Consider the following 72,089-nt stretch of genomic DNA (forward strand, 5'->3'; position numbering starts at 1 on the left):
AAATAGGGGTTATGCAGGAGTATGTTTAATAATGAATAAGAAAATAGGAGTGTGGGTAAGCTACTACAAACAGCATAGTGAACGCATTATTGTAGCCAAGATAGACACGAAGTCCACGCCTACTACAGTAGTACAAGTTTATATGCCAACTAGCTCTGCAGATGATGAAGAAATTGATGAAATGTATGATGAATAAAAGAAATTATTCAGGTAGTGAAGGGAGATGAAAATTTTATGGTCATGGGTGACTGGAATTGGAGAGTAGGAAAAGGGAGAGAATGAAACGTAGGTGAATATGGATTGGGGCTAAGAAATGAAAGGGGAAGCTGCTTGGTAGAATTTTGCACAGAGCATAACTTAATCATAGCTAACACTTGGTTCAAGAATCACAAAAGAAGGTTGTATACACGGAAGAATCCTGGAGATACTAGAAGAGATCAGATAGATTATATAATGGTAAGACAGAGATTTAGGAACCAGGTTTTAAATTGTAAGACATTTCCAGTGGCAGATGTGGACTCTGACCACAATCTATTGGTTATGAACTGTGGATTAAAACTGAAGAAACTGCAAAAAGGTGGCAATTTAAGGAGATGGGACCTGGATAAACTGACTAAACCAGAGGTTGTACAGAGTTTCAGGGAGAGCATAAGGGAACAATTGACAGGAATGTGGGAAAGAAATACAGTAGAAGAAAAAACAGATACTGCCTACAGGAAAATTAAAGAGACCTTTGGAGAAAAGAGAACCACTTGTATGAATATCAAGAGCTCAGATGGAAACCCAGTTCTAAGCAAAGAAGAGAAAGCAGAGAGGTGGAAGGAGTATAAAGAGGGTCCATACAAGGGCGATGTACTTGAGGACAGTATTATGGAAATGGAAGAGAATGTAGATGAAGATGAAATGGGAGATACAATACTGCATGAAGAGTTTGACAGAGCACTGAAAGACCTGAGTCAAAACAAGGCCCCGGAAGTAGACAACATTCCATTAGAACTACTGATGGCCTTGGGAGAGCCAGTCCTGACAAGCCAGTCCTGCCAAAGTTCTACCATTTGGTGAGCAAGATGTATGGGACAGGCAAAATACCCTCAGACTTCAAGAAGAATGTAATAATTCCAACCCCAAAGAAAGCAGGTGTTGACAGATGTGAAAATTACTGAACTGTCAGTTTAATAAGTCACAGCTGCAAAATACTAACACGAATTCTTTACAGACGAAAAATATCCACACCAACACAGTATTTTATGTACTACTGGCATTCAAACACCTATACCATCTTTCAAAGGACTGATGAGTTGTGAAACTTTTGTTGGAGCTCGGATGACCGAATCTATTTCATGCCTCTTTAGAAAATGGCTGATCTTTCCCATTATTGAGTCACAGAATGGAAAAAACACAAGCTTATATTTCTTCTCGGGATCCTTCTGCTTCTATGTTTCCGGGAAGATGGCTTTTGAAATCTAGCGATTGTTGTAGCCGTTTTCCTTGAATACTTTCTGTAAGTGGCTCAGTTCCTTTGGCAACCTTCCAGTGTATGAGAGAGCTTTCTATCGATGCACCAAGGTCCTCAGAACAAAACATTTCTGTGACAGATCGTGATAGCTGTTAGCTTGCAGAACCCGATGTGTGTGGGTGGATTTCCAGTAAACACTGTGACTGAGACACACATTGCCTTACAGCAGATGAGGACATCAAGGAACAGCAAGGCACTATAGGTCTCCACCTCAATTGTGAACTTTATATTGTCATGGATATTGTTGATGTGATCCAAGAATTACCCCAGTTTTTTCACATCAATGAGACCAGATGATGAATGTGTCATTGATGTAATGATAAAAGCAATCAGACTTTGCAGGAGGCATGTCCAGCATGATGTTCTCCATAAACAAGTTGGGTATAACTAGAGCTAATGGACTTTCCAATGTGAGGCCGTCCATCTGATTTTGTATGATGGAGAATATAGAATGTTTTAATCAGACAAATGCTTTTCACTGGATGTGGCTCCTGCAAGAATATAGAATGTTTTAATCAGACAAATGCTTTTCACTGGATGTGGCTCCTGCAAAGCCTAGTTGCGTTTATCATTACATTGACAATACATTCATCATGTGGTCTCATGAATGTAAAAAGCTTGGGGAATTCTCGGACCACATCAACAATATCCATGACAACATCAAATTCACAATGGAGGTAGAGACTGGTAGTGCCTTGCACTTCCTTGATGTCCTCATCTGCCATAAAGCAATTTGTGTGTCAGCCACAGTGTTTACTGGAAACCCACCCACACATACTGCAGATACCTGCACATTAACAGCTATCACTATCTGTCACAAAAATATTCTGTTCTGCGGATCTTAGTGCATTGTGTGGAAGGTGTCTCAGATGCTGAAAACCTGCTGAAGGAAATGAGCCACATACAGAAAGTATTCAAGGAAAACAGATACACTAGTTACCAGATTTCACAAACCATCTTCCTGAAAACACAGGAGCAGAAGGACCCTGAATAAAACTCAATGAAGCTTATGTTTTTTTCCATTCTGTGGCTCATTAATCAGAAATATTAGCCACTTCTTAAAGGGGTATGAAACAGATTCAGTCTACAGGCCTCCAACAAAAATTTGACAACTCACGAGACCTGTAAAAGTGATGTAGGCCTCAGAATGCCAGGAGTATATAAAATACTGTGTGAGCATTGACAGTTTTCTGTCAGACAGAACACGAGAGATGCTTTCCCCCATCATGTCATAAGAAATCAGTGATAGTAGAGCATGCTCTAGAATATTCACATCATGTTGCATTCAAAGAGACATCATATATTACATGGACTAGTTGTTTCTGGGATAGCATAATTAAAGAAGTGATAGATAAAAGTTTGTGACAACACCCTCAGCAAAGGTGGTAGCCTACCGTTGAGCAAGGATTGTAACACAGCCATCAGAAAGCTGAAGCAGGTGCAGCAGGGGCGCAATGCAAACATTACCCTATATGGTGCTGGAGTGAGCACCAGTGACGTCATGTAAGGCAGTGCAGCAGTAAAGGATGTTAGCGGCTACCAAAAGACAGTCACTACTTGATAGTTGCCAAGGAGTACTTGACTGAAAGCTTGCTAGTTTTAAATCACTTGCTGCAGCTGGAAGTTCAAGAGAGTTTTAGTGGTACATATCACTGCAAAACCATGCATTAATATAAATTCTACATAATATTTTAAATGATTCCACATCATACTTAATCAACATGGAATGAGGTTCAGAAATTTTATATTTATGTATGGCCAACTTCACTGATTTGTGCATCACTAAAACTAACTGACTTACAGCTAAGATCTTCCCAATTTCATATTCAAAAAAGATAAAAGGAGCACTAACAACTAGCCCCATCTTAGCACTTTGCCGTCCTCACATCTCGTACAAATTTATACACTTGGTGCCGGCAGCACTAATTCAGATTACTGGGCTTGTCACTGGCCACTTGTCACCTTTCCATAGATGACAAGCTTCTAAAACATTGACTTTTGTGAGTTTTAATTTTCCAGAAATCCTCTATTTTGCCATGTCATTCCACAAACTCAAATTTTCTTTTCAAGTAACTTCTTTGCAAGTTCTACACTGTTATAATAATCAGCCATGCAAAAGTGGTGCCACTTTCCCTCAGAAGGTGTCAATAGTTCCATCACTGTTTTTGCTAAAGGCTGTCCAGCACAGGAATATATCTCGAATGAAGAAATGTATACTGTACTCAAATCACACAGCATCCGAATGAGTATGCTGTATTTCATAATTTTTGATGGATTATAAACTTTAAAATTTAACTGTCCACCCATTGGTGTCATTCCTTCATCAGTTGAGATGTTCTGACTTGGATTAAACATTTCTTCCAACTTTTTGGAATTGCACTTTGACTAGCCGGTCGGCATTATCCGGTTTACTGTTGCTGTTGGAAAAATGTAAAAATGATAATATTTGTCTGAATCGGTTGCAGGACATCGTTTTGCAAAATATCAGTGTGTCTATCAATGGATTTGTTGACCAATAATGATCAATCCTTGCTGTATTTATAATTCTCATAAGTATAGCAGCCCAAACCAATTTCTATGCTTGGGTCCCATAACGTTGACAAATTTGGCATTTTTTAAATCCAGTTTCCTTCTCTTGCAATTTTGACTATAGTACTTGTTGGTTTCGTTGCTCATATATTCAAATAGATCGTTCCCGATATCTAATTCTACAATATCCTCGATGCTCTGTGTATTTTTGGGAAATATGTTTGGACCCGAGGATCCCTAAAATTTATTATTGGTCCTTGGTAAATCAAAGTCTGACCCCTGTGCACTGTCTTCTTCATCTGATTCAGCCGAATCAGTTGGAAACCATAGCCTTCACTGAATTCTTCTTGGACGTATTTTTCTATCTTCCTACGATTCTGCTTCACTTTAATTTTTTTGATATCCTATGTCTTCTTCCTAATCAGCCAAGTCATTTAAAATGTCAGACAAGACGCCTGCACCTTCATTGTAAATAATCCTATTGTCTCTTTCATCTGCCATGATGAAAGGGTGCAAGTACTTATAAAAACAAAAAACTTATTGATGTGTGTAGCTTATTGTTACCTAAACAAAACACCAACAGAATGCAAAAGATACTGAAGTGCTGGCGCTGGCCACTGCATCATACTATGCTCATGACACCACCGTGGTGTCACCGACCACTGAGCGATACTATGCAGACGACACCACTGTGGCGTCGCCGGCCGTTGACCGCTATTTTGTGCACGACACCACTGTTGTATCACCAGACAACGTAGTGTTAATATTTCTGAATTATGAGAAGGAATTTGTTCTGTCCTGTGATGCAAATAACTAGCCAGGAGGGTGTACTATAAGCGAAGATGTGAATGGGAAAGAGCACCTTGCAGCCTACGCATCAAAACAGTTAAATGAAGCTGCAAAATTACTTGAGTGTGGAAAAGGAAATGTTGAGTTTGATGTGTGGTATCATGTACTTCAGGCGCTATATTTATGCCAGGAAATTCAAAGTCTTAAATGATCACACATTGTCAAAATGGCTATTAAGCTTGAAGGAGGCTCCAAGCAGGTGGACATGGTGGGAACTGAAATTAAACGAATTTGACTGGAGGAGATTTATAAGCCAGGCAGAAAGCACATAAAATGCAGACGGATTAAGCAGAAAGTTTGATGTCATATGGACACTTGGCTGTAACCATACAGAATGATAGAAGCTGCTAACTGCTGATGCTGACTTCAAGCTATTCAAAACATAGCCACAATCTGCCATGCACAATGGAATGCTAGGTAGGGCACTGAAGCTTGAGCCATGCATCATGATGTCTGCTGCATTATGGGAAGAAGTATTGAAAGAAGTTCACAACCACATTCTAACTGGGCACAGAGGTCAAAGAACAATAGATTGTAAGGTTGCTCAACAATATTGGTGAAGAGTGTGAAGACAGGATGTTGACAAGTATGTGAGAAATTGTGCTAGGTGCATAGTGTGCTTCATCAGCAAGTACCACTGGTAAAGGGACACCCTCCTCTAACATTACCTTTATTCAACAGAAGTTATCGATAGCAAAAAAACTTCCTACCTTTTAAACAGGTTAATATTATCTCATCGGTTTAACTAAAAGAATTTCATATGATTTTGTGAATGATGTATTATACTTCACTCTAAAATGTATAAAAAGACATTATTTTATTACAATTGATATGTATTAAATGTGTATTTACAGTTAAAATTACTTTTCTTTTGGAAATATTTGAAATCACGAAATAAAATCACGAAATATCTGGCTCACTTAAAATTCCTATTATTAATTGCACAATCTGATAATATTTATTAAATTTATTTCTGGTCTCATTTATAAAATAATTATATAGCTTTGTGAAAATTCTTCTTTTGTCAAGAAAGTTTGTAGACCCTGTTTTGTAAACTCTTTGGACTGTTGTTAGTACCACAGAATGAAGTAATAGTGGGCACAACTCTGATGGAATTGGACATGTTTTTAATTTTGGCAATAAAAATGAAATTTTTGGTTTTATGGAAGTGTAAATTGTAAAGACAGTGTGATATAGAGAAATGTGATACAATAAAAAAAGTACAAAAACAGAAATTACACAACAGACTCACTTAACAGTTATCATGTCATCCGAAAACCTACAAAGTCAAAAAATTGAAGCCTCAAGAATCAACCCCTAGATGTGACAAACTGGAGCCAATGATGAGAAAAGAAGGTAAGTAAAAAAGTTTATTTGTCAATCTTACTCCTCTCAAAGCTTATGAAACAAGTCAATTATTTAGAAGAGCGAAAATGAACTGTTGATGTGAGGGAGGGTAATTTTACAACTGGTGGCGTGATCAATTGACTGATAATGAAGTTTTGTCTGTTAGAGAAGGGACAGTGATTTGTGCCTTTTGCAGTTTATATTGAATTTCCCATCACTCAGAGAAAGAAGACCGAGAGCTGCACAGTCAAGTTATAACAACAGTGATGAGATACTTCCAATAATGATGGACTGGATCAATTGAAAGAGGACTTTACAACTACAATGAGGGACATCAAAAAGGAAAGCAAAGTACAAAGTATTTGTGAAATTAATTTGTTTGTGTACTTGTGTGATTGTTAACAAAATGAATAGAGATGAGGGCAGGTGTGACGTAGAAGTGAAAGCTGTGGGACCCAGTCAGGACATCTATGAGCCAAGTGAAAATGTAGTCAGCAAAGAAACAATAAAAACTGATATTTTGCAGTTAATTTTGGCAAAGCTAGAGGAAATGAAGACAAATAATAACAGTAAATTTAGTGCATTAATGAGCAGTCAACTGAAATAAGCACGGACAATGATAGAAAATTTACTTCACTACAAGGACAATTAAATGACCTAAAAGCTGAAAACAATAGTAAAATGGATAAGGTACAATACCAAACAGACCAACTTAGTAATCACGTTTCAGAGCTAAAAAATGGGTTGTCTGAGGGATTAAGAAGTGCGGACAAAAAAGTTGATGTCTTAGAAAATAAATCTATTGTTTTGGAAAATGAGTTAGTTGCCGAGTCTGCAAGACAGATGAAGAATGTTAATGACATCAGAGTTGAACAGAAGGTCATAGCAGAAAAAATGGAACAGAACTTTAGTAGTTTAAATCAAAGAATTTGAAATGTTGAAAACAGTATGCAAACAAATGTAAATGTTTTAGATCAAAAAATTTCAGCAGTTCAGGAAAACTGTATTTACAAAAATCTGCATTCAAACAATAGTGTTGCGTGGCGCAACATTCCAATCAAAATTTTTTCTGTAAGACAATTCACATCCAGTAGATCTTATGCACCACTGTAAAGAGAGTTGTGTGTCAGGCATGAGTGACAGTCAAAAAATTAAATTTGTTAAAAGATGTCTTGAAGGCAAAGCTCTGTCTTGGGTAAATCTAAATTTATGTTAGTGGGAAACATCTCAAAGTTTCAAAAAGGTTTTTTAAATAAATTATAGTCAGAAGCTAAACAGGGGAGAATTAAAAGTGAACTTTTGAATAGTCCTAATTATAGGAATTGGGCAGTACCCTGAAAGAGATTTGTAAGAATCAACTTCACAAATTTATGCACCTTGATAAACCATTTGATGAAATGGCAATGACCGATGCACTCGAAAGGAGATTACCAAAAAGGTTGCAGTGGGATTTAGTGCACAGACCTGATGATTGCCTTGAACAATTTTTACAATATGTTGACAGGCTGGATAGGGAAGTAGAAAGAAGCATGTACCACAATAATCGAAATGAGAGAGATTACAATGGTAATAACTACAGAGACAGAGATAATGGTAGCTTCTATCAGGGTCAAAATGCAAATAGAGACAGAAATTTTTAATATCAGCAGGATAGGAATAATGGGGATAACCAAGGGCAATTTAATAGAAAAAACAATTGTAGATGTAACTACTCGGGAAACAGCAATCCGCGTCAATGAAGGTCCATAGTTTTGGGGCATGGAAACACAAAAAGCATGGGACCTTCAATTTACACTTTTAATTTCTCACTTATGTTTTGATAAAAAGTTTTGAGATACTATATTTAATTATAGTATTGTCAGTACCAATTACAAACCAGAATGTGACACTAATGGGAGTTTTGATGCAGTATGTACTAAGGATTTCTTCTTTTGGTCAGAAAACAGTGTTATTGATGTATACCAGTAAGGTGATGACTCCACTGGATCTGAACTAGATAGTATTTTTTATATAGATGCGAATGAGAGCTGTGAAATGACTGAAGTTGGTTGTCTGAGACTGGTAGCTTATTGAGAATGAATGTATGATCATCAATCATAATCATCAATCATAATCATCAATCTTAATCATCAATCATACTCATCAATCATAATCATCAATCATCAATCATAATCATCATCAGGGATTATGATTATGATGCTTATCATGTAGTTGTGGAGTTTAAGAATAATGAAGTTTCAGAGTTATTTGTGAATAAAGGTAAGGTTATGTATGTGATGATGTAAGTGAGAGTCTTGGAATACCAGTCCAGTCAAAGCAGTTTTCCATTAATATCACACAGAGTAATGAGTTGTCTGTAAGCCAATAAAAAAAGGTCAAAACCTTTTTAAGTTTGTTTTGGACGAGACTGATGGTAACATAGATAAATGTGCATTCTGGAATAAGTTAGCTGTGGTTAGTCAAAATTTATATCCAAATTGGTGGAATGAAGTCAAAGAAGATCTGAGCAGGAAGTGTAATTTTGACAGTAATATATTTTTTGTGTTCCTTCTGTAATAAGTGAGGTCAGTTGCAGTATGGAATCCATTCCTTGTCTTCAATCTATACCTGACAAAATGAGTAACCAAAGTGATTCTATGATATCAGTAAAGTTGATTAAACCCTGTAAAAACAGTGTGAATGTAGCATTTGACAAAATTGAAAGTGATATTTTACATGAAGTGTCTATTATCAGAGATGATGATTCAGATTTTGGATATCCATACATTAACATTAAGATTGATCAGCGGGAAGGGAACTGTTTGTTTGAGACAGGTACCAATTTGTGGTATATCTGAACAGTTTAGAGACAAGATCCAGCATAATAATGATTTTGTGGAAATGTCCATTGCACGTGTAAAGATAGGAGGAACTAGTGGTAAGTAAAGCAAGTATGTAAAATGTTAAGTACTGTTAACTTTTAGTATAGAGGACAAGACCTATGACCATGGATGCTTAATGATCTAGAAGAAAATACACACTACGTTTGCAGATTCATAAGATGACATAATTGTGGTGTGTTTATCAAGAATGTAGTATGTAAGATAATGTCATTCCTAGAGTTTTGTCTTATCTATAGGCTGTTCAAATTTATGATGCACTATATAATGATGTTTTGTAATAAATTTGTGCATTAGAATATGATACATATATGCTATGAGACTACATGAGTAGATCCTTTTGCAATTTTGAAATGGGATAATATACATAATTTGTACTGTAAAAAATAGAAATAGTATGTTAGTATATCTGTGTGTATCACCTTGTTAGTTTATTCTTTCCATTGCAGTTAACTCCGTTTATCAAAGATTCATGTGTGAACCATTTTTAAATCTCATCTCACATAAGTAACTGCTTTTGGAAACTTAATAGGGAGAGCATACTCCGTGTGATGTAAAGAAGGTATTGAACAGCATGTTTAGTACATAGAACAATGTTTCGGGATTTGGTTGAATGCTAGACTGAAAGTTTGAGAACTCTAGGGAGGGAACTGAAAGCTGTGGGTAGATTCACTCCCACACTGCTGTATGGCTGTACCTGGCCGGACCAGCCAACTTACAAGAAATCGTAGGGGCTATGTAATGTACTCAAGCACCTGCAAACTACATCAGTATTGTGACTGAGATTTGTAAATTGTTAACCAAGACTACCAAAGACAGTGTTATTTCACATAAATGTATGCTTTTTTTAAGTAGGGGGATTAAATTCCCAATACATTATGTAACTTTGAATCAGTATGTATATATATATTTTATCAGTTGTAAATGAGTCTTCTAGGCCATCATGTATGTAGGTTAGTTTGTATGTCTTCCACACTATTTGCTAGCATAGTCAATATAACAAGATGTATACATGTCTACTTCCATACACTGATTTTTGCCCTCAAGCCACTTTATTATGTCATCATTTAAAGCTATTTATGACTCTCCCTCCTTTCATGAATCAACATATCCAATACTCTGGTTTATGTAGCTGATTGATTTTGTACTATATTCCTACTCATAATTGAGTATATTCCTCTGGTCTGTACCCATCGTCGTATTTTTAGAGTCGGCTCACTCATCGTACACTTAGGCTCTGAATTTTTTCTCGTCTCTTTTTAAGGCTTTGAAGGTGTGATTTTATGGATGTGTACTTACAATTTGTAATTATAGTCTCTGTACTTATTTCCATAGTATAGTGTTGTAATGTTATAGTTTTACTTTGTATTATTTGTCTTGTAACAGTATCCTCCACAGATCTGAAAAGCTGAATGCCATGCCCTGACATATGTATAGATTATGACTTGTATAGCAGATATTTTTCTGTTTTCTGTAATATGTTATGTACCAGATACTTCTATACATAGTATTCAACCTTTTGGCATCATTTTGTACACCGATTGTCAAACTTTATAGTCTGTCACAAAATATTGTAAACAAACAGTTTCAAAATTTTGTGAAGGGGATACTGTAAAGGGACACCATCCTCTAACATTACCTTTATTCAACAGAAGTTATAGATACCAAAAATACTTTCTACCTTTTGAACAGGTTAATATTGTCTCAGCTATTTAACTAAAAGAATTTCATATGCTTTTGTATATGATGTATTATATTTCAGACTAAAATGCACAAGGAGAAATTATTTTATTACTTTATCACAATCTATATGTATTGACTCTCTATGTACAGTTACAATTACTTTTCTTTTAGAAATATTTTAAATTACAAAATATCTGGCATACTTAAAATTCATATTGTTAATTGCACAATCTGACAATATTTATTTCTGGTGTCATCTATAAAATGATATAGCTTGGTGAAGATCCCTCTTTTGTCAAGAAAGTTTGTAAACTCTTTTTGTTTTGTAAAATCTCTTGAATATTTTTAGTACTGCAGAATGAAGTAGTAGTGGGTATGGATCTGATGGAATTGAATGAGATTTTAATTTTGGAAATAACAATGCAATTCTTGGTTTTATGTAAGTGGAAATTGTAAAGACAGTGTGATATCAAAAAAGTACAAAAATAGAAATTACACAGCAGACTTACTTAATAGTTAGCATGTAATTTGAAACCTACAGAGTCAAAAAAATTTAAGCTTCAAGAATCAACCCCTGGATGTGACAAACTAGAGCCAACAATAAGGAAAGAAGAAATGTAAAAAGTTTATTCATAAATCTTACTTCTCTCAAAGCTTATGAAACCGGTCAATTATTTATAAGAGTGAAAATCAACTGGTGATGCAAGGGAGGGTAAGATTACCCAATTCAATGATTACCAGGATCACCCAGGCCATTTTAGATGGTTGGAATGAACAGCTTTGGGTCCATTGAGCCAAAAATGAAGGGCAACCACTCTTTTTTGACTATCATAGACCACTTTTTGTGTTACCTTGCAAAGATTACAAATCAGCTAGCAATTACAGTAGCACAAGCAATTCTGAATAACTGGTTACTGAAGTTTGGCATCCCCAACATGATAATCACTGAACAGGGCACCATCATTATGTCAGAGATAATGAAACAGCCATTACATCCATCACACATCTGGAAACAAAGAACCAGTCCTTGCACCTGCAGTCTAAATAGAGGACTGAACACATTCACCAAACCATAGATAAGGTGCTGAGCTACTACTTCAATAGTCACCATAATGACTAGGATGTTTACTTACCCTGTGTAATGGCTGTGTATAATTGAAAGGCGCACATTAGTGTTGGGTTGTAACCATATAAGGTGATGCATGGAAGAAAGATGCCATAACTTTTTGAGGTATTAAACCTAAGATAGGGAAAAAATGGGAAACAAATGGAAGTATCACAAAGCATTAAAAGATATAAGAAAGCAAATGCAAAAGGCAAGCAATAAGGCATTCGATTGGCAAGAGAAAATGGGACAGTATAAAGTTAAACTGCCAGAGTACAGAGCCAAGTGAAGGGTAATGTTAACTGGCCCCTATAACCAAAGAGTAAACTGAAGAAATTTATTACGCAATATTATGGGCCATATCAAGCTGCGGAAATGACATCACTAGTAAACATTCCAATGCAGTTTCTGAAACTCAAACCATTGCTCAGGTGGAGCACAGTTAAGCTTTTAAAGGTGCTTCAGATACTACTACAATTGCCAGCACCACTACCTGGAAAGAAGATAGATGGCAAGAGTAAAGGGGAGTAAAGAATCAAACTCGCATCCAGGCTGCACACAAGATACCATATGCTCTCAGGTCACGCACATAAGTGGTTTGTATGTATATTTTATGAATATTTTTTGTATGATTTATTGTATGGGAGATATGGAGTACATGATAAACTTCATGGTAGATTCTGTTGTGTTTGTATAGTTCTCTTATTTTTCTGTTAGTGTTTTCACTTTGATCTGTTTTCAAGTAATAGGCTTGGTATGAAGTGCAATACAGCAGTGGAACACATGTATATCAGCAAATCAGAATGAGTTATATCATGGCTGGTGTATAACAATGGACCATGGGCAGTGTTCTCATGAGGGGGATGTAGGGTGATGCAGATTCCATTTCCCCAGGTGGTGTTGCCACCAAAAATGGGCATGAGTGCAGTCTTTGCAATGAATTTTGGTTACTTGCAATATTATTTTACTTGTGCATGAATTTTTCTTGGGATAGGGTGTTCATTTCTTGTGGTTTAATGTCAAGAAGAGTATGCTTGGATTATGGGAACCATTCCAAACTGTAGTATTTTTTGTGCACTTTTTATTGTTATTTGTACTGTTTATGTAGTGAGTTGGGTTGTGTATTCAGTTTGAGGGTGTATCCAAAAATATGTTTGTTTGTTCTAAATAGTGGAAAGCTCTGGAGAAATACACACAACTAAGAACACATGAGGTGATGCTGATCTCCAAACAAAGGGGATGCTATGTGTTAATGTTAGTGGATGAGATTTGTCAATGGCAGAGAGGATGGGTTACAATGTGCCTAACTCAGATGCTCCAGACTGACGCAAAGGTGTGTGAGAGTTATTTTTAGGTTGGTCAATTGGTTGGTTGGTTGGTTGGTTGGTTGGGGTTGAAGGGACTAAACAGCAAGGTCATCAGTCCCTTGTTTCAAATGTGGTCCATTCAGACAGTCTGACGTCTCAGAAAAGTCAGAACGATGAAAGGAAAAGGCTAAAAAAACGTAATAGTGCAGTCGTGCCGTCAATGGCAATCTCACCTCTGAATGCTTTTAAATAGCAGGTGGTCTTGCCTCTACTGCATCAACCACTAGAATGTAGACGTGTGTACTGGAAAAGGAGACTAACTAATTCTAAAAAGTGATAAAAACAGAGTAAAAGGGAAAGAAAAGAGGATCTTGGCCCTGCCCCAACAGCAGAGTGAGGTTAAAAACCTTAAAACCGAGAATAAAAACCACTTTCATGGAGGAAACTGAGAGCCAGTTCGACCATCTGGGACCTGTCAGCCAACATTAAAGGTAAAGTGTGGGGAAGTCTGTACTTAGTACGCAGAGCCAAAAGAAGGCGGCATTCCACCAAAATGCTGAGACCAAGGGATGGCAGGAAAAACACTGGTCAATAGCCAGAAGGCCACTCATTAAGTCCGTACATAACAAAATATGGTTGCGTTGGGACTGTTTAATAAAGGTAAGGGCCTGGGAAACTGCCATCAATTCTGCAGTAAACACCCCACATGTAAGTGGGAGGAGATGATTTTCCATGTCAACAGAGGATGTGAAGGCATATCCCACATGATCACCCGATTTAGAGCCATCAGTGTAAAAAACAACAGCATGTTGAAACTCCCATAAAATTTGGCGGAAAAAACAACGGAACACCATCGGGGGAGTGGAATCTTTCGGACCTCGAAGCAGCAGGTGGGTTATGTCCACGGTCTGGGAACAAGATAGAATAGGAAGGATGAGTGAGAGAGGAATGGACAGTGATTGCATAAGAAACCAAAAGCTGGGACCACCATACAGAAAGGTGGAAGGGGGGGGGATCCCAACTTCCACAGGAGTTTATCAACAGGGCTAGTATGGATGGCACCAGTGGCAAAACTGATATCACAATGGTGGACCAGATCCAGGAGGTACAGTGTGGAAGGAGCAGCCGAACCATAAACTTGACAACCATAGTCAAAGCGAGACAGCGCTAAAGCCTGATAAAGGCGGAGAAGGATGGAGCAGTCCGCGCCCCAAGAGGTTTGGTCAAGGGAGCGAAGGACATTGAGTATATGGAAACATCCTACCTTCAGGAGTCTGATATGGGGCAGCCAAGTGAGCTTGCTGTCGAAAAGAAGACCCAGGAAATGAAACTGTGGGACCACAGGCAATTGTTGTGCATCATGATAGAGCTCCAGATCGGGGTAGATTGTAGTACGGCGACAGAAGTGGACCACCCATGGTTTTAAAGGAGAGAATTGAAACCCGTGTGAGGGGGTCCATGCAGAGGCACGCCGTATAGCTCCCTGGAGCTGCTGCTCTGCAGAGGCCATCCAAGAGGAACTAACCCAAATGCAGAAATCATCCACATACAGAGCGGGGGATGACCAAAGAACTGACAGAGGCCACAAGGCCATCAATAGCAATGAGGAAAAGTTCTACACTCAACACGGAACGCTGTGGGATGCCATTCTCCTGGGTCTGTGGAGAACAAAAAACGGTACCAACCCAAACCCTGAACGACTGATGGAACAGAAACTGGCAGATAAAAATCGATAGTGGGCCTGGAAGATCCCACTTATGACGTGTAAGTAAAATGTGATCGCGCCAAGCCGTGTCATAGGCCTTGCGAAAGTTGAAAAATACTGCAACCAAATGGGGTGCTGGGAAAAAGCCTGCAAAACTGTGGATTCCAAGTGAAGTAAATGATCAATCAGAGACCGCCCCTCTTGGAAACCACACTGGTAAGGGGACAATAGACCCCGAGATTCGAGGATCCAAGTGAGCCGACGGGCTACCATCCATTCAAGTAACTTGCAAACAACATTTGTCAGGCTAATTGGCCGGTAGCTTTCGACAAAGGGGGTTCTTACCAGTCTTAAGGACAGGAACCATGATGCTATACCTCCACTGAGAAGGGAAGTCACCCTGGAGCCAAGTATGGTTAAACACCCAGAGAAGAGGTTGCCGTTGAGGAGCACTGAGATGTTGAAGCAGTTGGTTATGAATGGAGTCTGGGCCAGAGGCCGTATAATGAGAAGAATAAAGAGTGGAAAGAAGTTCCCATTCAGTAAAAGGTTTGTTGTAAGATTCTGACTGACAAGGGGTAAAACATAGTGTGGAAGCTTCGGCCCGCTGTTTCTGGTGAAGGAAAGCAGCCGGATAGGAGGCTGCTGCTGATGCTGTTGCAAAATTGATCACAAGATATTCCGCGAGAATCAACGGGTCTGTGCAAACGCCACCCAGGAGGTGAAGGCCTGGGAGGGTGGACAGCAACCTTGGAGAGAGCGAAGTGTAGCCCATACCCATGACATAGGGACAGTAGAACCGAGGGAAGGAACAAAGCTTTCCCAACACATCCATTTGCTCTGTTTGATTAAGTAAAGGGGCTTTAGCATGAAGGCATTTAAAGGTAATAAGATTGGCAACAGATGGGTGGCTCTTAAGGTGTTGCAAAGCTTGACTGTGATCACGGATGGCAATGGCATTTGCCATACTCCACCACAGGACTTGCTTGACAGTGATCACGAATGTCAATGGCAATGGCTGTACTCCACCATGGAACTTGCCGGCGGCATGATGGTCCACTTGAGTGCAGTACAGAAAGGCTAGCAGCGTGAACAATTGCGTCAGACACGTCACATAGGACGTCATCAATACAACCTGACAAACATGGATAAAAAACAAACTGTGCAGTATATAGAGGCCAATCGGCACACTGGAAAGACCAACGAGGTAACCTGTCCATCGGGGAGCAGGAAGGGAGCGAGAGAATCAACAGGAAATGGTCACTATCACAAAGGTTGTGATGTGGTGGCCAGTGTGAGGGAGGGAGGGAGGGAGGGAGGGAAGGAAGGAAGGAAGGAAGGAAGGAAGAAAGAAAGAAATAAAGAAAGAAAGAAAGAAAGAAAAAGGAAGAAAGAAAGAAACAAAGAAAAAGAAAGAAAGAAAGATAGATAGATAGATAGATAGATAGAAGGATAGATAGGAGGATAGATAGAAAGAAAGAAAGAAAGATAGATAGATAGATCGATAGATGGTCTGCAAGAAACTGGTCTATGAGAAGACCCTATCTAGATGGAAATGCACTGCCCCACAAGGTATGATGAGCAACCCCGAGAAAGAGGAAGGGAGGAGGAAGTTGCTGAAGAAGGGCAGTTAAGGCAGCAGGCGTAACAGTCCTGTCAGAGGGGAGCTAAAGATTGCAAACCGTGACCTCAGAGTCCAGGTGAACCCTAACAGCAACCGCATCCAATGTAGTTTGAAGAGGAATCCACAACGTCCGTACGGACCAACGTACAAACACCACCAGAGGCCCGCAGGGGGCCGATCCGATTTCAACAGAAAACATGGAACCCACAGATGGTCAGTGAGTGATCATCAGTAAATTGAGATTCCTGTAGAAGCACAAAAGCTGTAGAGTAAGACGAAACAAGGGATTTCAATTCTGGAAGGTGATGGTGGTATCCATTACAACTCCACTAGATAGCCACAGAATGATGATTCAAATGGGGGTTGAACAGGCTAAAGCCAGTCATGCCACTGGGTCACCACTTGTCACCGACAAGGAGGGGCGACACCCACGAACAACAGATCAGAATCAGCATCCAAAGGTGGAGATGGGACCTCTGGTGACACCAGAGGCTCCTTGCCCCAGAACTTATGTCTCTTCTTCTTTTCTGATTTAGATCATGGAGGGCTATGTGGCATAAAGGAGCCAGCTGCAGCAAGATCGGGAACAGAAAGAGATCAGGCGGCCTGGGGGCCCACAGACCATGGTTCTCGTAGTCATCTCGTGGCAGCAGACCTTTGACCTGGAAGGTGCCGGTAAGGGGTATCCCAGGAGGGGCGCCCTTGACCGGCAGACGCCGAAGAAATGGGACACGTATCGGCTGGTGGGGGGGAGCAGCGCCCAGAGGAGAAGGTGTGGGAGCCACAGGGGAGGGGGAGGAGAGGGGTTCGGGACTGGGGTAAGGGAGGCGGAGGAAGGGCTGAAGATTTAACTAAAGCATAGCTAGACCTCATGGACACAGGGTGAAGATGTGCATACTTCTTACAAGCCTCGGTGTAGGTTAAATGGTCAAGGGACTTCTACTCTTGTACCTTCTTATGAACTGGGCAATCTGGTGAACATGGAGAATGATTGGCATGACAATTAACACACACAGGAGGGGGAACACAGGAACTCCTCTCAGGGAGTGGACGTCCACAGTCACCACAGAGAGGGGCCTGCGAACAGCGGGAAGACGTGTGCCCAAAACGCAAGCACCTAAAACATCCCATAGGTGGTGGGATGTATGGCTTCACATCACATTGATAAACAATGATCTTTACTTTCTCAGGGAACTTATTCCCTTTGAAGGCCAGGATAAAGACACCAGTACCAATGCAATTGTCCTTCGGACCCTTCTGAACACGCGAAACAAAGTGAACACCCTGCCAGCTGAGATTGTACCGAAGTTTCTCATCAGTTTGAAGGATGAGGTCCCTGTGAAAAATCACACCTTGAACCATGTTTAGAGACTGTTGGGGGGTAATGGACACAGGAATTGTGCCAAGATGGGTGCAGGCACAAAGGGCCACAGACTGGGCAGCTGAAGCAGTTTTGATCAACAACGAACATGACTGCATCTTTCTCAGAGAGTGCACTTCATCAAACTTGTCTTCAATGTGTTCCACAAAAAATAAAGGTTTGGTATCGGTGACAGTATCCCCATCAGTCCTAGTGCAAACTAGATAGTGGGGGAAAGGTTTCGCTCCTAGCTGATGAGCCTGACCCTCCTCCCAGGGGGTAGCCATGGATAGGAAGTCCGAAGGAGCAGGATAAGCAGCACTAAAAGAATCAGTTCCACACGGGGAGATGGCCGCAGAAGAATGGCCAGAGTTCTGGACCTGTATGTGTTTCATTTGCATAGCGTCCGCCTTGATACCACCCACTCCAATCAGGGGCTCTCCCCATGGGTGCCAACCAGCCACAACAAGGGTTGTCTGGCACGGTGGCCATTGCCAGGAGTTCTGATCCTCCAGGACAAAAAGCAACCACTCCTAGGCTTACATGAGGAGGTCACAGCTCAGGTATCAGAAGTGTGATCCCTGTGTGTTCAGGGGGCTCAACCAAAAGGGTACATAGCGACCCCACCACACGGGCTGCCTACCGTGCAGGCTATGCATCCTGGCATCAGACAACGATGTGAAAGAAAAGGTGGAATGAACTAGGAGGGCACATGTCGGAGACACTAGGTAAGGCACTCTTCCCCAAATTGCTCACACTATGGAACAGAAGTTTAGTAATGGAGGTCAAACCCCAGAAGGGAACCAGGGAACGCCAAAAGGATGAGGTGATTATGCAACAAAACCAAACTGCAAAGCCAACAGAACCAGGAGGATAACAGGGCCAACTTAAAAAAGGACACCAAGAGAGGGAGAGGAGAGGGGGAAGGGGAAGGAGCAAGGAGAGGAAAGGAGGGAAAGGACAAGGAAATGCAGCCCTGGAAAGAAGGAAGGCTGCAATAGCTCGGGGCCCCATGCTCGCCATGCACGTACTCATGGAAGGACCGTGAGGCCCATGGGGGAGGTTAATTTTAGGGATAAAAGATGCCTTAGGATGCCAAAGAGATATCATGGCACTGTATCCTTACTTTCAAAGGGCTGGAATGTATTATATCTAATCCATATTTACAACCAAAATAGTTGTTATAAGCTGCTATGAGCAGGGATGACAGAAAGGGAGGATGAGGCTAAAATTATGAGGTAGTGTGCTACTGGTAAATGGTACAACTTGTGGCATAGCAGGAACTGTCTTACAGCTAATATCAATGGAACCACTATAATGAATATGATACAGCCATTGTTGTATTAGCTGATAAAAACTACTGAAACTACTACCAATCCAGACTTAAACTTACATAAGCAACGCTTAAAACCTGACTTCCTTTCACTGGTTAAGCTTACAGCTACACAGATATCATGCATTACTGCAGAGCAGGTGCTCCAGCATGTGTGGCAATACCATGATCAGTTATTCATAAAAAACATGACACAATGTCCTGGTGTCTGGTATCACCATGGTTGTGACTACTGTGTGTTATTTGTATCTACTTTAAGTGGGAAACCACCTGATTGCTTTAGCTTTTATTATGACTACCAGTAAACTGTGTTAATATTCGGAAACAGTACTTAAGTTAGTAAACAGCAAATGAACAAAGTGGTTCACACTGAACCTGAGAAGAGAGAAGTGGAGAATATTGGACATATATGAAACATCTATTAGGATTTTCTTTATAAATGTTAACATATCACAACTGGAGAGACTGAATCTCAAAGTGGAAGGTAGTGCTCTACCATGGCTTTGCCTGGTGTAGCAAACAACTGTTGTGTTCATTCAGCAGAATGACGTCATGAGGAGGGAAGCGTACATCAGCTCAATAATTAGGTGATTTGGCACAAGAGTGCATATTCAGCACTCAAGAACGTGTATTCAGTACACTGAAAATGGAGAAGATGCCAGCCATCATCTACAGAAGTCCAGAAGTCGAAGTTATGATGCCTCCCTACTCCAGTAGAGCTTCTGGAGGAGCTAGCTAGATAGGAAAACCATGGCAAATGAAGTCAGTTTCCCCCATTTGAACACACACACACACACACACACACACACACAACACACACAACACACACACACACACACACACACACACACACACACACACACACACACACACAACCTAATTTAGACCATCAGTCTCAGTAGCATTAATCTGCACACAGAAGGCCCAGTTATGCAGTTTATGCTGGCCACTAGCTATGAAAAGAAATTTGCTTGCAATCAAAGTTGAAGCAAACAGCCATTGCTGTCAGACTTTGCTGTCAAGAGCTGCAGGCCTCTGCTTGAGCTGAGCCTGTACGCAGTTTACTGGTTGACTACCATCTGCCAACAGCCGCCTCCCTTGTGGGCCATGGTTTTGAGGCTGGTGATCTAGCTACCCTTACATCACTGCCCTCTGTGGACACGTGTAATTGCTGTTCACTATCCAGAACAGGCACATGCCATTGTCATCAGTCATCCCAGTGGCTGCAGTTTAACCCCACCTACTCCATTGTATTCTCTGGCGGGTCAACAAAGCAAGTGAGAATTAAGGTGGCTTCCTACTCCCTGTCACCCATAGCCATTACTGCCTTGCATCAGCACTCTGCTGCTGTGCTGATTTGCTGATTACAGCATGATGGGTTACCATCGTACTGTGTGCCACCCTGGGCCACCCTCCTTGCAGACAACTGCTGATGCCAGCACACTTTAGCAGCTATTGTCACCTACATTATGGATGCAAATGACACTTCCCTGATGCCATCACTGTAACTGTTATGAATAAAAGACTTTCTCAATCAGGAACATTTATCTGATGGGTCACCATACAACAACTGCTACCACCAACACTGCAGACATGCTAGAACACGGAAACTGCACTACAGTCTGAAATATCAGCAGCCCAATTCACTTGCCAGCTCAGGGGTTATGCTCTACTGCTCATCATGGGTACAGCACTGACCTGTGCAAGTGATGTCACAAATGTAAACAATGTGTGCCAATGCCATCATAGCCAATTTACTAACTGCTTCCCTTTTATATCTTTTGACAGATAACTACTGTCTGGTTTCTGTGAAAGTTGTAGACAGCCTGCAGTTCCACGTGTTTTATCCACACTACCTTCACAAATGTAGTTTTGTCTTCCAAGGTAAGAGCTAAGCCACAGACTCAGTATCGCCTCACGTGTTCTTATATTCTTCCAGGAAGATGTATAAATATGATAGTACAGGACCTTTGGCTGACAGTCTCATCTTGCATAAATATGTTGTTATTGTTATTGATGATACTTTTAATTATTAATAATTAAGAAACAATTATTTATATTCAATTATTACTGGTATTAATGAATGATTAGTAATTGTTAAGACCAATAATAATAATAATAATAATAATAATAATAACAGAACTAAAGAAGCATCGGACAAGCACCGTCATGGTCGGGGACGACATTTGAACCCTATGCCCGCCCACAATGGCAACGACACTGCTAGCCAACTGAAAAATGATTTAAATCCAAATAGAGGTGTTTTGCAGGATATGCTTCCTGCAACCACCCTAGAAGGAAAACAAAGACAGAGGATGAGATGGTCAGATGAAGTTAATCGACACCTCATGTTCTGTCATTACCAAGCAACAAACCTAGGAACCAACACAACTGGATACAGATCACAAGTATACACAACATTTATTACCAGATACCCAGAATTAAAATTTTTAACAGAACAACGACTAGCTGATCAGATCCGTGTAATAATCAAAAATAACAGGATACCCCAGTCAGAATTAGAAAACATCAATCAACAAGTACAACAAATACTGGAACAGAATAATGTGCAATCAGAAGAAGAAGAAAATACAGTAATGGACTCAAACATCCCAGAGCAAACAAATAAAGAACAACACGCACCAATTAAACAATCAGAGGAAAGCGAAATCTTAAGACAGCCACCAGAACAAGCACAAATAGAACACGAAGTGACACACATGTTAGATATAGAAGAAAAATTTCAGCTAACATATATAGAATACAAAGACACAAAGACAGACATTAGACCATTCTTGCATAGACCACCAAATAACCCACAAGTCGAAACAACAGTAAAAACTATCAACACAATCATACACAACAAAATAAATGAAAATACAACTATGGAAGAGTTACAACTACTGGTTTATATAGGAGCACTCACTACACTAAATATACACACTAGGCAGAGATCAGAACCAACCAACACACAGAAGAAACCCACAAAACCAGCATGGCAACACAGGCTACAGATCAAAATAGAAAAACTGAGAAAAGACATAGGACAGCTAACACAATTTATAAGAAATGAAATGTCGGAAAAAAAATGAAAAAGGTTAGGTAAAATCTCACAAAGAGAAGCGACAGAGCAATTAGACAAAAAGAAGCAGAAATTACAAGCATTAGCCAAATGAATCAGAAGATACAAAAAAAGTGAAAATAGAAGGAAACAAAACCAAACATTCAACACAAACCAAAAGAAATTTTACCAGACAATAGATAACACACACATTAAAATAAACAATCCACCAAACATAACAGACATGGAACACCTCTTGAGCAACATATGGTCAAACCCGGTACAACATAACAGACATGCACGGTGGATACAAGCAGAAACAGACACATACAAGATGATACCACAAATGCCTGAAGTGGTAATTTTGCAACATGAAGTCACCCGAGCAATTAATTCTATGCACAATTGGAAAGCCCCTGGAAATGATAAAATAGCAAATTTCTGGCTAAAGAAGTTCACCTCAACACATTCACATCTAACTAAATTATTTAACAGTTACATTGCAGACCCATACACATTCCTTGATACACTTACACATGCAATAACCTATCTGAAACCTAAAGATCAAGCAGACACAGCAAACCCAGCTAAATATCGCCCCATAACATGCCTACCAACAATATACAAAATATTAACTTCAGTCATTACACAGAAATTAATGACACATGCAATACAGAACAAAATTATAAATGAAGAACAAAAAGGCTGCTGCAAAGGAGCACGAGGATGTAAAGAGCAACTGATAATAGATGCAGAGGTGACATATCAAGCTAAAACTAAACAAAGGTCACTACATTACGCATAAATTGATTACCAAAAAGCTTTTGATAGTGTACCCCACTCATGGTTACTACAAATATTGGAAATATACAAAGTAGATCCTAAATTGATACAGTTCCTAAACATAGTAATGAAAAATTGGAAAATCACACTTAATATCCAAGCAAATTCAAATAATATCACGTCACAGACAAAACAGATTAAGTGTGGAATATACCAAGGAGATTCATTAAGTCCTTTCTGTTTCTGCCTTGCTCTGAACCCACTATCCAACATGCTAAATAATACAAATTACGGATATAATATTACTGGTACATACCAACACAAAATCACACATTTGCTATACATGGATGATCTAAAACTACTGGCAGCAACAAATCAACAACTCAACCAATTACTAAAGATAACAGAAGTATTCAGCAATGATATAAATATGGCTTTCGGAACAGACAAATGTAAGAATAATAGCATAGTCAAGGGAAAACACACAAAGTATGCAGTCATGTGAAACCAGGAGCACCAATGTGGGAAATTATTAGGGACATTTTACGGGACCAACAAGACAACAAAAATCATCATGTTGTATTAATTGGAGGAGCAAATGACGTGTATTGTAACGAGTTAGCTAACGCTATTATCAGTCTCAAAAGTGCCTTCAGTTCGATAGAAAACCAAAAAGTAACTTATTGGTGTGCCACATAGGCATGACATATCTGCTTCATGTGTGAATGCCGAAATTAAGGAAGCAAATAAACAGATACAAACAATGTGTCAAGTGTACCCAAACATAAGATTTCTATCAGTCGATTTCCTGGATAGATGCAGCTTTACAAAACATGGCATGCACCTGAATAGAAGAGGCAAGTCATCTCTGTGCAAAGTAATTTACGAAACATTAGAAACATATGAAAAACAGAGTATCTATGAGTCAGTACCAATTATTGCAATGAACTACTGATACTTTACTGAAAGCAACCATGCAGGAAATGAATATGTCCTGGAGACAACAACTAAAGCAGCTGCAGAACCACAAATTGTTACAGCATCACGATCAAATTCAGTAACAATGGCAGCACCATCAAAACCAGCAACATCTGAACCAGCTCGAGCAACAAGACCAATAACAGCAGCAGCACAAGCAACAGAAGCAGAAATGGTGTCAACAACAACTGTAGCACTTCCACTGCAGTCACTGGTAGAAAAGAGGAAGGAAACCACAGTGAGTATTGTATTACCACCTCCATCCTATGCCAAAGTGTTATCAAGTGCCTCCACTCAGCCTGCCCACATAAACTATGTACATGTGAGACAAACAAGAACCTTGAGAAACAGACAACAAAAATATCACCTTGATTAGCGGATAAGAAGACAGAAACCTAAGTAAGTATTTTATCATCTCCATCCCATAGTGAAGTGTTATATAGTGCATCAAATCAGCCATCCCACACAGATGTGTTATCAAGTAGGCCTATATCAAATCCCCCATGCCAGATAAATTATGCAGGAAGAGAAATAAACAAGTCTGCCACCCAAGCCTCAAACAGAACCAAAAAAATACCACAGATATGTAATGATTTTTTATGGCCTGCGACAAGGAAGTCCAGCCGCTACCAAAACATAACACCATCACCACACCAAACATGAGGACCAGTGAAAGGCAAACCACCATGTGTGCATCCCATTGGGCCCAAGACATCATGCACCTTCCCTCTTGCTGTGAAAAATCAATATTATTCATGCACATAAATATTAGATCCCTGAAATATAAAGCTGATGAACTTGGTGTTGTATTGAATGGAAACAACAGAATTGTATTATGTATTAATGAACACTGGTTAAGAGAAGAGATAAAACTGTATGTACCACCACGTTTTAATTTAATTACAAGTTACTGCGGACCCAATGAAGGTTATGGGGTTCCTCAATATATATAAGTGACAACCTAGGGTTAAGATATACTGTGGTTGATGTTAAGGACATATGTGTTAAAGGCATTCTTGAAGCGGCTGTCATACTACTACCAACATTAAAACTCACAGTTATTTCAATATACCATTCTCCTGATAGTGATGCCGATCAATTTGTAGAGTGTTTAGATAAACTTATTCACCGTACAGAAAAATATACCAAACACAAGACAGTAATTTTAGGAGATTTAAATTTTGATGTAAGGAAAAAAAAGAAAAAACACACAAAAATACTAATTTGCTTAACATGCTAAGATCCCATAATCTCTTCTGTGCAAATTATAGTCCCACAAGGCAACTTTCTTGTCTTGACAGTTTTATCACAAATATACATAAAGATGATTTTGAATTGGGACTCCTTAATGTTGACTATCTGACAGATCACAAAGGTATATGGGCAAAATTAACAATTAATGAAACAATGGGGGATTGTGAACCAACCCAGTTTGTCAGGTTATTAAATGATAAAGGCATAAATAGCTTCACGGATAAGCTGAAGGTACTAAACCGGAATAATATAATATATGCTTCCAACAATGTTGAGGAGGCTTGTAGCAGGTTTCTTAGTACTTTATCTGAAATTTTCAATACCTCCTGTCCAATGGTTACCAAACAAAACAAAACTATGGCAAGAAAGCATGGCAGAACTACTCCACATAGGTGGTTCACACCATATTTACAGAAGCTAAGATTAATGGTCTTGATATGCTATGATAAGGAAAAAAATGGTAGTGTTGACAATGAAATGTATGTTAGCCTCAAGAGACACTATAGATCACAAATCAGAGTAGCAAAATGTAGAGCAAATGGTATCTTCATTAAAAACTCCAATAATAAGTGTAAGGCTGCGTGGAGGGTCATTAAAGCAGAATTAGGTACAGGTAGTCATAGTGTAAAAGTTATAACTGGTGTTAATGTCACCCCAGATGAATTTAGCCCCTTTTTTATCAATGCAGCAAACCCTAATCCCTCATCTCCTCGTAAGAAGAGTTCAAAATCAGATTCACAATCTACTTATATAAACCAGTTTTTGCAAAACTTTGCTGATACTGTGCCAACCTGTAATTGGGGACATGTGGAAATACGTGATGTAATTAAATCAGTGGCAAAGTTAAGTGACTCCAGATCAGAAGATATTTATGGCCTCTCAAATTTTGTGATTAAAAAAAATTATCGGTTTGATATCATTCCCCCTCTTCACACTCATAAACTGGATGTTTGACTGTGATATTTCTCCAGAATGTCTAAAGAAGACAGTAGTAATTCCATTACACAGAAAGGGTGATAAAAACTGCACTAATAATTATCGTCCAATTTCTCTGATACCTATTCTTTCAAAATTAATCGAATATTGTATACAAAAGCAAATTAACATGCGTTTGTCAAAAAACCGTGTACTGACTAAGTCTCAATGTGGTTTTAGGGCCCAGTTATCAACAATTAAAGCTGTTGAAAATGTTGTTTCTATTGTGCAATCTTCTTTTGAATCTAAATTATCTGCTGAAGCTACACTAGTGGACTTAAGCAAAGCATTTGATTCTGTAAACCAAACAATACTGCTGGAGAAACTATGGTGTTACGGCATTAGGGATCTGGAACTCTCCCTCATTAAAGCATATCTCAGTAACAGAAAGCAAACTGTAAGCTACAACGGTCAAAAGTTACAGTTACTGAACGTCACTAGAGGTGTACCCCAAGGATCAGTGCTTGGGCCATTACGGTTTATAATATGTATAAATGACCTGACCAGCAATATGCCATGCAAATCTGTGCTTTACGCAGATGATACAACTTTCATCAATTCAGGGAAGGACATAAATAAACTGAAGCAGCAAAGTAAAGATTTTCTCAGATTATCCAATATGTGGTTTGAAGCCAATGAGTTAGCTATTAACTATGAAAAGACTGTAAATATATCCTTCAGCTTATCCAATGCTGATACTGAGTACACTTCTACCAAACTTCTTGGCATATACTTAGATACGAAATTAACCTGGCAGAGTCACATAGACAACATATCTTGAAAGCTTTCGCGAGTTATCTATCTACTGAAAAAATTACACACATGTGTTTCTGAAAGCCTGCTGATTAACTCCTATTATGCATTCTTTCATTGCCATATTAGCTATGGTATTCTTCTATGGGGTAATTCTCCATGGTCCAGGAAAATTTTTATTTGGCAGAAGAAAGCCATCAGGAGCATCTCTGGGGTTACCAAAAATAACATATCATGTAGGTCATACTTCAAAGAATTACAGATAATGACAGTCCCTTCTCTTTTTATATACAGCTGCCTTTTGTACATAAAAGAAAACTTTAACAGTTAAAACCTTAGGCAGTCCGTTCATAACATAACACTCGTCAAACATTTAAGATAGACATACCAACAACTCGACTCAAGAAAACACAAGACAGTTATGAATACATGGGAATAAGGCTCTTCAACACATTACCTGTGCAGGCACGTTGTGTCTCTCTTAATATGTTTAAAAGTAAGACTAAAAAATGGCTGATAGACAAAGCTTTTTACAGTGTTAAAGAATCTGAAAACTCTTCAAAAATAGACCTGACTTATGAAACAACTTGCAACTCTGTTTGTACCTCTAAGCTTTTTTTTGTCTCTGTAGTTCCACATTTAACTGTTAAACATGTGGAGAAATCCTTATGTATGAAATGTATTCTTTTATTATGCACATTCCTTAAAATGAACACTTTAGTTATGTGGGCTATCTTTATGTATCAAATGTATTCCTTTATTATGTATGTTCTTTTAAAATGTATACTTTAGCTTTGTGTGGTACCTCACAATAGTTATATTTCTTAATATGTAAATTGTACATTACTCATGACAATATCGATTGCATGTAAATGCTTAAAGATGGATAAATAAATAAATAAATAAATGCACCACAAAATGTACTGGAGAATGATTAATACAAATTATACTGGAACAGAACCATTATAACAGATAAAACACCACCACATAACAAACCTGGCATCATACTCACCAATAAAAAGAAGAAATTGACACAACTAATCGAAATATCCACACCCAATACAACAAATATACAGAAAAAAACAGGAGAACAATTGAAAAATACATCCAACTGGCTGAGGAAGTCAAGGACATGTGGCATCAGGATAAAGCTGACATTATACCAATTGTACTATCAACTACAGGAGTTATACCACACAATATCCACCAGTACATCAACGCAATACAACTACATCCAAACATATATATACAACTACAGATGTTGGCTCTGAGCACTATGGGACTTAACATCTATGGTCATCAGTCCCCTAGAACTTAGAACTACTTAAACCTAACTAACTTAAGGACATCACACAACACCCAGTCATCACGAGGCAGAGAAAATCCCTGACCCCGCCGGGAATCGAACCTGGGAACCCAGGAGTGGGAAGCGAGAACACTGCCGCACGACCACAAGCTGCAGACTACAATTACAGAAATCTGTAATTATTGATACATGTTCAATTACCTGAAAGTTCCTAAATGCAATGTAACATATACCATACAGTTAAAAGGAAGTCACGCTTGATCAAGGTCTGAGTCACTTACCATTTTTAGCCAGACATAACGTCTGAGAAAGGGAAGATAATAATAATGCAGACCAGCCAGTAAAACTGGAGAATTGGAAAACGTGAAGATCTTTTAAAAAGAATAGGTGGTAGGCAAAAATGCCACTTATAATACAGCAATATGTCTAATAGGAAAAATACAAAGATTCAGACAGATTTTCAGAAAAAGTATGTGCACAGTTCAAAGAGAAATGATTGTAGTATTAATATGTGTAGACAACCATTTAATGATTATTAAGTTTATGAGGAGCCAAATTCACCATTTCTTGCGTCCATATTTTAACATTCTAGAAAATTATTTCCTTGTAAAACATATACATCTGTTAATAAATCTGACATTTGTGCTTGGAATAGAGATGACTAAACCTCAGTATATATGATAATGAAGATTCAGTCACAAAAACATACAGCTCTTCCTCACTGAAGCTAAGCCACTTATGGGACAACATGCGAAATATACTGGCAGTACCTCAGTTACATAACATTTCTGCTGGTAGTGTAAACTGGTGTGTCCAATACAAAATAAATGACAAATGCACCATTGTTCAGTTTTGATTGTAGCAGTATACACGCTTGGCACAGTGCAGAAAATTGTCCAACAACATCATGTGCGAGCAATCATCCAGTTTTTATCATGTACTGAAGTCACTGCCCTGAAGTAACTCTGCTAAATGCATGTAATAGTGTGGAAGGAGAGCTCTGAGCATAAACACCAGCCACTGCATATCTGAAGCATGAAAGATTCCTCTTTGACTGGTGAGTCACATTACACATTGCTATACAGCAGTGGCAAGGTAGAAGCACATAAAAACCACAATTAATGATGGATCACTCTTAGCAGCTAGATTCAGTTCAGGCTAGTGGTAGTACTTACACATTTAAACACGAAAATGTGAACTAATCATGTGTTATGGCACTACATTTCCAAATCAATGTCTGCAACCTGCACCCAGATGAACCACCAGGTACCTTACCAAATTATGGTGCCTGTACTGGACACACACTGAGCTGACATGAAGGAAACCTCTGCTCCAGCACTGAAGTGTGTACATTTGCCACATACCAGGCCCTGCCAGCTGCTGCTGGGGCTGGAACACTGTTCACACAGCATGGTGTGAGATCCAGGCTATTGCAGTGACTACCTGGATTACATCCTGCCAGGGCATGGCACTCTGCTGCTTCTGTGGTCTAAGTGGCCAAAAGTGACATACTGTCATAACAGAGCCAGATCGAGCGGCCCCAAATATCGCATGCCTCATCCAACTGTTGTCAACTGCACCATACACTGAAAAGTACTCCATGATGATCGTTGACCCAAAGTGGGTCATCTCAACTACAACAAGGTGCTACCTCCTCTACCTATGCATCTATGACCCACATGTAATCTCAATGCTGCCAGTAGCCAAACTGTTGCCTGCCAGCTAGAGGCATACTGCTGGCTGTCATCAACTGAGTCTGGGGCACCTTCTGGTGTCCTTGGTTCATTGCCCACCCATCCTTGCATATTTTCTGCACCATGTCCAATGCGAGCTCCTGGCCTGCTGCATTGGCACCTGATAGCATAGCCAGCCTACACCAGAGTTTTCTGTCGTTGTGTGTCTGATGTTGGCAGGCATGACACAGCTCCACACCAGACAATGTGCTGACTTCAGTACTTCTGTGGCCACTTGCCCAGCCTGACTTCTTTGTACTAGTGGAATCTCCCACTGCCATGTGTCAAGCAAAGGAAATACCACAGCCCAGGGTCAACACGAGTCACTGGGACACTGACTACTTGACTTGCGTGACTTTGGCTATATAAATAATAACGTTACCTTCACTGTCTTTACAATTCTATGACAGCTGAGAAACTGGTTCTTCTAACCTACTTTTCAGTCTATCATTCTCATCCATTGTGAGATTAATAGCACTAAGACCATCCTGACTCCATTACACATGCTTTGTTTCTTTAATTTACAAAGGGCTGAAGTGGTGCTGCTCATACATCTTTTCTTCTACAATGTATGTGAGTTACACAAAAAGCTGCAGGCAGAGTTTGAAAATTCATTGAGAAAGTATCACATCCCCACCCAAAAATTTGGTCAGTGGTTTGATCAACAAGCCATGGAAATTCAGTTACCTACCAGGTCCTCAAGATCATCTGAACACAATTTCATTTAGTGTGGCCACCTGGAATTCTGTTGAGAGAAACTGACCCATCTTGGATCCTACTTAGGCTGAAAGATACAGTTGTTGATAGACCTAAGGGTAGTGTGACACTGTTACTTTTGGAGATCATGTGAACTATTGCTGCTACGACTATTGCAAGACTGGTGCAGTATGTTTCTAGAGATAGTTTTATATGTCACTTATTCATTAAGGCAGAGAAATCACCTTCACCTAACCCCTTTCTACATAAATACTGTCAATATATTGTCTTGCAAGAACATGGCCCCTGCAACATTACAGTACTTTCAAAATGCCTCTCATTTAGCTCCAAATCCAGTTTAAGAATGATGGAATAGCCAAGGCCCTGCTTTCCTTAATTTGTTCCCTTCAGTCAACTCATTTGTTTGTCATCTGCACAACTGAGCTCAGCCAGCAAAAAATCACACAGCAGCTTGTCTCAAACACTTCCAAGCTACTACTAATTGTGGTCCTCAATCCATCCTAAGCAGCCATTCCTGATATCTTTCCAGGAACTCCTCACATCCAACTTAACATTACCTTCCTGCCTTAGATCTCTTTCCAGTAAGGTGAACTGCACACTTACAAAATAACCTCAGCCTTAAAATGAACTTCAGCCCCCTTCAGAAAAGGGCTCCAGAAGCATGGTCATGGATCAAAGTAACCACGAGGCAGAGGGAACTCTCCTAATGTTTTCAACACCAATGCTTACATACTTTACCACAGGATGCTATCCCTATACGACCTTCAGCCTACACAACCGCCAGCAGCTCTTTCCAAAGCTCTTACCTTAATCCACGTGCTCACACATTGTCAACCACTTGAACCCTTATCTTCACTTTCACCCCAAATTTCACAAAGCTAATACCACTAATCCCCTTACAGTTCGCCTCACTGTGGCTGGATATAACACACTCATAGAAAGATCTTCCAGCCTTTTTTTGAGCATCATCTCCAATCAATTGTCCACAGTCTGCCTTCTTACATCAAAGACTAAATCACTTCCTCCTGTGCTTTGCACTGTGGATGCTATTTCCTGACACATCATCCCCTATGCTCATAGCTTTATTGCCATGAACACATTTCCCAGTAACCTGCCAATATGAATCCACCACTTAAATCCTAATCCTTTCAGTCAATGACATTCTGCCCTATAATTCCCTCTTTTGAAGCCTAAATCTACAAAAGCTCCATGGAATTGTGATGAGTATCAGTTTTGCATTAAATGCTAACCTGTTTGTGGGCAACCTAAACAAATAATCCATACCTGTTTGACCCCTAACAGCCCTTGTTTGGTTTAAATTAATTGACATCATCTTCATGATCTTGGGGCTTTTTTTTCAAGTTGCTTCATCATCATCATCATCATCATCTCCAAAACCTGCTTCATCTGACCATCAATGAGCTACCTTCCCAGATGTTCCTGTTTGAAATGGCTCAATAAAACCACCTGTTGATGTCAAACACAAAAACCACCAACTGTAACCCTATTTCAGTAGCAATATGTTCCCACTCCACAAAAAGTTTCTTTCCACTAAACTTAAAACATTTCGATGTTGTTTCTGAAATCTGAAACAAGAGTTGACAATGGAGTTGACCACACAGATGATGCATTTTAATATCGATTTACTATATAAGCTGTATGTATGTTTTGTGAGAAAGTTTGTACTGTCCTAATGTATCATTCAAATTGTAGGTTACAAAATTCATCCATGTGTTGTTAGCTAGTGTTAATGTACAGAACTGGCCAGGTAAGGAAGTTTGAAGAAACATAAAATAATTAATGCAAGCAATTTATGTCAATACACATTAAAAAAAACATCATATAGATCAAAGCAGCACAGCACCCATGATTCAAAATGGTTCTTTTATTGCATTTCAAGTCATCATCTAATACTCTTCTTCTTCTTCTTCTTTTCCTTCAGCATTTGTCCCATGTGCCTGCGGGGTCCACTATATGGGTCCGTTGTATCCATTTTGCTCTATCAAGGGCTGCATCTGGGTGGATGTTCACACATTTAAGGTCTTTGTGAATTGTATCAGCCCATTATTGCTTAGGTCATCCTCAGTGTCTGCCGCTGACAACTTCAAGTGTGTAACCCACCTTGTCAATAGAGTCATCACCAGCCCGTAAAACATGCCCAAACCATCGAAGATGACACACACACATCTTGTTCTTACAAAAAACAGACACAGAAAAAATAATCCCCTAATCAATATTATTTTTGATATCAAATTCTAATATACTATCAAATAGATTATTTAAATAGTAGTACACAGAATTGAAAGTTTAATCATCACTTCAAGTCATACTCTAAAACCAACATGTGTAAATGCTGTATCACCACATGGACTATCTTTTTCTTTCTCTACCTCTTCCATTTGTTTCTGCAACTTGATTGTTTCTTTTTCCAGTTCTTTTACCTTCTGGTGGAGCCTGAGAACCAATTGAACACCTTCAGTCTGAAAACAAAGATAGCACTGAAAAGCATGACTAAAGCATATGAATCAATAATAAAGCTTCCTTACTGGTAGAGTTTTACTTCCATATCCTGTATTTTTGAGGTGAAAAGCCTGGTTTTCAATAATATTGGCAAACACAATTTGAATGTCTTCTTACGTAGCAAAGTATCTACCAATGAGTCAAATCTCTTTTCATATTAAAGTACATACCATGGTCTTTATACTGGTTTCCCAATGATGAAGTTTCCAGAAGAATGTGGAAATGGAATTGATCAGACTAATTATAACTCACCTCTCTGGAGACCTGAAGAAAGATGTTTGTGGCCACAGATTTGCTTTGGTTGAAGAGGTGCATGTCTGGGTACAATCATGGTTTGGTAGGCAACCACAAACATGTTTCTATGATGGTATTGACTGTGTATCACATAGTGGGTTAAGTTTCTCAACAGTTATGGTGATTACTTTCAAAAATAATGAACAGTTTACTTACTTTTTCCATCTGCTTTCCAGGTAAATTCATTACATTTTATATTTTCTACAAAGTGGTAACAATGAATAAAATTGTAAACATGTTTGCACATACTTTTTTGACCATATATGCTATAATGAAATTTATTTTGGAAGCTTCAAAATGGCTGACAGTTCTTGCAGTAACTCGCGGAATGGTTTTCTGTGTGCACTCCACTGGGACAACATTCAGGAATATGACAGGAATGATCATTTGGGGGAAAAAATAATAATCTAGTGAACTTGGGCTCTGAAATGCATACCTTAAGATCTGTGAGCACTTATTCAATAGAAGAGATACATTTCCCAGTAGCAAAGATGTACATATTCTCATAGAGCTTAAGGAATGCATTTTAGAGCCCATGCTTACTAGACTTTTTTCCTTGGAATGGTCCTTCTCATCATATGCATGAATATTGACAAATCCTCTTGGGACACCAGTATAAAGGCCAAAAGGCCATGGTATGTACTTTAACACTGAAAAAAATTGAGTCATAGGTAGATCCTTTGCTACAGAAGAAGATATTCAAATTATAACCGTGTTTATGGTTCATTTTACAAGTGCTGGAATAACCAAAGTGATCATACATTCATCATTAGGTGGATATATTTAAATTAACAGAGCATAATATTGATACTGTTCCATCTACTTCAGCAAGCTGTGGAACCTGAATAACGATTTTTTTCTTTTGCTGGAATTCCCTTCCTCCTTTTAACATTCACATGAGACAAGCCTGAAGTTGTTTTGAATTTGAAAAATATGTGAAGACAAAACTGTTTCATCTGTGTAAGTTATCTGATTCTGCATTACCCCAAAATGCATTTCACCTACAAGTAAATCCCATAGTATACAGACATTGCAAACACAAGATAAACACAGTGGGGATAATAAAGGAATAAAAACTTACATCTTCCCCATGGTCAGATACACCACTTATAGTTTTATCTTGTGCACTAACAGTGATTGGACTCTAAAAAGAACACTGATGAGTACTTTTAGAATGCCCATGCCATTGCAGGTGACCCATTTCATTCTTCAAGCTTTCATTTTGTTTTTTCAATAGGTTGTGCTCTTCCTGGAGTTTCTGATATCCATCTCTATCTTTGCTCAGCATCAGCCTTTTTAGCTCAACACAGGCCTGTAGATTCTCTACTAAAATTAAAGAAAATTATTGCGTAACATCACTAAAATATATATCATTTAGGGTAGCATGTCCAGTGGAAACAATTAACTACAGTATATCCTTAAAAGGGTGTCTTCATTTTAGCATACATAATATACTAGTCTCAATAAATGTTGATAGCATCAAAAGAAGCATTATTGGAAATACAAATCTGAGTGACTACAAAGTAAGTGTATACATTTTTTTAGTGCCATGGAATAATAATACAAACATGAATCATTATGATAAATTTAAGCTCAACTATAATCAGATAGTGAATGATTAACCGAAAACAAGCATAAGTCACCAACTGAAAAAGCTGTTGCTCTTCTGCATAGTTTTACACTCCTGTATACATAGTACAAGGTGCTGCTTTTGTATTCAAAGGAATTTTTAACACAGAATACTGACAGTTAAAAATTACACACAAAGTCTTATCAATTTTGAATATTACAGTCTCAATAATGAAAAATAATGGGCCAGAATGAAGTCCTCAAAGGAGTTTAAATGCAATGTCATTTTTCCAGGAATGTTGTTTCAAGATTCAACAATGTGTGAGAATAGAAGAGATGAAAGTATTTATTAGTGTCACTTTCCACACAGTAGCTGCTTGATGTCAGCTAGGTAGTTCAATCACAAGCTTTCATGTGGATTTATTAAAATGTGAGTGGCAGAATAAATTGATATAAGAATGATTATATTTGGCATCTGCAGGCTTTTCTTCTCCCATCAATATGGTCCTGAAATATTACAATGAATTAACAATTACATTTAAGAATTAACAATTGCATGAAATAAATACACCCTGATATCAAAGTTGGTCCAAACATACAGAGGCATTCACTAACAAAGAGAACTTTATACACATACAGCTGAGGAAAAGATACCAATGTGTTTAGCATACTCTAAAGATATGAGCCTATATCAGGCTAGGGGTATCATAAATCCCATATGCTCTCCTAAATAACATCTCAGTGAAAGTGCCTTACAAATGCCCCTGTTTGGCCTGTTACCAACTATTAAGTGTGCATCTACATTCTGTGATTCTGTGGATAACTGATAACCAATGGTGTCACATTGTGGTGTTGGAGACAAGAATGGAACAAATGGGAGGTTGAGGTATGGTTGATGGTCTCTCAAACCTAGCATAAGGTGGGAGACACCTCAACCACAGCCACCCACCCCCACCACAAAAGTAGTTGAAAACATTATGTTATTGTTATTGTTCTTGTTGTTGTTGTGGTCTTCAGTCCAAAGACTGGTTTGATGCAGTTCTCTGTGCTACTCTATCCTGTGCAAGCCTCTTCATCTCTGTGTAACTACTGTAACCTACATCCTTCTGAATTTGCTTACTGCATCCATCTCTTAGTCTCCCTCTATGATTGTTGCCCCACACACTCTTCTCCAGTACTAAATTGGTGATCCCTTGATGTGTCCTTCCAACAAATCCCTTCTTTAATTCAGTTGTACCACAAAATTCTCATCTCCCCAATTCCATTCACTCTATACTCAATGTTAACAAATTTCTCTCCTTCAGAAATGTTTTTCTTGCCATTACCAGTCTACATTTTATATCCTCTCTACTTTGACCATCATCAGTTATTTTGCTTCCCAAACAGCAAAACTCATTTCCCAATCTAATTCTTTGAGCATCACCTAATTTAATTCTATTACATTCCATTATCCTCATTTTGCATCTTATATCCTACTTTCAAGACACTATCCATTATGTTCAACTGTTCTTCCAAGTCCTTTGCTGCCTCTGGCAGAATTACAATGTCATTGGTAAACATCAAAGTTTTTATTTCTTCTCCCTGGGCTTCTAATTCCTACTCCAAATTTTTCGTTTGTTTCTCTTACAGCTTCCTCAATACACAGAATGAATAACATCAGGGATAGGCTACAAGCCCATCTTACACCCTTCTCAACAACTGCTTCCCTTCGGGCACCTTAACTCTTACAAGTGCTATCTGGTTTCTGCACAAATTATAAATAGCCCTTTGCTCTCTGTATCTTACCCCTACCACCTTTAGAATTTGGAAGAGTGTATTCCAGTCAACATTGTCAAAAGCTTTCTCGAAGTCTACAAATGCTATAAATGTAGGCTTATCTTTTCTTAACCTATCTCTATGAGAAGTCGTCATATTGCCTCATGTGTTGCTACATTTCTATGAAAACCAAACTGATCCTCCCCAAGTTGGCCTCCACCAACTTTTCCATTATTCTGTAAAGGATTCATGTTAATATTCTGCAACGGTGACTTATTAAGCTGATAGTTCAGTAATTTTCACACCTCTCAGCTCCTGACCTCTTTGGAATTGGAATTACTACATTCCTCTTGATGTCTGCAGTTATTTCACCTGTCTCATCCATCTTGCTCACCAGATGGAAGAGTTCTGTCATGGCTGGCTCTCCCAAGGCTATCAGTAGCCCTAACAGTATGTTGTCTACTCCTAGGGCCTTATATTGACTTAAGTCTTATAGTGCTTTGTCAAATTCTCCATGCAGTATCATATCTCCCTTCTCATCTTCATCTATGTCCTCATCAATTTCCATAATGTTGCCCTGAAGTACATCTCCCATGTATAGACCCTCTACATGCTCCTTCCACCTTTCTGCTTTCCCTTCTTTGCTTAGGACTGGTTTTCCACCTGAGCTCTTGATATCCATACAGGTGGTTCTCTTTTCTCCAAAGGTCTCTCTAATTTTCCCGTATGCAACATCAATCTTACCATTAGTAATATATGCTTCTACATCTTTACATTTGTCCTCTAGCCATTCTTGCTTAGCCATTTTGCACTTTCTGTTGATCTCATTTTTTAAACATTTGTATTCCCTTTCACCTACCTCATTTATTGCATGTTTACATTTTCTCATTTCACTGATTAAATTCAATATCTTTTATGTTACCCAATGATTTCTACTACATCTTTTTACCTGCTTGGAACTCTTCTGCCTTCACTATTTCATCTCTCAAAGCTACTCATTCTTCTTCTACTGCATTTCTTTCTCCTGTTCTTGTCAGTCATTCTCTAATGCTCCTTCTGAAATGCTCTACAACCTCTGGTTCTTTCAGTTTATCCAAATCCCATCTCTTTAAATTCCTGCCTTTTTGCAGTTTCTTCAGTATTAATCTACAGTTCATAAACAATAAATTGTGGTCAGAGTCCACATCTGCCCCTGTAAATGTCTTACAGTTTAAAACTGGTTCAGAAATCTCTGTCTTGCCTTTGTATAACAATCTGAAACCTTCTGGTGTCTCCAGATCTCTTTCACGTATACAACCTTCATTCAGAATTCTTAAACCAAGTGTTAGTTATGATTAAATTATGCCCTGTGCAAAGTTCTACCAGGCAGCTTCCTCTTTCATTCTTTTCCCTCCAGTCTCCATTCACCTATTACTTTTCTTTCTCTTCCTTTTCCTACAGTCGAATTCCAGTCCCCCATGACTATTACATTTTCATCTCCCTTAACTATCTGACAAATTTCTTTTTCCTCACCATACATTTCCTTAATCTCCTCTTCATCTGCAGAGCTAGTTGGCATATAAACTTGTACTACCATGGTGGGTGTGGGCTTTGTATCTAACTTTGCTACAATAAGGCATTCACTATGCTGTTCATAGTAGCTTACTTGTGTTCGTATTTTGTTATTAATTAATAAACCAACTCCTGCAAAGCCCCTATTTGATTCTGAATTTATAACCCTGTATTCACCTGACTAGAAGTCCTTCTGTTCCTCTTGCCACTGAACTTCACTAATTCCCAGTATATCTAGCTTTAACCTATCTACTTCCGTTTCGAATTTTCTAACCTACCTGCCTGATTAAGGAGTCTAACATTCCACACACTGATATGCAGAATGCCAGTTTTGTTTCTCCTGAAAAATGACATCCTCCTGAGTATTCCCCACCCAGCGATCTGAACGGGGGACTATTTTACTCAAGAGGATGTCATCATCATGTAACATGCAGTAGAGCTGCATGCTCTTGTAAAAAAAATTACTGTTTTAGTTTTCTCTTGCTTTCAGCCGTTCACAGTACCAGCACAGTGAGGCCATTGTGGTTGATTTCACAAAGCCAGATCAGTCAATCATCCAGACTGTTGTCCCTGCAACTACAGAAAAAGCTGCTGCCCCTCTTCAGGAACAACATGTTTGCCTGGCCTCTTGACAGATACCCCTCCATTGTGGTTGCGCCTCCATTACAGCTATCCACACGAGGCATGTAAGCCTTCCCACTGATGGTAAGGTCCATGGTTCATGGGGGAGAAAACATATCTGACAAAAAACCAATTTCATGGAGAACAACAGGAAACCAGTCCAACTGCCCATGAGTCGATTGTCAATATTAGAGGCAAAGAATTAAAGCCAGGAGGGGGCACTCTATCAGGTTGTGTGTACTACTGTCTGCAAGGTCCCATAACCACAATGTGGAGGTAGCTTGTTACATGAAGTAAAGCTGTGAGTTAGTCTGGTATGAGTGATAAGGAAGCGACATAGAACAGTAGATCCCTTCTGGGAGGGATGGAAGGAGGAGTGGCATGTAGTCTCCCTTATAGTGTGGAGTTTAATAAAAGGGGCAGTAGCCCACCGGATGTTCCAACTCAGTCTGAGCAGAGACTATTTGCACTGGAAAATGTCCATCTGGGGTGATCAAAGTATATGTCGGCATTTAACTGCTTTTCTAGTCAAATGGTCAGCCAGTTCATTCCATTGGATAGCCACATGACTTAGAGGTCAGAGAAAGACAACTATGCAGGCAGTGTGACTAAGGTAAGAGAGGTTATATGTAGCCAATATTACAGGATGACAAGAATAGCATTAGATAAATGTCCAGAAAATTGCTCCTTGAGCCACAAATTAAAGAGCTATTAACGGAGGCCAGTTTAAGAAAACTTAACGCTCTGTTAATGGCTATCAGCTCCACTGTGTGAACACTACATGTTCCTGGGGCTGAATGTAAAAGCACATGTCATCCTGTCTATGGTTTCAGAGCATAAATGAGAGGTAACACCCTGATACTAAAACTCAAAGTAACAGATGCTGAAAAGTCATGGTGGCAATGTAAACTCTACAACCATGAAACAGATTGGTCTTAATTCATAGCTTGGGTATTGACCAAAGGGGAGGATGCAGGGAGTATGTTCTCAAGAAGTTAAGTGGAGATCCCGGCACAGGGCTGTGAGACATACGCCAACTGGTAATTCTATCAGGGGGTTGGTGTCAGGAGATCAAAGCCAAAAAATATGTTGGGTTGGGTTGATTTGGGGGAGGAGACCAAACTACGAGGGCTATCCACAAAATACATTACATTTTGGAATTAAAAATAAATAAAGTATTGGAATTTTTTTTTACTATGTACATATGAAAGCCACACTTAAATACTACTTTTCTACATAGTTGCCATTTAAATTAAGGCACTTATCGTAGCGATGGACGAGCTTGGAAATTCCTTCGTCGTAAAATTCGGCCACCTGCACCTTCAACCACGTGGTTATCTCTTCTTTTGGGACAGAAAAGGTGTGATTTTTGTGGATTTCCTGGAAAGAGGCACTACAATAAACTGTCAAAGGTATTGCCAAACTCTGCACAACCTCAGAAGAGCAATACAAAACAAGTGCAGGGGAAAGTTGGGCTCAAAGATCTTGCTGATTCACGATAATGCCCGGGGCCAACACGGCAAATGCCACTCGTGAAGTTCTCGAATCTTTTAAGTGGGAGTTGTTTCCTCATCCGCCATACAGTCCTGACCTGGCACCGAGCGACTTCCACTTATCCCCAGCGATGAAGAAGTGGTTGGCTATGCAGCGTTTTGATGACGACGCACAGCTTCAAGAAGAGGTAACCACATGGTTGAAGGCGCAGCCGGCCGAATTTTACGATGAATGAATTTCCAAGCTCGTCCATCGCTATGATAAGTGCCTTAATTTAAATGGCAACTATGTAGAAAAGTAGTATTTAAGTGCGGCTTTCATTTGTATATAATTAAAAGAATTTCCAATACTTTATTTATTTTTAAATCCAAAACGTAATGTACTTTGTGGATAGCCCTCGTATAAGGTCATTGGTCTCATTGGATTAAGGAAGGATGGAGAAGGAAGTGAACCATCCCAGCATTTGCCTGAACTGATTTAGGAACATCACAGAAAGTCTAAATCAGGATGGCCAGACAGGGTATTGAACTGTCGTCATCCTGAAAGTGGGGCCAGTGTGCTAACCACTGCGAGACTTCTCTCGGTCAAAAATGTGTGATCAGTTGGATGATTAGGGAATTGTCTGATGGTAACAGCATAAGTGAGCAACAGTTGGTACTGTCAGAAATAAAGAGGGAAGATTCTTGCTTCAGCAAGAAGTCTGTCTAGGGGACTAGTCAGGAAGGTGCCAGTGGCCAGTCTTACCCCATGATGACTGACTGGATCTAACAGTTTCAAAATGTAAAAGGGTGCCAAAACACAAACCTGGCAACCATAGTCCAACTGTGGCAATAGCAGGGCCTGATAAATACAGAGAAGAGTAGTGCAATCAGCACCTGAAGAGGTGTGGGCAAGAAAGCAAAGACTGTTAGTCTTTAGTTGACAAATATCGTGCAGCCAAGTCAGTGTTGAGGCTAACTGACATATCTGTCAATGGACAAAGGGGTTTTTGCCTAGCTTAAGAACTAGTATGATGATACTACCAAACCATTGTGAAGAGAAATATGGTTAAAGATCCTCAGTACATGGAGCAACTGAATAATATTCATTCAGATGTTGGATCATCTCATAATGAATTTATCAAGGCCTGGGACCATACTGTGAGATAAGGAAAGTGCCTGAAGTAGCTCCAATGCAGTGAAATGTTCATAATGCTCCCTACATTCATTTTTACTGCATTTAATTAGATAGTGAACCTCAGAATTTAGTTGCCTGAAAGGGAGGATGGTGGATTTCCTGGAAAGAGGCACTATGATAAACTCTCAAAGGTATTGCCAAACTGAATTGGCATTGCAGTTTCTTTGGTCCACCATGGCACATACAATGGTGGAGGCAACCTTCAGAAAGAGGAATAGCAGTTCCAGCAGCATGGGAGATTGTATCAAAGACATCTCCCACAACCTTGTTGAAGCAATCTGACAGACAGGCAACAAAGATGATAGCAAAAGCATACAACTGTCATTGGTTCTCTGAAGTGCCAAACATGGTTATTGGTCCATAGGGCTGTGACAAGTGATAGGACACTGAAAAATGGTCACTGTACGAAGCTCATTGGGTACAGGCCATTCTAGCGAAGCCATGAGCTTAGGGGAAAGAGATCATAAGGTCAGCAGCTGAATAGGTGCTATGGGAAGCAACAAAGTGCCTAGGAGTATTGTCATTGAGGGGAGACAGACCAAGATTGGAAAGAAGTTACCTAATCAGAAGGCCTACCAGAAGAAATGGAACTTCCCCAGGGCATGATGGTGTGCACTGTAATTGTAAAGTAAGAGGAAAGGGCGGGACTGATTGATTAACTGAGAGAGTATGGGACCAAACGGTGAAGTCATCAGTCCCGCGATTCCAAAGGGGGTTACATTAGAAAGAGAGTCCGCTAGAAATGAAAAGATTCAATCAGAGGAGTAAAATTATAAAAGAATGAACATTAAACACACACAGTATAAGCATAAAAGGTGAGACCAAACCTAAAAACTGGAAAAAGGGAAAGAGGGGGGGGTGGGGGGGGGGGGGTGGGGGGTGGAGGCAGTCATGAGATCACAAACCGTGAAGACTGCAAAAGGAGTCCCTATCACAACCAATCTGCCCCTGCTCCAAGACAAAAGGAGAACCTCATATCTGGAAATAAAAACCACTTCCATAGAGTAATGTGAGGACCAGGTCAATCATCTGTGAATCATCCGCTAACATTAAATTTAAGGAAGCAAGGAGACTATACTTAGCATGAAGGGTCGAAAGAAGGGACATGCCACCAATATGCGAGATTTCGCCAGTCTGGCGTCACAACCACATTGTGGGGGGTGGGTCGTTATGTAGGAGGAAACAATGGGTGAGCCAGGTATGGCCAATAAGTAAACAACATAAAACAGTGGACTCCTGAGAGGGGGCAGAAAGAAGTGCCCCAAACTGCAGTAGACTCCTTGATTGTGCAGAGTTTATTACTATGAGCAGTAGCGCTCCAGATGGCATTCCACTGTTGGGCAAAGAGGGATTTGACATAGATCCACATATCCGCAGTTGGAATCGTGAAAGGGAAAGGGGGTAAGTATCTGCTTCTCTAGCCAAACAGTCAGCCACTTCATTCCCTGGGATTCCCCCATGACTTGGGACCCAGACAAAGATGACTTAACAGGCAGCATGCTCAAGGGCAGAGAGAAAGTCATGGATGGCGGAGACCAAGGGGTGATGAGAGTAGCATCGATCAATAGCCTGAAGGCTGCTCATGGAGTCTGAACAAATTAAAACACTATGGAGGGAGGCCTGAGAAACAAAAATGGCGGGCCCTGTAAATGGCTAGAAGCTCTGCTGTAAATACACTACATGATCCTGGCAACAAATAGTGCTCAAAGCTGGTAAGAGACGTGAAAGCATATCCCACCTTATCAGTAGACTTAGAACCATCAGAGTAAAAGATGGTGGCACCCTGGAACTCTGCAAGGATGGCACATACAAGATGCCAGTAAACCATAGGATCAACATAGATCTTAGGACCCTGGAAGAGAGTGCAGATGGAGATCCTGACAGAGGGTAGTGAGATGCATGCCAACTGGCAATCCCACCCTTGGGCAGGTGTTATGAGGGAGACATTCCTCATTGGTGAAGACTGCAGTGTATAGAGGATGGTCAAGGAAGTGGTGAATGGCAACTGCATAGGAAACAAGGAGTTGGCTCTGTTGGATGTCTATGGGGGGAGGGGAAATTCACGCTTATGTGAGGAGACTATCAACAGGACTAGTGCAAAGGGCACCAATAGCCAGATGCACCCCACAATGATGGACAGGGTCAAGGAGTTTCAAAGTGGAAGGAGCTGCTGAACCATAAACCTGACTACCATAATAGATTTTTATTTCCAGAGATAATTCTTAGTTACAGTTTTACGAAGTATAAATTTAAGAAAGAATATCCATGACTCTATACAATGCGAGTTTTACAGTTTTATTAAGTTTAGATAAAATAAAAATTTAGAAAAGCGGTTCTAACCGTACTTAAGTATTGTATTGCTATTCTAGTTCGTGGGTTAAGCCCACTACTTAAATATTGAGAGAGGCCACGTTAGGCGCGGTTACTTAAGTATGTCATCCTTAAGAATATTCCGGCGGTAGGCGCGGCCTTATTTATGTCAAACCAGGGGTATGTTGGACCTAATTTAGGAGCTATTTTATTTTATTCGATTCATCTCCATGCCCTGACAGCACACTGCACATGCACGGCTGCCAGTGGCTGTTGTGCCACACACGCAGGCGGGTCACACACAGCCGGACTTCTCCCCTCTGTCCGCCTTGCGGCAGACGTCACCGGGGTGTCGTGGCAGGAGGGTGTTGCTTCCCACGCTGGCTGGAGACTGCCGGGCAGTAGGCACACGTTTGGCGCCGCCTAGCACCGCGCCAACCGAGGTGGGGGCCATATTCGGCGCCCACCACGGAGGGAGGGGCACCAGGCAGCACCGCACGCACCGCTACTGACTCGGCACTGCTGCAGTGCGGCGCGAAGATGGTGTAGCGCCGCTGGTCCCGCGTCGTGGAGGAGAATCTCGACACCGACGTCACGAAGGCACCGACCTCGAAGTTCTCCGACGACTGCAGTCTCGAGGGTCTCGCAGCCTGACGTCAGAGCATGCCACAGTCTAGGGGGACACATACTGGCGGTGGCCAGTAATGTGTTCCATGTAAATGTCGCGGGACCACTTGATGGTGTCAGACACCATCAGCCGCCGCATCAGTTGGCAGTAGCGGCTAGCAATGCCTAGGTGCCGAAGCACTGCATCGTTCTGGCAGTCCCACGCCCCCAGACTGCCGACAACCAGGGCGTCGACAGTGACAGAATAGCCGCGAGCGGCTAATCCGCACGCAACGTCGGCGTACTTTATCTTCTTCAGTTGCCGAGCGTTGTCGAGCGCAATCCGCCTATTTTCAAAGGGGATCGTCACATCGACGATGGTCACAGTCTTCGCGGCCTCGTCGGTTATTACGAGGTCCGGACGCAGCCCACTGCTGTCCCCTATGACGGCTTGGTTGATCCTGATGTCAGGAACAGCAGTGTTTCCTCTCCTTGGCCGCCCAGCGACTGCTGTCGCGAGGCGGTTGAGGACCGCATTGTGGCGATACTGCAGGGCTGCTGAGTGCACCATACACGCGTTAATCACGTGCGGGAGCGTCTCGTTGTTGTGGCCACAGCGTCGGCAGGCTTTGTTGTTGTTGGCCCGCCCATCAAAGCGGCGACAACCGTTCAGAGGAACGACTCCGAGCCTGGCGCGATGGATAAAGCGCCAGTCTGCGAAGCGCGTGTATTTCCCTCCCGCCATGAAGTGGTTGGACGCTGTGGATTCCCTGGTGCACTCGAACACCTTCCCCTGGTCCGGTTTCCTGAGTAGGATGTGGCGCAGGCACTGCCTCAGACACTCGCGGAGCGTCCGCGAGAGAAGATGTTTGGCGCCCCCTCCCACCCGGACATGCTCGACGCCAGTGTTGGCGATGCGTCCCACGCTGTCATCATCGTGTTGCGGTCCATCGCCGCCATCTTCGAGGTGTCGTGTAGTCCCAGGCGCCGCCCCCTCCGTGGCCGGCTGCGTCACCCCTCCGATGCCGCCGTGTTCCGCGTCGTCAGCGATGGCGGGTCGGCCGTTGACCTCCACCTGCAACTCAGAAAGCAGCTCACTCCAGCGCCAGGTGACGCCACGCGGCGCTAGGCGCCTTGTGGCGTTCCTGACGCGCGTCCACAGTGACTGGATGTCACCTCCGTCACGTGCGAGGTCACCCTCGGTGCTGCCGCTAAGGTAGGTGGCCAAGTCGGCTCGACTCGGCTCCCTCCCCAGTCGGCGGCGCGCGGCCGTAGATAGTGTGGCCCAGGCGATGTCGCGGACGGTGGCTTCGTCGCAGTGCAGCATGCGGAAGCCATGGACGATGGTGGAGATGTCCGCAGCGTCCGAGAGCGGCGTCAGGCCGCATCCTCCCTCTCCCAGCGCGAGGTACAGCTGTTCAGTGGACGCACGCTGTGGAAGGAACAGCCAAGATTTGACAGCCGCTTTCACTGCCTTGTCGAGTGCAGATAGCGGCCCCTTGCGTACCGCTCCGCCCCGCATGACAAAGTCAAGCCTAGGGAGGAGGAAGACATGCACGGCGTCAATCTTCTGCCAGGGAGGCAGCAGTGAAGCATCCAGGTGCTGCAAGTCGCGTCGAATTGCCGCGATCGCATCCGTTGGCGTCTGCGTGACTTTGTACCCGGTGGGAACGCCAAGATGGAGGTAGGCGTCACCCGCACCGAGCACGGCTGGTTCTCCCCCTTGCAGGGCGAATACCGAGCCTAGTGTCTGCCGACGGCGGATGTGAAGCGTGGCACACTTCGACGGCTTGAAGGTAAGCCCGGCCCACGTCGCCGCCTCACCCACAACATTGAGGAGCGTCTGCATCGCCTCTGAATCCCGCGCCAGAAGCACTATATCGTCCGCATACGCCAGTGCACTCACACTGACGCCGCTAAGCGGAATACCACACTCATTTCTGAGTGAGGTTGCGGCACGAAGTACCGGCTCGAGCGCGAGATTAAAGACGATGGGCGACAGTGGACAGCCCTGCTTGACCCCTGCCTGGAACTCTATCTCCTCCGTTAGTCCGTCAGATGTACGGACGCGGGTGGAGCAACCATCGTACATGTCGGCAATTAGATGGTGCAATTGCTCTGGTAGTCCCATCCTGCTCAGTACTCCAAGGAGGTGAGCGTGAGGCACTGAACTGAAAGCATTCGCCACATCAAGCCAAGCAAAGCATGCTTGGCCTCCCCTGCGCCTTGCATCATCAATTGCCGTCTGCACAATGAAGTTGTGCTCGTAGCAGCCTTCAAACGTGCGGAAGCCCTTCTGTTCTGGGGAGAGCAGGTTCAACCGCTCCGCCCAGAGAGAAGTGCGGTCCGCAACGATTGCAGCAAAGAGCTTAGAGATGGTAGAGCTCAATGCTAAAGGCCGCCAGTTTGTCACTTTGTTTGCCAGTTTGCCAGTTTGTGACTACCATAATAGATAATAGAGTCTGGACAAAACCAGAGCATGGTGGAGAAGGAGGAGGAGGAGGAGGAGGAGGAGGAGGAGAAGAAGAAGAAGAAGAAGGAGGAGGAGGAGAGTGGAATGGTCTGCACCCCAAGATATGTGGGCCGGGAGGTGGAGAACAGTAAGCTTCCGTATGCATGTAGTTTTTAGGTAGTGAATGTGGGGCAGCTATGTCAGCTTGTTATCAAAAATAAGGCCCAAGAAACGGGACTGTGTTACAAAATCAAGGAGCTGGTTGCCTAAGTAAAGTTCTGGATCAGGGTGTTGTGGGTTGACAACAAAAATGCATAACCTGCGTTCTGGAGGAGGAAAACTGGAAGTCGTGGGTGGTGGCCCACACAGAGGCCCATCGGATGGTGCCTTGGATCTGGCACTCAGCAGACGTCATCGAGTGGGAGCTGCACCAGGGACAAAAATTGTCAACGTACAACGCCAGGGTAACTAGAGGCCCAACAGAGGTCACAAACCCATTAATGGCAGTGAGGAAGAGAGTAACATTTAGCACAGAACCCTGTGGTGAAGTGCCAACTTGAACTCGGAAGAACCAGTAAGATAAAAACTCGCGGATAAAAATCTGAAGAGGACCATGGAAGCCCCAGTCATGGAGGGTAACTAAAATGTAATGGCACCAAGCCATGTCATACACCTTATGTAGGTAAAAGAACAGTGGGACAAGGTGCCAGCAGTGAGTAAAAGCCTGTCAGATGGCTGATTCCAATCAGAGTAAATCGTCAGGTGAGAGAGTGGGGTGGGGCTGGGGTAAGGACGAGGGGGGAAGGGGGGGCATGGTAAGAGGAGGAGGAGGAGGAGGAAGAGGAGGAGGAGGAGGAAGAAAGGAAGTAACAGAGGCAAAAGTTGAAGATAGTGATCCCGGATGGAGTCTCTCATACTTTTGGCGAGCCTCAGTGTAAGACAGGTAATCCAGGGGCTTATATTCTTGTATCTTCTTTTCTCTCTTGTAAGCCGAGCAGTCTGGTGAGTGAGGGGAGTGGTAGTCAGCACAATTACCACACACATGCAGCGGAAAAGGGCTTCCCTCATGGACGGATTGGTCACAATCACCACACAAGGGGTCTGCTGTACAGAGGAAAGACATATGCCCAAAACGCAACCCCCAAAAGAACCACATAGGTGGAGGGATGTACAGCTTCATGTCACATCTGTAACACATAACCTTGACCTTCTCTGGGAGGGTATCCAACTCTAAAGCCAGGATGAAGGCGCCAGTATTGGTGCAGTTGTCTTTGCAACCCTTCTGCACACGTCGGACAAAATGAACACCACGCCACTCCAGATTAGCCTGGAGTTCCTCATCAGTTTGCAGGGCAAGATCCCTGTAAAAAAATGACTCCCTGGGTCATATTCAGAGATTGGTGAGGAGTGATAGACACTGGGACATTGCCAATACGATCACAGGCACAAAGAGCTGCAGATTGGGTGGCAGAAGTAGTTTTGATCAACACGGAACCCAATCACATCTTACTAATCGACTCCACTTCACCAAACTTGTCCTCTATATTTTCCACAAAAAACAACGGCTTTGTGGTGGTGAATTTGTCCCTACTATCTGTCCTAGTACAGATGAGGTAACGAGGAAAAGGTTTCAGCTCCATGGGAGCCTGGCCCTCCTCCCATGGTGTAGCCAGGGAGGGAAAAGTTGCCAGGTCATGTGAGACAGCATTTAAGAATCCTTCACCATTTGAAGAGATGGCTGTGTGAGAACAGCCAGATTTTTGCAGCTTGCGCCAAGCATCCGCCCTGATATCACCCACTGCAACCAGGGGCTCTCCCCATGGGCGTCACCCAGTCACAGCAAGGGCCATCTGGCACAGTGGCCGTTGCCAAGAGTTCCAATGCTCCAAGAAGACAAGCAACTACTCCTTGGCATACACGGGGAGGGAACAACTGAGGTATCAGCAGTGTGATCCCTGTGTTGTCAGGGGGCTCAGCCATATGGGTACATAACAGCCCCACCACAAGGACTGTCTACACGTGCTGGTGACCTAGCAGTGTGGAAGGGGGCTAGACTGGGAAAGGGAGAGGGGAACTGAGAAGGGAGAGGAATCCACATCGTAGATGCTAGGGAGGGAGTTCTTCCCCATATGGCTCACAATAAAAACAGGAAATTTTGAAGTGGAGGTAAAACCTCAAGTGGGGACTACAACGTCAAAAGGGTGAAAGAACGGGCAAAAGGAACAAAATTGCAACCAATACAGGAAACCAGGAGAATAGCCAGGTCAACATAAAGCAGAACACCAAGAGAGGGGAAGGAGGTGGCAACAGGGAAGGAGCAGGGATAGGGAGGGAGGGGGCAGGGAGAAGGAAAAGCAGCGAGGGAATGAAAAATGAGCTGCAATAACTCGGGGCCTCATGTGCACCACACACGAACTCACGAAAGAACCATGAGCCCCTTGGAGAGGAAAGATGGGAGGGGGAGGGGAGTTGTTGGATTAAGTTGGTCATCTCAAGGTAAATAATAGCCTGCCATGGAGGTGGTGGTGATTGCTGAGGTCATTCTCACATGCACTGCAATTGCTTTCACTGAAGTACAAACAGAAATTCACACATTGATGGCATGATAACAATGCAGCATTGGGAAATAGTCATCAGTGAAGCATGTTTGTTATAGAGCAACATGAATTGTAGAAGATGAGTAAATGAGATAATGTAGTTCTGGCAGGTGACAGTAATATCCATTACAGTTTCATTAGATCATCATGTGCTGGGTGTCCTGATTAGGCTAGAAGGGCCAGAAAGATCAGTTGTGCCCCAGAATCACTACCTGTCATCAGTGGGGATGGAATCATATTGATTAACATTTGTTCCATATCCAAATGAGTGGAGAGATCTGATGCCTCTGGAGTCACTGGAATGGCCTTCTCCTGGTATTTCCCTTCTGCTTCACAACCTTTGGTTACTGACATTCTTGTGAGGACTTATCAAAAATGGTTCAAATGGCTCTGAACACTATGGGACTTAACTTCTGTGGTCATCAGTCCCCTAGAACTTAGAACTACTTAAACCTAACTAACCTAAGGACATCACACACACCCATGCCCGAGGCAGGATTCGAACCTGCGACCATAGCTGTCGTGCGGTTCCAGACTGTAGTGCTTAGAACCGCTCGGCCACACCGGCCGACGAGGACTTATCCACAGCAGTTGTGGATAAGGATGAAGGGCAGACAACTCTGGCACCCCCAGGATGTGGCAACTCCAGGCAATAGTTGGTGTCAAACCTCTGACCTTTGGGTTTCAGGGGAAAGGGGTCCCAAGAGGGAGCCCTGCTAGAGGAGGGAGCTGCTTCTCTGGATGGGAGCAGGATGTGGTTCCCAAAGATGGGGCCATGGAAACCATGAGAGAAGGGCAGAGGCAGGATGTAAGTATTCATTTTTTTTAAGCATCAATATATGACAGGTTCTCAATTTTCTATATTTTTGTACTTTTTTTTTCTTTTTTAAATCTGGGCAAGTCAGTAAATGCGGAGGATAGTGTTTTTTTTTTTTTTTTTTTTTTTTTTTTTTCAAGTGAGACACAAAGAATAAACCACCATTTGACTGTAAATTACTATATTTTTCTTCTGTACTACCTATATTTCACATTTTACATAGTTATTGAGTACAATGCTAAAAGCTCTTACACCATTAAGACATCATATCTAGTTATATCTGGTTTTTCACCATATATAATGTGTTAATCGTCGAAGAACTTTTAGCATTGTACTTGATAATGGCATAAAATCTGAAATATAGATAGTACAGAAGAAAAATACAGTAATACACAGTCAAATGTTCTTTTAAAAAATACTGCATGACTGTGACTCAGCACAATCAAAAACCTTTTACAAAGGTGGTTGTTTAAAAGGCTCTTCATGGAATGGCCATCTACAGTTGCCACATTTTATGGCATGTGGCATGATGACATATGACCAAAGCATACGCATTGGAAGGACCTCGTGGGTGATAGGACATAATGTTTCATTTCACACCTGTACACCATGATTAACTTCCTCTGGGAGGAGATTTGCTTCAAATACTAAGATGAAAGCAACTGTATCTGTTCGGTTATTCTTTGGACCTTTTTGTACATGCAAAAAAATGGAAACCGTGCCATTTGAGATTAACCTATAGCTTCATGACTATCTACAGTGTAAGGTTTCCTTGGACCGGATTAGAGATTTACATGGGGCAATAGAGAGTAGTCAGGAGTACTGATTGCCATGCTGTGGACCTGGGTTAAATTCCCAGTACTTCTGGGATTTTTCCTTGGTGGGAACACTGGAACAGGGTTCACTCAGCCTCATGATGGCAACTGAGGAGCTACTTGACCTAGAAGTAGTGGTTCCAGGTTATGAAAATTGACAGTTGGGTCAGCCATGTGCTGATCTGACACCCCTCCATTGCACATCCAATAGTCCCATTGACTGAGGATGACACAGCGGTAAGTCAGTACTGACGAGCCTGCCAGGGCTCAAGGACAGAGTTCAGCTTAGTGAACTGTCATTGGTAAGCTACCCAGTCGTCCACATGTTTAAAGAGCTTGAGATTGTGCAGCAGAGGTGGCCTTAAAAGTGATCCAGTGTGCATTTCTCACAGGGAGTCAACTACAAATTTATCTTCAATTTGTTCTACACAAAAATAATGGTGTTTTCACTGTAGAAATATTCCCATTTACTCTAGTACATACCAGGTACCGAATAAATTTTTTTGCTCCCAGCTGTCTGGCCCATTAGGTAGACAATGTGGGGAATTGTTTTTGTGTTTTATTCATCTCATGATGTACATTTGCAATCCATTTGGTTTGCATATAGGAGACATGTCAAAAATCTATAAAACAGTTACAATGATTTTTACATTAATAAATAATAGCACTATAATAAATAATAACACTATAAGGATATTTCTTAGAACGTGTAACACATTGTCCAGCTCAAAAATTTCCAGTTTGTCCTGCATGAATTCATCCACTGAGTACTAACACTTCCGTGTCAGTACCTCATATAGCTTTCTTTTAAGTGAGTCTAAATTCATCTGCATTAACTTGTCCCCTTTTAATTTATTACAAATTTTCATTCCCATGTATTGAGGTCCCTGGGCATACAGTCTGATGTGGTGGGTGAGGAGCATAAAATTTTCTGTTTCTAGTATCACGTGAATGGACAAAATAGTTTCTCTCAAATAATTCATGTCTGGTGTACAGAAATATAATAATCTCATAAATGGATAAGGATGGCAGAGTTAATATTTTAAGTTTTCTAAATACTGGTCAGCATGGTTCTTTGTGATTTGCACTGCACATATTTTGTATGATTTTTTCTCTCCTTTTAGTATCAGCACTATTTGTCGAGTTACACCAAAAAACAATGCTATACCTAATAATGGATTCAAAGTAGCTTGTATATGCTACTTTTTGTGTGTCCACGTCAGTTGCAGTTGATAATATTTGCATTGCAAATGCAAAGCTGCTCAGTTTGTATGCCAGGTATTCAACGTGTGCCAGCCAGCTCAAATTTTTATCTACATTTAAACCCAAGGATTTGACTGAGTCAACTTCTTCTATAGGTTTGTTGTTGTGTACAATCTTAGTCTGCTCATATTTGGACTGTTTGGTTTTGAACTGCATCATGCGAGTCTTAGATACGTTTAGATTCCACCCATTTAGCTGAAACCAAGTTTCTAAAGCACTGAGGGTACTGATCACAGATTTGGGAATTTTTTTCTGAATCCTGATCTTCAACTAAGACAGAAGTATCAACTGCAAACAGAACTGATGGGGAGCTGATACTTAATGGTGAGTGATTAACATAAAAGAGAAATAGGACTGAGCATAATATGGAGCCTTGTGGAACAACCTGAAATATTTTTTTTTTTTTCCAGTCAGAAAAATAATATATGCCATTTGAAGAAATGATAACTCTTTACTTTCTGTTGGATGAGTAGGATTTAGGATTTAAGCCATTGTAGGGCACTGCCACTAATGCCATATTTTTCAAGTTTGTAAACAAGCAATGTATTGTGTACAGAATCAAACGCCTTTGTGAGGTCGCAGAAAATTCTTGCCATCTTATTTCTCTTGTTTAATGATGTACTTATTTTCTCAATGAAACTGTTTACTCTGTCTATAGCGTTTTCCCCCTGCTGAAAACCAAACTGATTGTTTAGAATAACAGAATATTTTGCAATGAAGTTTTGGATTTGTGCAACAGAAAGTTTTTCAAATAAAATATTTTAGATAGGACTGGGAGAATTGAGATAGGATGATAATTTCCCATGATCTCTTTTGATCCCTTCTTGAAGAGTGGTTTGACTTCAGCATATTTTAGTTCCTCCGGGAAACAGCCCTCTTCAAAACATTGATTCATTATTTGAGCTAGTGTGTTTGCAATTTTATTGTGTACCACTTCCACTTTAATAACTTTGGTGGGTATTCCATCCCAACCCGCAGATTTTTTGTTTCTCAATGTTAGAATATCATTTTCTACATCCTCCACAGAAACTTTTAAGAATTTTGTAAAGTTTTCGGAGTTTTCACCTAGGACAAAGGGATTTACTTTGTTGTGGCAATCTATTACATCTACATCAGACTTTGCTACATTTATAAAGAATTTATTACAGTACTCTGCTATTTGAGTTGCATTTACAATAGTATTTCATTCAATGTCAATTTTTGAAATTGCTTGGTCACAGGCTTTAACACCTAACTCAGATTTAATGACTGATCACATAGCCTTTGTCTTATTTTTATGGTTTAAAATTAGCCTGTTATCGGCCAGTTGTTTTGCTGCCCTGACAACTCTTTTAAATATGGCTTTATAGAGTCTAACATATTTAATGAAATCTTCTTTGTGCAGTTGCCTTTTCTTTACACTGAAATTTTTTATGCCCTGGGTAATCCACTTTATTTTTTTTATTTTATTGCTGCACAGTCTAGGTGGAAATGTTTCATTAGATACACCAAGATGACTATTTAGGAATTTCTCAAGGTTTTCATCACTTGAGTTACAATGATCAGAAGGCCATGATTTCTCTTTTAGCTTCTCACTAAATGTTAGCAAGTTTTCTTTGCTAAAGTTCCTGCTCGTATGGGTTCTCACACATGAAAAGTTCCTGTGTCTGTCTTTGGCAGCTCAATGAACAATGCACAACGATCTGAAATACCTGGATCTGGACAAAATTTATACACATCTTCATATACATAATTAGTTAGAACATTGTCAATACATGTTGCTGATTTCCTATTGTCTCTGGTAGATTCAAGGAAATTTAACTTGAAACCGTATTTTTTTTACTAAGTCATTGAATTGAAGTGTGGCTACCATCACACTTGATATCAATATTAAAATCAGCAGATATTACAATTTTTTTTCTTTTTTCCCTCTGCAAAAGTATTCTAGCATTATTTGAAGCTTAAATAAGAATAGTTCTGTTGTTGATGCCCCTGGAATTCTGTATATTGAGATTATTATGACATTTGTCAGTGAGTCTACTAATTCTACAAAACAGCTCTCAAACACACATTCTTCATTTAAAATATTTAAAACAGTTTCTCATCTCATAAAGTTTATATCACTATGTAGAAGTATACATGAGCCTCCACGTGACTTGTTTCTTCTGCAAAAGTTACTTGCTTATCTGAAGTTTCCTATATTGTTTAGAATTTTGATTGTGTCCTCTGTAAACCTGTGCTCATTTAAACACGCAACTCTTAGATTTGCACATTCTGACAGAATGATTTCCAATTCATCTATTTTGGAGCTTTTGTTGTTAGAAGCATCAGTGTTTAAACCATTTATATTCCAGTGGATACCATACCTACTTTCACTATTATTTATGGGCTTTAGCACATTTCTCACCAGCAGAACTGGAACTGTCTGCACTGAAATTCCTAGACTTCTCTGATGAGACAACCAGATCAGAACAGCCATTGTGACAATTTAATTTTCTACGTCTGATGTGCAAAATGTCTGCCTGATGCCATCTACTCCAGTCTAGGGCTCTCCCTATGGACAAAACTCATCCACAGCAGAGGCCATCTAGCACAATGACTACTGCTGGGAGTTCTGATGCCCCATGAAGTTGGGAATCTACTCCCTGGCATGCATCGAAAGTTAGTATCGGAAGTGTGATCCCTGTGTTGTCAGAGGGCTACACTGAAAGGGTATGCAATGACCCCACCATGTCAGATTGGCTACCACATTGGCTTTTAAGCACATGTATGAGTCTAAGCAGTTATTGTCCACAGATTATCTTTAACACAGTATGTAGTGGATGCTACTGACAGTGTTGTTCTCCAGTTATTCCACATTACAGAAAAAAATTAAAAATGAAGATGAAACCTAGAAGGGAACTACAATTGGTGTAATATAATTAAATGAAGATTTCAAGGAAATAAAGCAGAACCTAGGCAACAGCCAGGTCAACATCAAAGGTTGCCTCCATGAGGAAGTAAGATGAGTATAGTTGGAGATGGGAGACTGCAGCACGAGATAGCAAGGAGATACTACAATAGATTGGGGGGCCATGCTCACCATGCGTGTACTAATGAAAGAGTTATGAGCCTCCTGGGGGTGGGGGTGGGTGGGGAGGTGGGGGAAGGGGACAGCAAGTGGCATGGACAGAGTGGCAGCATAAAAAGTAAAAGAGAGGAAGGAAACAAAGGGGTGCAAATGAAGGAGATAAACCATAGAAAAGAGGTATTAAGTGCTGATGATCCCAACTAAGTAATCTCATCTGCAAGCTGTATGTCAATATTACAGATCTACAAAATTCAACTGATCAAATAACTTTCAAATTTAAATAAATAAATCAAAGTAGAAACAAAGTAAAATAAAGTTGGTGAAACTGGTATTTATGAATGACATATGTTTAATGGGCTACTGGTTTACCTGCTGCTCCAAACTGATTAGATTTTATTCTCTCATTTAATTTGTCAAGCTCAGCTTTTAATCTAAGATTTTCTTTATTAATTCTTTCTACTTCTTCTGCTTTTTCTTTTTCAAAATGTTCCTTTTCATTAATTATAGTCATTTTTTCTTTCCTTTCATTTTCAAGCAAGCTTTTCAGACTTTTTAAGTCTTCATCCTTTCTCTGCAACAAGGCAACCATCATTTTTTTCTCTGTCTCCACAACTCTCAAGGCATCAAACTTTCATTTCATTTCGAGTAATTCTATCTGTGCCATCCTTAAAGCATTGTTCTCTCTAACCTGCAAACAAATTGTAAACAAGCAATTTTCAATAACAAATTGGTATCATCTGCATTACTGGTCAGCAATATGACCTCACATTCAGGAACATGCATAATATCATGAATGTGAAAAGAAATCCTACCTTCAGATGCCATTTTAACTGAGTTACAAATAAATTAAATTCAAGCTATAATACAGAAACAGTCACAACATATTGCAAAACCAGGTAAAGAACCACAACAAAGAGCAGCTAGTTGTTGATACAGGATTTCACTGAGAGAAGCTCTGTAACAATGCTGTATCCTGCTACCAGTGCATGTGACATATATAATAGAGGGAAACATTCCACGTGGGAAAATTTTATATAAGAAACAAAGATGCTGTGATTTACCAAATGAGACAGCGCTGGTAGATAGACACAATAAAAAATACACGAACACTCACACAAATTTCAAGCTTTCGCAACCCAAGGTTGCTTCATCAGGAAAGACGGAAGGAGAGGGAAAAACGAAAGCATGTAGGTTCTAAGGGAGAGGGTAAGGAGTCATTCCAATCCCGGGAATAAAAAAACTTACCTTAAGGGGAAAAAAAGGACAGGTATACACTCACCTTAAAAACCACATCCTTTCGTCTTTCCCACTGCTTCCGTCTTTCCTGATGAAGCAACCTTGGGTTGCAAAAGCTTGAAATTTGTGTGTGTGTGTATTTTATTGTGTCTATCTACCACCGACTGGTAACTGCCCCTGGGAGGCGTTATGCATGGAGCTGAGCTGACTCTCTCTGTTTATCCAGTTGTACTTTTTACACTCATTGTTCTGTGTCTCGTATTGTGTGGATTCATGAGAGGCCTATTTCTCTTACTGTTCAGAGGTTTATGAATAAAACATTTATTTGTGTTACTTTGATAAGTTTCATGTATTACTAGGTAAAGTCAGGCATCGAATCATTCCCTAAACTACATGCCTACAAATGACATCTATCAGAAATCAAAATACAAGCTTTTTCAAAAGAACTAGAAAAACAAAGATGGGATGAAGTGTATAAGGAAACCAATGTGGATATGAAATTCTCTAAATTCTCCACATTGTTTAAATTTAACTTTGAAAAGGAATTTCCAAAAGTATGCATGTCTGTATCAACATCTCACAAAAACAGATGGATAACAGCAAGTATTAAGAAAGAAGTGCTCCCAAACACTTAAACACCTCAGTTCCATGGAAAAGATTCGCAATGATCCAGAATTCTTAAATTTATATCATAGATACAAAAAGATCTGTAACAATGGGCTGAATGCTGCAGAAAAGTCATTTAATGATAAAATAATATATAATGAAGAGAATAAAAGCAAAGCAGTCTGGGATGTTATAAAAATAGGAATGCAGAATAACATACTGCTAAGGGAGGGGGATAAAGTAATAAATGATTGACAGCACTTAGCAAACTATGTAAACTAGCATATTTGAAGTATTGCAGAGACAAAAATTCCCCCAAATAAACATAACACCTGTAAATAATGTTGCACTAAACATGGCGATGTTACTTCCAACCACAGAGAATGAAGTCAGTAAAACAATTCAGAAACTAAAAAATAAAAAGTCAGTAGGTTTAGATGAAGTACCAATGTGTGTACTGAAACAATGGATAGGGATTATACAAGGCCCCTTAACAAATATAATGAATGAATCCTTCACATCAGGGGCATTTCCAGAGCAGTTAAAACAGGCAAGAGTTGTACCTTTGCTTAAGAAAGGTAATGCAGAAGACATAGAAAATCACCAGCCCATTTCCCTGCTGTCAGCATTCTCAAAAATAATAGAAGCAATTATGAAAGACAGATTAATGAATTACATGAATAAATACAATGTTTTCAGTTTGGTTTCCGAAGTGGCAAAAATACGGAGTCAGCCACATTAGAATTCACAAAAGTTGTACTTGATGCCCTTGATAAAGATGAGTGTGCCACAGGCATATTTTTGGATCTTTCTAAGGTGTCTGATACTGTCGACCACAAGATTCTTTTAAATAAATTAGATGCATCAGGAATAAGAGGAGTAGCTAATGACTGGTTTCGATCATACCCAACAGATAAGGTAAAGAGAGTAGAGATAACACATACTTCAAATAGATCTAAGCATTTAATAAAACACTTATCAGAACCAAAATACATTAATATAGGGGTTCTGCAAGGTAGCATATTGTTCCTGATATACATCAATGACTTTTCCAGTAGTGTTACTCATGGTGAAGAAATCCTCTTCCCTGATACTTTTTTTTAATTTTTTGTAGGGTTTTAGGGCGCTCAACTACTGAGGTCATTAGTGCCGAGTCAAAAATGTAAGTGCACACATAATTCGGTACAACTCAAGGGATGGGGGGGGGGGGGGACACAAGAAAGTTCTTACAAAGACACAGATAAAATAATTAAAAGAGTTAGATGTCTTTGGATAAGTCCATCAAAGTAATAAAACAAAGAACACGAGCAGCTGCTCGAGCGTCATCAGCTAAAATTTTCTGTAGGGTAGAGGGCAGAGACAGGACAACACGAGATTGAGTAAAATGGGGACACAACAATAAAACATGGCGCACTGTCAATGCATTACCACAAGGGCACTGCAGGGCGGGGTCACCAGATAGCAGGTAGCGGTGGCTAAACCGGCAATGCCAAATCTGCAACCTGGCCAAAATGACTTCCTCTCGCCGAGATGGTCGGGAGGAGGTTGTCCAAGCTGTTGGGAACGGTTTTATGGCCAGAGCTTATTTTCTTGAAGTGACTACCAAGTATCCCACCATAATGACACAAACCTCTTACTAACAACCCCACTAATGTCAGATGATTGGACACAAAGGGAAGATGGCCGAGGCAGGAGGAGTGGAGCCTTGGCCACAGCATCAGCAGCCTATGGCAAATAGGGCTACGCTCAAAACGGAGCCCTGAGGCACTCCGTTCTCCTGGAGGAAGACGGACAATACGGAACCCACACGTAGCCTAAACATTCGATCTGTTAAAAATGAATCAATAAAAAGGGGCAGGTGACCACGTAGGCCCCACCTGTGCATAGTGCGGAGGATACCTCCTCTCCAACAGGTATCATAAGCCTTCTCCAAATCGAAGAACACAGCTACCGTTTGGCGCTTTCACAAAAAGTTGTTCATGATGAACGTCGACAAGGTCACAAGGTGGTCAACAGCGGAGCGGCGTTGATGAAAGCTGCATTGAACATTAGTAAGTAGTTGTCAAGATTCAAGAATCCAAACCAACTGAGCGTTAACCATGCGCTCCATCACCTTACAGACACAGCTTGTAAGAGAAATGGGGCAGTAACTAGAAGGAAGGTGTCTATCCTTCCCGGGTTTGGGTATGGGAACGACGGCCTCACGCCAATGTGTGGGGACCTGACCTTTGGTCCAGATGCGGTTATAGGTACGAAGAAGAAAGCATTTGCCTGCCTGAGAAAGGTGTGTCGGCATCTGAACATGAATGGCATCTAGCCCTGGAGCAGAGGACCGGGACAGTGCAAGTGCACGTTCGAGTTACCGCATGGTAAAGGGGGTACTATAATCTTCCAGATTCAGCGAGTGGAAGGAAGGTCGCCGAGCCTCTCCTGCCTCTTTTCTGGGAAGGAAGGCAGGGTGGTAATGGGCGGAGCTTGAAACCTCCACAAAAAAACGGCCGAAGGCGTTGAAGACATCCACAGGGTATACAAGTACCTCATTACCTGAAGTCAGGCCAGGTATCGAGGAGTGGGCCTTAATGCCCCACAGCCGGCGCAGGCCACTCCAGACGACAGAAGAGGGAGTGAAACTATTAAAGGAGCTTGTGAAAGAGGCCCAACAAGCTTTTTGCCGTCTTTGATGACTCGACGACATTGCACTCAGAGTCGTTTGTAATTAATACAATTCGCCAGTGTAGGATGGCGGCAAAAAGTGGGTAAAGCAGGTCGTCGAGCACAGATAGCATCTCTGCAAGCCTCATTCCACCAGGGGACTGAAACGTGATGTGAAGAAGAGGTAGTACGAGGAATGGAACGTTTGGCAGCATTGATGATAACAGCCGTGAGGTATTCGACCTGATTGGCACAGCTGAGAAAATCTTGGTCTGGAAAGGTCGCCACGAAGGAGTAAAGTCCCTAGTCAGCTTTTGGTATGTTCCAGCTCAAGGGAAGTGGGGATGGGGTGTGGTGCAGGAGACGAACAACACAGGGGAAATGGTCGCTCGAATAGTTGTCAGAAAGGACATACCACTCGAACCAATGGGCAAGGTTGGTAGAACAGATCGAGAGGTCCAAGTGGGAGTAGGTATGAGTAGAGTCCGAGAGGAAAGTCGGGGCGCCAGTATTGAGGCAGACAAGATTGAGATGGTTGAAAACATCCACCAAGAGGGAGCCTCTCTGACAGAATGCAGGAGAACCCCAAAGGGGATGATGGGCATTGAAGTCACCAAACGATAAAAACGGCGGAGGAAGCTGAGCAAACAGGTGCATCATGTCAGCCCGACTAACTGCGGATGCCAATGGAGTGTAGACAGTACAAACAGAAAAAGTAAAGGCACAAAGAGTAATACGGACAGCTATTGCTTGGAGTGGGGTGGTCAATGGGATGGGATGGTAATAGACATCGTCCCAAACGAGCAACATGACCCCACCATGAGCTGGAATACCGTCCACAGGGGTTAGGTCAGATCGCTCGGAGGTATAGTGGGTAAAAGCAATATGGTCAGTTGGGCGTAACTTCATTTCCTGGAGACCAATGACGAGTGGACAGTGCAGGCGGAGGAGCAGTTTTAATTCCTCCCAATTAGATCGAATACCTCGTATGTTCCAATGTAACAGAGCCACCGCGAGTCAGAGAAAGGGGGAACGAAACGGGGGAGAGCCGGTCACCTCGATCGCCGCAGAGGGCCAGGTTTCGAGGGAACATCACTACAACCGTCGGTAGGCGGATCCTGTTCCATCGAGTCGTCACCAGGTGCAGCCACATTATTGGGTTGCACAGGATGGGCAGCATTGTCTGCTGGCAACAGGCCTGCTAAGCGCCTGGCAGCCGAGCGTCCCGGCGAAACTGAAGACAGCCGGGAGCAGCGACTGTCAGATGGAGCATCAGACGAAATGTGCCGGGGTGGAGAGGGGGATAAAGACTTCTTCTTGGAGGCCTTCTTGGAAGACTAATGAGTCACAGGGATGGTGAGCTGTGGGGGCTGGACCCGAGGAAAGTCCTCGCGCTTGGGGTCCTTTTCTGAATGCCGGACCTCGGAAGCTGGGGTCCGTAATGTTTCCCCGATGGACGCCTGAGAAGAGGATCGCTTCTCAGGACGACGACGACGACGACGACGAGGATGAGGATGAGGAGGAGGAGGAGGATGAGGATGAGGATGAGGATGAGGATGAGGATGAGGATGAGGAGGAAGAGTGGCCCCTGGGGCAGAGATGGCAGGGGCCGCGAGGGAGGAGGATTTGGAAGGGAGGGATGTGGGAGGCAGAGGCATAGACCCCGGATGGGGTGAGGAGGTGGAGGGGGGACAGGATAGGGGTGAGGATACTGCAGAAGGAGTGAACACAGCTGAAGCAAACGACGTTGTCAACATCACGGGATGGAGGCGGTCATATTTCTTCCTGGCCTCAGAGTAAGACAGACGGTCCAAGGTTTTCAATTCTTGTATGTTCTTCTCCTTCTGATAGGCGGGGCAGTTGAAAGATTTAGGCGAGTGGAGGCCAGGACAATTGACGCACTGAGGTGGTGGGGTGCATGTATGTCCCTCGCGAAGATGATGTCCACAATTGCCACAAAGGGGCTCAGCTTCACACCGGGACAACATGTGCCTGAAGCGCAAACATCGAAAGCATCGCATAGGAGGTGGGACGTAAGGTCGAACATCGCACTGGTAGCACATCACCTTTACCTTCTCTGGGACAAAATCCCCCTCAAAGGTGAGAATAAAGGCCCCAGTGTCGACACAATGATCTTTGGGGCCGAGCTGGACTCGCCAGATGAAATGCATGCCACGGCGCTCCAGGTTGGCCCTAAGCTCCTCATCAGATTGCAGCAGGAGGTCCCGATGGAAAATAATCCCCTGCGTCCTATTGAGCTCCAGATGTGGGACAATGGACACTGGGATGTCCCCTAGTTGGTCGCATGCCTGGAGCGCCACTGACTGTGTAGCAGAGGTGGTCTTTATGAGAATGGACCCCGAACGCATTTTACTAAGAGCATCAATTTCTCCGAAGATATCCTTGATATGCTGTACAAAGAACATGGGGTTGGAGGTGGTGAACATCCCCCATTGGTCTGAGAACAGACTAAATAGCGGGGGAAGTATTAAGCCCCAAGCCAGCGGGCCTGTCCTTCTTCCCAGGGAGTGGCCAAGGGGGGAAAGGCAAAAGGACCAGAACCAGAGACAGAACCTTTCCTCTTAGAAGGCGCGGCCGCAGAGCGCCCCGATTCATGTTGACGTTTCATCTGCGAAACGTCCGCCCCAATACCATCCACTCCGACCAGGGGCTCTCCCCACAGGCACCACCCAGCCTCAGCAAGGGCCACCTGGCAGGATGACCATTGCCAGGAGTCCTGATGCCCCAGGTAGACGGGCATCTACTCCTTGTCTTACGTGGGGAGGGTGCAGCTCAGGTACCGGCAGTACGATCCCTGTGTTGTCAGGGGGCTACAACCTAGAGGGTACATGACGACCCCACCACAGTGGGCTAGCTACTGTGCTGGATTTCTGGTGCCATGGAAAGTCCATCATGATTGAAGGTGCAGATGGGGACACACTACGGGCGTAACCTGTGCAACCCATCAGGTGTTTAGGCCCAAATTGATGAACAGTGGGTGCAGTTACGATGCCGTTATGATGATGAGTGTCAAGGTCTTACTGCACTGAGGACCGGTGATACACCATGTAAGGTGTCCTTCCCCAAAAGGCTCGTACTTCTGTAGAATTTTGAAAAATGAAGGTCAAACCCCAATGGGGACCATCACGTTGAAGGCCGAAATGATTGAGACTCCTTTTGGTTGCCTCTTACGACAGGTAGGAATACCTCGGGCCTATTCCTACCCCGGACCCGCAGGGGGGCTCTTCCCTGATGACAGCAATATTATAGTCACTGAGAAAGCAAGAGAACTCCTTGCTGAGAAAGCAAATGAAACTCTCAAGGAAGTTTATGATTGGTCAATAAGCAATAAGGTAACATTGAACATGAAGAAAACTAATGTCATGAATTCCAGTTTGGAGAGGAAAAAAGACCATGTTAAATTAAATGTAGATTTTACCTCTATAGGTTGTGTAACAAGTGCAGAATTTTTAGGAATGGTTATTTATTCTCAGTTGTAGTGGTGTGAACACACAAAGGTACTTGCAAACAAAATGTCATCAGCATGTTATGCCCTTAGAATCCTATCATCACTGTGTAACATGCAGTGTCTTTTAGTTACATATTATTCATATGTACACTCAATTCTTAGCTATGACATTCTTTATTGGGGAACAAATGCACAAAATATGAACACAATTTTCAAACCACAGAAAAGAACCATAAGAATAATAACCAAAAATAGTAGTCAAGCACATTGTGAAGATCTGTTCAGGACATTGGGGATTTTAACTGCTCCATGTGAATACATTTAGCAGTCAGTTGTACACATCAAAAATAACATTGGTAATTACTGCACAAACAGCTCTGTCCATGACCATCCAACAAGAGATAGACTCAACTTACATTTACCAAGAAAAAATAAACATAAAACTCAAAACAGCACTTTCTACCCAAGAATAAAACTGTACAATAAATTACCAAAAGAGATTAAAGAATTTGCAAAAATACAGCTGAAAAGTACCTGTTATGCAATACATTTTATACATTCAAGGATTACTTAGCTAAAACAGGGTATGGGTTTGATAAAAAATTTTATACAAATAAATAATAATAATAATAATAATAATAATAAAGAACAAAAACGCTGTTACAAAGGAGCACGAGGATGTAAAGAGCAACTGATAATAGATGCAGAGGTGACATATCAAGCTGAAACTAAACAATGGTCACTACACTACGCATACATTGATTACCAAAAAGCTTTTGATAGTGCACCCCACTCATGGTTACTACAAATATTGGAAATATACAAAGTAGATCCTAAATTGATACAGTTCCTAAACATAGAAATGAAAAATTGGAAAACCACACTTAATATCCAAACAAATTCAAATAATGTCACATCACAGCCAATACAGATTAAGTGTGGAATATACCAAGGAGATTCATTAAGTCCTTTCTGGTTCTGCCTTGCTCTGGACCCACTATCCAACATGCTAAATAATACGAGTTATGGATACAATATTACTGGAACATACCAACACAAAATCACACATTGCTGTACATGGATGATCTAAAACTACTGGCAGCAACAAATCAACAACTCAACCAATTACTAAAGATAACAGAAGTATTCAGCAATGATATAAATATGGATTTTGGAACAGACAAATGTAAGAAAAAATAGCATAGTCAAGGGAAAACACACTAAACAAGAAGATTACATATTGGATATCCACAGCGACTGCATAGAAGTAATGGAAAAAACAGATGCCTATAAATATCTAGGATACAGACAAAAAATAGGAATAGATAATACAAAGATTAAAGAAGAACTAAAAGAAAAATATAGACAAAGACTAACAAAAATACTGAAAACAGAATTGACAGCAAGAAACAAGACAAAAGCTATAAATACTTATGCTATACCAATATTGACCTACTCATTTGGAATAGTGAAATGGAGTAACACAGACCTAGAAGCACTCAATACACTTACACGATCACAATGCCACAAATATAGAATACATCACATACATTCAGCAACAGAAAGATTGACATTAAGCAGAAAGGAAGGTGGAAGGGTGGGGGGGGGGGGGGGTAATTGACACAGGAATCAGGAATTGTGCCAAGATGGTTACAAGCACGAAGGGCCACAGACCGGGCAGCTGAAGCAGTTTTGATCAACAACGAACCCCACCGCATCTTTCTCAGGGAGTCCACTTCACCAGACTTGTCTTCAATGTGTTCTGCAAAGAATAAAGGTTTGGTATTCGTGAAAGTATCCCCAACTGTCATGGTGCAAACCAGCATTACCAATGGAGGGCGCTGCAAACTTGTAAGTGATTTTCAGCCAGCTGTCCAAATACTTTTGATCACATAGTGTACATGGATGCTAAATCAGCAATGCCACACCACATTTGCGTTTTTCAATGATTTTACGTTTCATTTCAAAGGCCACTTTCTCTCTCTTATTGTCGTCTCCTAATGGCTTTATCTAAGGGACATTTGTATGAAAGTTATTAACGTTTGCACACAGAAAAACAGTATGTGAACACAAATTTAGAAAAATGTATGATCATAATCTGCACTAAGATGGTAGCTGCAGACAATGAAAGGTGTTTATGTTGTTGAACGTTTCTCCTGCTTTGCACAAAAGGCTGGTGACATCACACTAGCCATCGTCACTCATTATGTATAACATTGTTCGTTAATCGAGTCATTTTTTACCATTTGTTTTGTTCGTTATGCAAATTGCACGTTATCAGCAGTGCTCGTTAAGTGAGGTTCCACGTTATAGCATTTGTATCCACCTGATTCCGACGAGAAAGGGATCTCCCCTGGCAAGTCCCACATCCCAGTTCATTCTCTCGAAATCCCATTACGTCCTGACAGCACCATTCTATTAGTTAGAAGACTGTCTATTCCTCCACCCATCACTGATTGGGCAGAGAGATATCGCAACGAGAAAAATAGAACACTAACATGCAGAAGTAAATTCTCAACTATGCAGGGTATACATGGACAGTACAAAGAAATTCGGAAGCACTACATCTACAATTCATCGATATTGAATGACTGTCTATAAATATCCCCCTGTACATGTCCTAATCTTTATCATATTCCTATGATTACTATGCTAGATATACAACAGCGTAATAGTGTCAGATCATCAGATCCTTTGTTAATGGCAAAGTCTCTCTTCTTCTCACGCGTCCGGCCATCCTGATTTAGGTTTTCCGTGATTTCCCTAAATCACTCCCGGCAAATGCCGGGATGGTTCCTCTGAAAGGGCGTGACCGACTTCCTTCCCCATCCTTCCCTAATCCGATAAGACCGATGACCACGCTGCCTGGTCTCCTTCCCCAAACAACCAACCAACCACTCTCTCTTCTTCTTCTTTTTCTTATTCTTCTCTCTCTCTCTCTCTCTCTCTCTCTCTCTCTCTCTCTCTCTCTCTCACACACACACACACACACACACACACACACACACACACACACACACACAATTTGCTTTTATAATATCCAATGAACTATTAAAACTTCACCAACGCCACCTGGTAGAGAACGGTGGTAAGGTTTTAACATGCCTCTCATTTCCAATATGTCGAAAACAAATACTTTCTGCATGCTGTCATATCTGGCGATCCTATTAAGTATGTAGGTATTGGCACACTGAAGCAGGTGGCCAGTGGTTAAAGTTGCTTGCACAGAGCAGTGCAAAGTTTTTTCGTCTGTGCTGGAGGAAGGACCATATCCTACAGACCATCAGTCACAATAGAGGGTTCCTGTGTTGATGTTTCATAAGCAGTTTGATACATTGTTTTTTTTTTTTTAATGCATCAAAACAGTGTGTGGCTACAGCTTTGTACACCACCATACAGTTTGGTTTTCTACCTTGACTTTGAGGTCTGTGTCAGGTGCTAAACTGACATTAACACTTTTCGATCCTTGAGCTCTCACAGAAACTTGGACATCCCATGGCATAAACTAAGCTGCTCCCAAAACACACAGGATGGTTGAAATAAAAGACAGAGGTGGTGTTTCTTATTGACGAAAATGTGGATGAGACTGCAACATATGGAAACTGGTAAATTTTTCAGTAATGTAGAGCATTTCCAAACAGATATCTAAAGGTGATGACGTCTGCATTTAAACTCATGTTCCACAGTGATGTGGTAGCAGATGTCTCAGTGTTCCATTTTTTAAGAGTCCAAAAGCATTGATTCCTCATACTGGTGGTGCTTATTGCACTCACATGTGGGGTTACTGTTTTGGTGGCCTAGGTAGTCGTCATCATGATCTCTGAATCTTTGGAGACTGCGTCTTTCATTTTTATGGCTTACAATGCATAACCACATGTGGAACATGGGGGTATTCTGTAGGACTTAAACCCATAGAGCATGGATAGTATGCAGAATCAGTTGTCAATTACACTGGTGGAGGAATGGAATGATTTTTGTACACCCAGGCGATCATGTAAGTACCCTTATTCCTCCACATTTCTGTCGCATTTACCTCAGTTTTACGTATTTTCCATTAATTTTCGTAATTTTGCCAGGTTTCCCATAAGGCAATTTTCTCAATTACTCGAGTTCCACACAGCCATTCTTGACGACCTGTCAATACAACAAAGAGTTTCATTGTGTCAATCTCGTTATGCTATCAGCCAATGGCACTGCAGCATGAGTCTCATTTTCTGTATCACTGCTAAACCATACCCTCCATTACTTTGCGAGTGCTATATACATGTGAACATATCGCAAACCCTGTTACACTTCTTACATGACATGAGACAAATACTGTTCTTTAATGTGGGAAATAGTCATTAGCAGAGAGAATGTGCAAAAGCTACTTTCCTTAGCCAAAACACTGCATACATTCTGTAAGATTTTATTGCAATTGCCTATGTCCCTTGCATTCATAGAATAAAGTCTGAGATTGAAAGAACACCTTTGATAACTACCATCCCAACAAAAGAATCATATTCATAGCAGCACTCTGCCCTCTATATCGAAATGAGCTGCCCCTTGATTGAACCTGTCGACTAATGATCCTGAGAAAAAACTATAGATGCTCTCTCTATGCATCTTGTAACTGTCCCTTGGCCTTTAACCAACCTTCCCTGCGCACATTGTCGCCGACTTAATTTGGAACTGACCTGAAGTATGAGCGCACTATACCCACTACATTCGATACCTTGTTAAAGAACGGGATGAACTGAGTTCCATGTAATCAATAACACGACTTCCAAACTTGCACAACCGACTGATACTAGTGATACAGACCAGTATGCACATTCCACTACTGTAGCTGCTGTTCTGTGAAGACTGTTTGATACCAATCTTACATCACTCACCCAATTACACACGATCTCTCTAGATGCATCCATGCTGAGGAGGTTAGCACCCTTTACTCGTGTGTAGCGAATACGAGCCTGATACATTTGAGACTGTTGTGGTGATATAACAGATGATTAAGAAGAAGAAACGTATGGTTTATGCATGATGGAACTCCAGGAGGAAAGAGTTTAAAAAATTGTACATAAATCACTTGTGCTAGCAATTCTGTAGTATTGGAAAAAAATAAATTGTCACAGAACATGAACATACACTCGTAAGACTACACGATTCAACACTTAAACATGCTATAATGTAAAAGCAGTGTGGTTTCCAATATGTTAGTCACATGGAATGCGATGCTATTAATACTCCAATGGAGTAAATATATGTCCAACACCTGACATATATTCACCCTCTAAGATTTCTATCCTACTTACTATGGTGAGAAGCTTTATGATGATAAAACTACTACCTTCTACACCAAGAGGAAAAAATAGATTCTTTGTGAAACATGCACTATATAGCTTTCTGGAGGTGTACAGCACACACTGTTCATGTCCAAATATGGTTCAAAAATTATTCTACGTTCGCATCAGTCATATAAAATGACTGTCAGCAATGGAAAATTCATGAAACTACCACATCTTATGAGGAAAAAGACAAACGCATAGCAGTGGTGTTTGACATGTCAGACTACACCAATGCTGCACTATCTATGAGAACAGAACACAATCTCTTCCAAACACAATAACTGTGAAGCAAATGTATACGCAGGGATTACAGTACCTCACAAAGCCCTGCCTCAATTTATGTTCAAGATGTGGCAGGAGAATGGAGTACTTTGCATACATCTTCATTTGTTTAGAGGAGGATGCTGAAATAGGTTTTCCATCGGTCTGGTAGACATGGTTCATTGCACATGCGTTGGAAGTGCTCCGCTGGCTGTGGTATGGAGGGGTTTCCTGTTAATGATTGAGGTACATACCTCTCTAAATCACACGTAGAACATACAATTATATATGAGTTGAATGAAAGTTATACCACACAACTGATACACTATGAGAAAACATCAGAAAAAAATGGTTGAAAGTGCAATACATGACCTGCCACAACTTCTCGCTGTCTCTAGAATGCATCATCAGTCTACCATTAAATCATAACTCATTACAGCCCCTCTCAGCTGATTAATCCACCTACTTTTTATCATCTTTTGGCACAGATCGATGTCAATTTAGATGCAGAGGGTTTTCTTTTCTAGTAGTGCAGTGAACTTGCATATATCTCTATTATATCAGTAGACATACTGCAGAATGTCGTTAAAAAGCATTCTGGAAATGTTCTGAAAGGTATCTGTTAGCTGGCACCACATGATTGTCAGTGGTAACTGCCGTCTGCTACACATCTCCTGTGCAGCAAGCAACGTAAATTTAAGTATTAACTGTGTTTTTCTTACTTGTCACTACTTTTTCCGTGTGTTTTTGCTTTTAGGAAACTTTAATTTTCGAGCACTAGTAATAGTGTTCCATAGATTTTGTGTTTGTTTCGAATACAGTCCAAAGACAGTTAGTGCTTAGTCTCATTGTTTCCAACAAGAAGTGTCTAGTAACCACAGTTTAGTCAGCTATTAGCCCCCTTTACTGAATTAGCAGTCTAGTTCAAAACTGATTACTTAACGCTCTACAGTAAATTGTTGATTCCTTGGGATGGACAGGATGTGTGACTGCTGTGTACGGATGCAGGAGGAGCTGGCCACTGTTTGCGAACAGCTGAACATGCTGATGGCCACAGTCAGCCATCTTCAGGCTGCTGCCTCGGAGTGTAGGGGCAGTGGGGAGTCTGATGCATTGCATGGTACACCCCAGGTGATACATGCTTCAACCACAGTCCCTGCAGTCGAGACATCTTCGCGGGTACCGGGCACAGTTGGGCCACCCTCTTCCCAAGGGGAGTGGCGGGTTCAACGATGTTCGCGTCGCATGAGGCGGAGGGTCAATGTGGAGGCTGTCTGTGTGGCATTGCCTGCTCAACCTGTGAGTGGACATGTGGCCGCTCCTTCAGCAAGGTCCGAGCAGGCACATGGGGGGAGGGGTTTATTAGTGATTGGGAGCTCCAATGTTAGGCAGGCGATGGATCCCCTTAGGGAAATAGCGGAAAGGTCAGGGAAGAAGGCCAGTGTTCACTCTGCTTGCCATGGGGTCTCATCCGAGATGTGGAGGAGGCTCTGCCGGCGGCGATAGGGAGCACTGGGTGCTTGCTTAATTTGGCTCCAGATCAATCATGGCGTCTGGTGTAGTAGGACTAATGAATCGCTCCATGAAAATTAATTACGTAGTGTCTATAAAGTGTGTATTATGTAGTGAAATAGTACGTAAAGGAATAAAAATTTGTTCTACATTGCAAAAATGGTACCACACAGAATGTTTTGGTGTTACTAACTTTAATAATCCAAGCTGTGAGTGCGGGGTAACAACGTGTAACGGCCGACGGACTGCAGCCAAAATGTTTGCCGATGGACAAGACGAAAGTGTATTATGTTCTCTACAGCGTGATGTGGAAATGTGCGAACAGTATACAAATCTACTTAAGAAAATGATGAGAAGCCTTCTTAGCAACTCGGATAGTATTAACGACGATAACAGTGTATATGTTACACCTAATCCAGTGCATCGTAAACAGTGTGAAAACATGCTTCACTCAGCAATAAACGTACGTATCAGTGCACCTGAGGCAGGTGTGAATACAGGTAAAACCACATACGGGGAAGAATATGTTATCTCTAGTGCAGTGCGTCTTAAACATTGTAAAAATATGTTTCATACAGCTGTAAACACAGCGATAAATACGCAGAGTGAAATAACAACATGTAGGCCTACCGGTACTGTAAACCACACAAAGGAACATGCGCAAATTAATACAGTGTCTGAATCAAATGTGTGTATATATTCTGACAGCCACGGACGTGGTCTTGCTGAAATCTTACGTGATAATTATCGTGTAAATGCAACCGCCATTGTAAAACCGAGGGCACCCATGTCTGAAATCACAACGAACATAAAAGTCGGAAATCGCCCCAGCTCAACTCAGTGTACAATTATAATAGGTGGAGCTAATGATGTTTACAGGAATGAACTTTACAAATCCACTAACAATTTGAAAGAAATTTTGAGCTTTGCTAGAACACCTGTAATTGTCGTTGGTATTCCCCATAGACACGATCTTATGACTACTTCAATTGTAAATAAAGAAATTATTAAGGCTAACAGACAGTTCAAGAAGATATGCAAAGCATTTCAGAACTCACATTTCATTAGTGTAGATTCACTGGAGAGAGAACATTATACCCAACATGGCCTGCATTTAAACAACAGGGGAAAGATTGTATTAGGACAAAAAATCCGAGACTTCCTTTGTTCACTAGGCAGATGCAAGAAAAGTGAGCACATTATTCTTCCACCTCCAGTAACCCACTCTACAGCATCGTGTGTAGGACAACAATCACCATCTTCAACAGAAGCAGATCAGCCTACACTGCTGGCAGCTTCAACAACAGTACCTACTAAGGAAAGTGAGCCCACTATTCTTC

Source organism: Schistocerca serialis, chromosome 3, assembly GCF_023864345.2.
Source record: "Schistocerca serialis cubense isolate TAMUIC-IGC-003099 chromosome 3, iqSchSeri2.2, whole genome shotgun sequence".
Taxonomy (NCBI): domain Eukaryota; kingdom Metazoa; phylum Arthropoda; class Insecta; order Orthoptera; family Acrididae; genus Schistocerca; species Schistocerca serialis.